The following is a 71,447-nucleotide window of genomic DNA, read 5'->3' on the forward strand; positions in this document are numbered from 1 at the left end:
AATGTGGGATTCGAACCCTCAAGGTGAAAGTTCAGGTAGCCAACCAACTAAGCTACTAGATTCCTACGACACATCCCATAGGTAATAATTAAATGTTATGATTTAATTGCCCAAAGCAAAATCTTAACCGTGGTTAGAATAACAACTATTTCCTTTATTTAATCTTTAAAAAAATTATCAATCCCACAATTCTAGCTAAAACAATATCTCATTTTATAAATAAATTTAAATTTTCTCTCTTTTCCTATTTTATTACGAACCCCCTTTTTAACAGTTTCTTTTTTGTTACTGAGAATTCTTACGTTTCTTAAATTCTCTGTAAGTAAGTTATAGCAACAACAAAGAAAATTAACATAGTGGAGTTTTTTTTTTTTTTTTTTTAAATTTAAAATTTGCAAATTTTTTTTCTAAATTTTATTACATCATACGTCGATTTAATTTAGTCTAACTATCCCCAGTAAGCATTAGGTATTTACTTCTCTTATGTTTGATGGGGATTTAAAGAAGAACTAAGAAAAAGATAAAGAACTCGTACTTGTGGAAAAAAGAAACAATCTCCAAAAAAAAAAAAAAAGAGCTCGCAACAAAATAGAAAAAAGTTTTTTTTTTTTAAATATAGTGTTTATTTTGGGTAATTAATCTCAACCTTAACTTTTAATCCTGACACATGACTTTCATTAAAGTAGAAACTTGGAGATGTTCGTCGAATTAGACGATAGTAAGTGCTATCATGTTTTAAATAGATTTGGCTCCTCTTCATTTCTCTTCTCTCCATTTTCTCCAAGTTCTAGCTTGGATTGATGACACATGGCATATGTTATAATTAACGGCTAAGATTTAATTGACTAAAGAATAGCCCTAGCCATGGTTTAGATAATTAATATTTCATATATTTGCTTCCAAAAATTTTAGTAATCCCACAATCATAGCAACATATTATCTTATCCATAAATATATTAATAACTTTTCTCACTTCCTATCTTTTTTAACATAACAATATTTATCTTCCAATTTATTTTTTTGAATTGATAACTTATACCGTAGTATCTATCTTCCAGTCATAAATAAAATATATAAAACAAGGAAAACAATGGAAAAGTTAATAGACAATTCATCAACTTGCCCGTTAGACTGCATATTGTAATACTAATAGCCGAAAGAAAATAAGAGTTTTGCAGATAGAAAAGTGGTGTTCAAATGGAGGGCTTTTTTTTTCGTAAACTGGCATGACCAACGAAGATTTATTGTTGGTATTTCTAAAGAAAAGAGCTACATAAATAATTCAATATATAGAGATAAAAGATTAACTCAAAATCGGGTAAACTAATAAGGAGGAGATAGATACTGGGTAGGAAAAAATCTTTAGGAAGAGAGAGAAGACTTTAGTATATTTACGGACAATTTATTAATTATTTGAACTATGATTAAGGTCCTTCTTTAGTAGATTAAATCTTAACCATTAATTATAACCCATGCCGCATGTCTTTAATCTAAGTTAGAACTTGGGGAAAATAGAGAGAAAAGAAATGAAGAGGAGCCCGATCCGTTTTAAATGTCCTATGAAAAAATGTAAGTATAAAAAAGTTATGACACAATTTTACAAAATGTAGATATTCATAATATGTGTAATTAAAAAAAAAGGAACTAGAAATAAAGAAGGAAAAGTGAGAAAACATTAAATAAATTTATGATGAGATAATATTTTAGCTAGAATTATGAGATTGTCAAAAAAATTTAGACTAAATAAAAAATATATTTGTTATTTTAATTATGATTAAAATTTTATTTTGGACAATTGAATTCTAACCTTTAATTATTATTTATGACATATGTCTCTTTATCTAAATAGAAATTTGAGAAAAATGGACAGTGTAAACGGAGAAGAGCCCCGTCCATCAGTCTCTTCGACTTCGAATCGGCGAGCAAGTGTAGGTTCACATGGAATGCATGATAGCTTCCATTGATTGCTTTTGTTGACAATTTAGTTGTATCTTTATTAAGTTTGACTAAAATTGGTCCATCTTAAAATCACCTTTTAGCAGGTGTTGGGGTTGAGATCATAAGATGAAATCAGCATTTAGACATATATTTTATTTCATAGAGGCATGATTTGAGGTTTCAAATTATAATTTTAAAAATTTTAAATATAAAACTTGACTTAAAATTTTATATTTATAAAAAAAAGATTCATAAGTTAGTAAATATTTTTAATAATTACTCCCGCCAATCATTTACCAACCTTTATTTATGTCTATCATGTGGGAGGATTATATTAAAGAGTAGTTACATTACTATTCATGTTAAATTTTGGTTTTTATTGAACTAAAGTTTGATCAATTGATGTTGTATTTTTCAGAAAGGCCTTTTAGTAGCGTATTAATTTTGTTATGAATTATGTCTTACTCATTTGGTAAAAATTGTATAAGAATTAGAAATGTTTTGATAATTTTCATAACTTGTGGGGTTTTTATGTCTATAAGAAAAAATACAACTTAAGATATTCAAATTACATATCTAAATATGATTTAAAATCATGGTCTGAAACCATGATTTCAAACCATGTCCAAACGGCTCCTTGGAATGTGACACTAACATTCATTAAGAAATATATATACATTTGTTTTATATATTTATACAATGTTGAATTTAATTGACAAGTGATAAATGTTACGTTCTAGTTTTTTTTTTTAAAGGAAAAAGGTGCAAACATACCTCTCAATTTTGTAATTTAGATCAGATACACCCCTCGTTAAAAAGTAGTGCAATATACTTCCGCCGTTACCCAAATAGTGCAAATATACACTTTTTGTTGTTTTTTTTTAAATCATTTAACTTATTTTTAATTAAAAAATATCACGTGACTTTTTAAAAAACAAGTCTACATATTTTTTTTTAGTAGACTTACTCTTTTAAAGCTACGTGGTATTCTTTTTTCCCGGTGGGTTAGGTCTAATTCGTTTACAAAAATGGACAGACTAATTATTTTAAGGCCAATCAGATTTTTTTTTTTTAAATGAACAAGACAACCCACTAAACAAAAATTGTCTCGGGGCTTTAAAAAAACTGGATAGACTTATTTTTTTTTGAGTCATGTGACATTTTCTTAATTAAAAGTTAAGCCAAATGATTTAAAAAATAAATTATAGCAACGAAAATAGCATATTTACACAATTTGTGTAAGGACCAAATGCATTAACAACTTTTACTTTTAAGCACTACACACATCTTTCGGCCTAATCTGCACGCCATTATATATATGCTGCAGCTTTCAGAAACTATTTTATCTACTGTTTGAGAATGTTGTTGTACGCTGATCAATCACTTTTACAACACAATGGACTTAGCGTGCAGCTGTAACGAGAGCATTAAATAGATGGTAGCAGTGAAGATAGGCGAATATAGGATTAAGTATTCTATATGGATTCAAATGGACTCGTTACTTCGACTTAACTCATGTAAATATGTGATATATATATATATATATATATATATTAGTTAGATCACACTCATTCTAAAGATACTAATTCTAAATTCACCTCTCATAGTGAAGTTACATATATAAAAGCTTGGAGAAACACGTGGCAAGGTTGAAAAGGGAATATTTAATTTGACAAGGTAGTTAGTGGGATAGGGATGTTTTAGCCTCATTTTCCAGGTACGTACTAAGTAATGGTAAGTGATTTTCTGTTAAGCAATCACCATCTCCTTTAACATCTTGTGACTGCAACTCAAGTTGCGAGAAGACTACTACTTTGCCGTGTCTCAAACCAAAGAATAGGTTCACACATACTGAATATTTGTGTTCAAGTTCAACCATTTCCCTTCACATCATTTAATGCCTTTTAATTTTTGAGGTCAAGGTATGACTAATCGAGGTCTTTGATGCATATTGGTTCATCTCCTATTATCTAGGACTGGAACTTCGAGTCACTAATCTGGAAGTTGGCTTCATTAATTACGCACCCTCATTTACCTAACATGAAATGGCTTGACTTTAAATTCTGCGAGAAGAAAAGTTCAAATTTATCTCTTATAAAATTTTCACTAGATGATTTAAAACTGTCCTCACATTTGAGGTCCATTAGGAGTCAAATACATAAACGTAGTTCGGTTTGTTTTTAATAAGCTCTTTTTCCCTGGAGTCCTAACTGAGTTATTGAAAGTTACTGATCTATAAGGAATTATTTTTCAAGCTTTCCTTTGCATTATAGGTACTTTTTTTCTTTCAAAGAAACAGATGCCAAATTGCCAATAGTAAGTATCACCTAATAATTAGAGATGCCATTATTAGACTCTTTTTTGCTCTACACGCACCCGCACAGACATCTTAGTTTATGCACTTGTGAAAACTTTCACTATAGCTAATTAATCTAGTGTAAACTTTTCTTTTTTACTTTTCATACCATTCTCGCATATTGTGAGAGTAAATGTTAAGGAATTTTATATGATGTGAATATTTATAATACTGAAATGATTTAAATGTTTAAACTTCGTGAGGAAGTTTTAGTTAAAAGAGGCTCTCTATCTCGTTTAAAAAAGTTGAATAAATGTTTTTATATCTAACCTTATAAATAACGTTAGGAAGTTTAACTGAATTTTACTCTTTAAAGTAGGAAAGAATAAAACTTCAAGCAAGAGAATTGATTAAGCCACTAAGTGCTGCTAAAATAGTGGTCAAATATGATGTTTCCCATTTGCAAATGAACAACTCTTTACGTGAATTATGAATTATAAGATATGATGGCTGCAGAAGAAAAAAGAGCACCGAGTGATTTTTGGTGGTTTGTTTCTTTTTAATAATGGCCATTTTAGTGGGGAACCTACTCATTCTGAAACAGACACACCACTATCATGAAATCGATTCAGAAGTGCATGAACTTCCATTTTTTGATGTATGGTTTCCAATGCTTTTCTTTTTGACTTGCTGAAATATTTAGCTCATCAATAGTTAAGATTCTTGTTACTATAGAGTAGGAAAGACAAATAGAGAAAAAATAAGACCTTGTATAATTTTATCGTGTTTTAGTAAATTGAAAAGTAAATTCTTTGAGTAGGAGACCAGAGTGAAATACTACTATACTAGTACTATATATTTAACGTTGGAATGTCACGAGGACAGATTATCGACTGCTAAAATGTTACAATTGTTTTGCCTAATTCTCTATTTCCTGTCAATCTTTGTGGGGTATGCTATGGCTGGATCTCTCATCATTATCATTTATAGTCATGCCTATGCATATGGGTTGGAATCCCTTACATAGCTATCTACCAAGTATTAGTGTTGTTAATGAATTCCCCTTTTTTTTGGTTTAAATATAGGAGTACTATTTCTGGAGATATATTCTGAGCAGAGAATATTTCTTAGGGGGCAGCTTTTACATGGAAAAAAAAAAAGGCACAATGTGGATTTTTCCGGGTAAGGGGATTCCCGAAATATTGTGTCAGTGTGTAATTTAGGGCATCATGACTCATAATTATGGAAATCTATCTAAGCATATACTACATTTCCATTCAGCGCCCGTTTGGATGGGCTTTTTTTAAGTAGCTTGATGAGCTTTTTTCAAGCAGCTTACGAGCCCGTTTGGATTGGCTTATAGGTTATCTATAAGCTGTTTTCAGTTTTTTTAAGTATTTAGCTAGCCAGTTTAAAGTCATTTTATGTTTAAAATAAGTTCAAAAAATTAATTGGGTTTGTTTGGCTTAATTTATCTAAAGCAGCTTATAAGCTGAAAACAGCGTATAAGCAACTTATTTTTTTTTGTTTATAAGCTGTTTCCAGCTTATAAGCTGCTTTTTTTAAGCTCATCCAAACAGGCTCTATAAGCTGCTTAAAAAAGGCCCATCCAAACAGCCTAACTTATTTTTTTAGGTTTATTTTAAGTACAAAATAATTTATAAGCTAGTCAACCAAATACTCAAAAAAGTCGAAAACAGCTTATAAGCTGTTTTCAGCAACTTATAAGTTGTTTTCAGCAACTTATAAGCTAAGCCAAACGGGCTCTATAGTCGAATGAGAACAAAAGACTAAAAGAGAAGAAGTAAAACAAACATTTCTCATGTTTCGAACTCAAAATTATGCTCTTGTCAGAAAGAGTACACTATAATTAGCTATGACTTAAATATAGAAGACACTAATAAATTAAGAATATATTGTAGCCATAACGAGTCATGGGGTCCAGACTAGGGAGACTTTGGTTTGGATTTAAGCACGAGATAGACAATATTATAGTAAATTACCTCTCAATTCTCATGCTAATGGACTCTTAATTTTTTTAATGAAAATTTTAATTCATATTAAGCACATAAAATGGTTTCCTTTTAATCCAAATGTGAAAAAATAAGAAATAAAGTTATCCATGGAATTAAAATACTCCAACAACCACAACAGCTAAAACTATTATGAGCATTTTTGTCACGCCCCGAATCTGGGCCTGGACGTAACACGACATCCGGTGCCTGACTGCATGTGACCGAGCGAACCAACTGGCTGGCTGAATCAATATGTGATACCAAAACATAACTAATTTATAATATAAAACTAACACATGTTGATTAACTAAATGTCTGACTGAAATATCAAAATGCGAAAATACTTAGACAATCTGAACATATCTGACAGTAGCCAACATGGCTAAACCAAAACAACTGAACGACTGAGTATAACTGTCTACAAGGATAACATAACAAATATCTGACTGTCTGAACTGTGTTTATGAAGCCTCTAATGAATACCAAAAAAAAGTAATTGTCTAGAAAGCTGTGAGAACTGCATGACTGATATCGCCCCAAAGGAAACTGGGGCTCGCCACAGTAGCTGATACGAACACTCCTAAGTAGTTGGATCGTCAACCTGTATGTCGTCACCTGCATCGCGAGATGCAGGCCCCCAAGCAATAAAAAGGGACATCAGTACATTTGAATTGTACTGGTATGTAAAGCAACTGAAGCAATAAAATACTGAAACTGAACTAAACAGGAAAGCAAGAAGCTGAAGTACTTCCTGTTCTGGATGAAGGATCACCTGTAAAACTGTAAATATAACTGTGGCCTAGGGCCCAAATAATGTGCACAAAAACTGTGGCCTCAGGCCCAAGCAATACGTATGCATAAACTGTGGCCTAGGGCCCAAAAATACAAATGCAAGTGTTCAACATTAACAATTTACAAGACTGAGATTGGCTATAGCTGATAGCATGATAATTGTTTCTGATTATGGGACTCATGCAAATAACTGGTTATACACTGACTGAGACTCATGTGATAACAATGCATAAGTCTATAAAGATTACGTGTTGAATTCATGATGTTCAAAGTGACAACCATGAACGAATTCTGTAACTGCAACCCTAGAAGATAACAGTTCTATATCATATCATGAAACTAGGGCTAAACTATATTCTGAGGCAAATTACTGACAAGTATAAAGAATGAGGCGTAGGGAGAATCATGAATATTCCCTAACGTAGATAGTTAGCCTCACATACCTTAATTCCGGCCTTTGAGCGTAATACAATGTTCGTCAACCGTTTCAACTTTGATCTATATCAATACAAGTCAAAGAGATTTTTTATTAGCAATAATATTCATGCTTTGGTTATCTAACCATTTTATCAAACACTTAGTGGGCATAAAGCTCCACAATCTCCATTAATGGTATTTCTTCACCCAATTCCCATTCTATTACTTCTAGGTGATTCTACAATCTCAATTAGATGCAATTAACATCATTCTCCATCACCCATATCATTATAACAATCTCAAGTCAACAATTCAAAACCCTACTATAGTTCGTGTAATTCTCTTTACTAAACCCATTTACTATTCTCCCATGAACTCATCAATTCACTATTATGAATGATTAGAGTGTAGAAGCATTACCTTTTTGACATTCAATCCTCTTGAATACGAGGTCTAGGGTTTTCACGCTCAACAATAATGTTCCACTCACAACTCTATTGATTAGAAGGGTTTACTCAAGTCAGAAAGAGATTAGGGACTTGAATTCAATCTAGAATCATGATAAAACTTACCTTGGAGAGTTCTTGAGGCTTGGAACTTGTTCCCTCTGACTTTAGGGTGATTTTTCGTGACTAGGGGTGTTAGGGAAATAAACCCCAAGCTTAAATATAACTTAAAACGCGAAATCCCGACTTTTAACCCGAAACCCGACCTGTTATGCAATGGGTCCGCGACGCACGTGCATCGCGCGACATTCTGCAGGTCGATACTCAGAGTTGTGCGGTCGGCCCGCGATGAGGGGCCATCGCATGCGCCCTCACGCCCCCCGAAAAGCGTCGTGTGTTGGTTCTATGCAGTGTTCGGTAAAATGGTCATAACTTCTTGTACAGAGCTCTGTTTGGGATACACAATATACCATTGGAAAGCTATTTCAAAGAGATACAACTTTCATGTTTTAAGTTTTCTCAAATTCCCAACGTATTTTTACGAAATTTGACCGTAAGTCAAACGTATCGAAAACTTAGCCGATTCTATAGAATTTTAAGTGTCTTACTATTAGCCATATTGACACGATCATATCTCCTTGGTCCGATCTCTCATTGGCCTGGTCCATATATCGTTAGAAAGGTATTTCTACATACCACAACTTTCATTAAGGGTACTTTCCCAAATTCCCAACTAATCAAGGATTTATGGCTGCCCGAAGTAGGCCTATCAACCATTTTCGCAAAACGTTCAAACCTTTAGTTTTTCCACTAAAGATCTATTGACATGAGTCTAACCTTAGTTCTAAGATACGGGGTGTAACAATTTTGAACATTATTGCCAACGAATATGGATGAAGTATAAAGCCCCTAGTCTTAGTATAACGTATGGTAATGTTAGGGTGAAGATAATATATGATTTGGCATTTCACAATAAGTTTTTTTTATCATTCAAACTTTCAGATAAATGATATATATAATTAGTATTGCGAACTCGTAATACATACATACATATATAAATTATATGTATTTTTTATTTCTGAATGTCCTTATGAATGCCAATTGATTTAGAAATTAAAATCTAACACTAGATACCATTATCAAAAGGTGTATAAATACTTCAGAGAGAGTGGCATGGGCGGTCTGTTTTTCGTTGTGCTACATAATTAGTGAGGCCACTCTTTTTTTCATTTTGTGGTCCTCAGTTTGTTCAAATTAATGACCACATGAGTTTATAGGATAGAAAAAGGTCTTTTGCCACACTATTTTGGCCATAATGGCCCAAATGAGATAAATTCATATGATTATTTAGGTAAAATTTAATCATTTATGCTTACTTAATGTCATTTATATATTTTCTTCTCAAGGTTTATCTTAATTTAAAATTGTATAATAGAGGTTATGGTGATTTTTACATAAGTGTGGCCAAATTTGAGTCAGCTTAATCTTTGGTGTGGAGACCATCCTACGTTCCTATCAATTTCTACTGATTTTCTAAATTATCCAACTCTTTTAAAATATTATTCGTGACGCTCAGGAAATTCCAATAATTGACTGTTTAACTTTGTTATTATGCTTTGAAAGAGAAAACAACTTTAGTTGTTTGTATTTTGTTTGTTTGCAAACTAAACTAGCTTCTAAACGGCGGATTAGGTTTATTTCTTACGTTTCGGTGTCCCCAAAATGTTGCCCGTCAAGAAACTTCGATTTAAGTAGTGTTTTATTTCTAACAGCTTGTTCTAGTCACTTGCATAAGGTGTATTACGTTAGTAATTAAAAAAACCATAGTGCCAAGTTTTAGATCTTGAGGGATGTATATATTTAGCATATCTTGCCAAATAATCCTTTTATCACGTCACCTATAATAGAAATCCAACTCATTTTAACACATGAGAATTTGAAAGGTAAGCACTTGCTTGTATCGATATTTATATTAAATAAAAGAATTTAACATTAACAATTAAAAGTTAAACTGTAAATACTAAATATACGTGCGTGTATGAAAAACACATTTTGAATTCAATGATTTCGTATATTTATTTGAATAATCTAAGCAATATCCCATAAAAACTACCATGTCTTTCTTGGATTGATCAATCTAGCGATTTCCAGAAGATATGAGCAGAATTAGGATTTTTTAAAGGTAAAAGAAAGTATTTACCCATATTAATACGACATCATCTAGTTAATATGATAGTACCTTCTAACACGAAATAGTAAGGAAAATACCAATGTGTGTTGGACAAAAACTCACGTTTTTTATTGAATTGACGTCAATATGACAAAGGCCTTAGCTCATCCATTATCTTTAATAAATTTTCCAATGTTTTACCGGTAGCTAGGTTCATATGTTCCGGATTTTTGGATATTTTATCTTTTTTTAATATGTAACACGTAAAATTTAACTGAAATAAATTTTTAAATAGGAATATGGGATAACAAAAATCAGTAGCAGCTTCATAATCGAGATCTAATTGATATGAATTGTTACAACCTGTACAGAAAAGAGCAATCACAAGCAATGCTCATAGAAAATACGGAATTTCCTAAATATATTAAGAGATGTTGCATGTGTACGGCTGGCTGGCAGCATATGATTAACAACAAAATTGATTTAATTTATTTGTTTAATGTTCATTGCTGATATTGTCAGGTTGTGGGCAAATGAGGATGATCCGTAAAGTTGATTTGGTGTTATGTACAAGTAGTCAAAAAGATGATTTGAGGAATCCCAAAATATTTGGGGTCCATAAATGTGATTTTCTTGAAGTTCAAGTAAAATAACAGTACTTAATATTTGCGTGTTCTTCTGGCAATATGAAGGTTCCCCGTGACTTAATTGGATCATGATTTATGGGGATATGCTCTATCTCCTCTCCACATGCACATTTTGTAAAAAACACTTTCCTAACTTTCTCTTATTAGTGATATTACCAATTCGGTATCCCAATATTCATATTTAGATTTCATTAATTCAAATTCACTTCGAAATTTTTTATTTTAAAAAATAAAACATTCTCACTAAACACGATTTTTTATTTACAGAGCTCGAACCTGATGATATTCTAACAATTTCATTTACTAATGCACGAATATAAAGAGCTAGTCAGAGAATATGCTCCAGTTAACTTTTTGTTATATGTATTTCCTTCATTTTTTTTCTTCATCTATTTATGTGTTGGAGTATAAATCCCAATTCATACGGATTACCACTTTGAAGTTATTTTATTTCGTTTGTTTGTCTGCCTATTTACCTTTTGTAACTATGAGACGAGATCTAAATTCAGTAAAAAACAAAAGACATATTCTAGAAGCTTAACGCAAATCACCAATATATATATATTTTTTCTCATAAGCTATGACGCAGATCCAACCCAATCAAAACACAATACACATAACAAAGATTAAGTAGTCACAAAATCAGGATTTTTTATTAAAAATATAGGAGTTCTCCATACATTTCTTTTTAAAAAATAAAAATTAGAGAAAAGAACCATGCATCACTGGCAGGCCAAAAATAGTGGGGGCTAAAGGCGGACCTCTCATTTCACAAAACTTGAACAAATTCTACTTCTTTCTTCTTAGGCCTAATCCCAATAAATGTGGTCACTGCCAGACAGTGTGAAGCTAATTGCCTAATTCTATCCAAGGAAAACGCCTCCTTTTTACCCCACATGGAGCTTTCAAAAATAGAAAATGATACAAATCAAGTAAGATGACTACCTTCTTCAACATTGTACCAAAAAACATAAGATTTGGCATTTCTACTGAACTAGTATGTTTTTAATGGTGTGATAATAAGGTAGCATTTGGTTTAAAAAATTGAAGATGATCTTTTTGCAACAAAAAGAATCAGTTTTTTTTCACAAACAAACAAAACAAATTAAGCCTAAAAGCTAAAAGTTTTTCATTTTTTTTTGTTGACGTAAATTGAAATAGGATTCCCAATTATTAAAGATTATGATGGAAGGATAAGTATAACTTTACCTAATAGACTTGGTTCAAGCTCCGGAATTGTTGAGAGTCCCGCACCTAGGATTTAAGGAATGGTTGATTTCTTTATATAGTTTGGACAATTCTCACCTCTTAAGCTATACATTTTAGGGTTAAGTTAGGCGTAATATCCATTTTCTTAATAGGAATTTAGTTGATCTGATAGGAAGCTTTACTTATAAAGCGAGACTTAATGGTATGAATTCAGATTAATTATACATTCTAAAAAATGTATATTACATACGCAGCCCCTTAAACTTTCAGCAAAATTCATTTAGACATTTGAACTACACTTTGTTCCAATTGGGTATTTTTGGTCTACATCAACCTCGGTTAGAAAACGCTTGGGGTTTTACGAATTATTAAGATGAATACGTATATTTTTGGTCTACACCAACCCCGGTTAGAAAACGCATGGGGTTTTACGACTTATTAAGGTGAATACGTATAATTAAAGGAGATAACATATTTTATGTGATTAACTTAACCACCTAATAGACTCTCGAGTGCATGTGCCAAAAAAAAATTGAATTGAACATGTCTAATTGGAACATTTTATTATGTGTGCAAGTGCTGAATTAGAACAAGTCTTAGTTTGAGCGTCTAAATGAACTTTTCTAGCAAGCCTATGTATTAAGTACCCGTTTGGCCATGAGAAATATTCATTTTTTTCTGTAACTTTTTTTCACTTTATTTGAGACTCGGTGTTTGGGCATGAAAATTCCAAATACAACTTTATTTTTTTGAAAAACACCTAAAACACTATATTCATTTTTTTTCACTTTCAGTATATTCAAATGACCAAATATTCTTTACAAAAACTACAACTAACACAACTCGATTTTCAGCTCCAACTTTAAAATTTCAAATAACACATTGCGGGGGGTTTCAAACCGCCGCAAACCTTAAAAATAACCCCGCAATTTAAGGTTTTTTTTGTAGTGACGCCTTAGCAGGTGTTCTAGAAATTATAGTAAAAAGCGTAGGATTCCCAAAATTCCACAAGAGGAGAGTGGTGGCAATTAGAGCATAGTTAATTGGGCAGTAAATTCTCACGTGGATGACGCGTGGCTTTAGACATAAAGTACCTTAGAGCAGCTCCCCCCCTACCATCCATCCATCCATCCATTATAACGGAGCTCTCTACCCAACCCCCTTTTGGAGCTTTGCCGATTCGGACATATGATAAACATACATCCATTGTTGTACATACATCTCAATCTTCTAACCACCGTTGTCTCTACCTATTTTTTCTTTCCTCTTCACCATAGTTCTTGATTCTTGAATTTATAAACTATGTTTTCCCACTAACCTCCTATTCCAAGAATCACCATGGGTGCTTGTACCTCAAAACCTCCAAAACCCAACCCTTATTCCCCACAAGATATCCTTCCACCACCTGAAACTACAAACATCAATGACCCCCAAAAAGACAACAACAACAATGAAGCAAAGAAATCACCTTTTTTCCCTTTTTACTCTCCAAGTCCTGCTCGTTTTTTCCTATCCAAGAAATCACCTGCCCGTCAGTCTTCTGCTTCTTCTAAGAGTGCTAGCTCTACTCCAGCAAGGTTGTTTAAACGCCCTTTCCCACCTCCTTCTCCTGCAAAACACATTAAAGCTTTGCTTTTGAGAAGACATGGTAGTGTTAAGCCTAATGCTGCAACTATTCCTGAAGGAGAGGAAACTGAAGGTGCTAATTTGGATAAGAGTTTTGGGTTTTCTAAACAGTTTACGAGTAAGTACGAAATTGGTGAGGAAGTTGGTAGAGGGCATTTTGGGTATACTTGTTCTGCTATTCTCAAGAAAGGTGAATTAAAGGGTCAACAAGTTGCTGTTAAGGTCATTCCAAAAGCCAAGGTAGAGCCTTTCTTTCTTGTTCCTTCTAATTATAATGCAACTTAAGTGTTATATGCATATTGAATTACTTACATGTATGATCCTTGAAGTGCATGGTTGGAAAAGTTGTCATTTTTAGGAGTCTATTTGCTTTGATTAAAATTCTGTTGAGTTATAGTTTTGTTCTATCTTTCTCTGCCATTAGATCATCCTCTTACTCTGTTTACTTTCCCCACCGCCAAGAAGTATTTTAGTATTTAATTTATTCTCCCCTTTATTTGAGAATTTGGGGCTTTTTCACTTATAATTTTGGTGATTCAAATGAAAGTTCCATATTCTCAAGTTACTTTTACTTTTTTTATTATCCAGCCTCCCCTTTTTTTGGCCATAAGCTCTCCTTTTCCAGGAAATTGCTATTAAGTGCTGTATTGTTCTTGTTTTGTAGTAGTAGCTTTTTATTAGAAATTCCAACTGGAATTTATTGGGGTCCATGAAATATTTGAAAAAAAGGTATTGTGGCTTTCACTATTTAATATAGGGTTGGTGGCTTTTGAGCATTATAGAATTGCAATGTCTTGTCCATTTGCTTTTGATGAAAACATTAATCAATTAGCAAACTTACTTAGTATTGTGTCCTGGTCTGACTCTTTGTTCACAAAATCACCTATGCAAGTTAAGTTATTCATATCTTTCTCAGAACTTCAAGGGCTGACTTTCCATATGTGGACTGATGTAAGTCACTGCTTTAAAAACTGGGAAAAGTTTTAACTTATCAAAAGAAAAAGGAAAGAGGAACATTGCATATGATTATCTTTTTGCTCCAAGAGCTCGTCTTTAAAAGGTGCCAGTATCATCACTTGGAAAAGGAAATAATATACAAACTGATCATATATAATTTTTGAAGGGAAAAATAAATATGTCTTAGACCAAATGAGAGACTCAATCACACTATTATGCTTCATTCTGTTTATATCAATAATTATCAGGAAGGTGGATATTTGTGTTGGAGGAGCTTCTGCTTTATGCCAGTAAATTGAAAGACTATAAATTCATGAAATAACTATTTGGTTGCTTAAAAGATTTTGTAGTAGACTACTTAAGAACAAAGAAAAAGAAAAGGTTTCAGTAGTAGAAATTTTGCGACTTGACCTCATAAGAGATATCATGTCATATTTTGTAGCTTTCTGATGGAGTTAGATTATTGTTAATGGTGACTTATGACCCATTATATTTGTCTAAAGTAAAATGGATTCACTTTTGGAGGTTTAAGTTTGTCAGATGCAATTATAACTTTTTTTTTTTTTTTGGTTGTTGGTGAGATGCAATTATTCACTTCATATCTTACCCTCTTAAGTTTTAACAGCAGACTCATACTCCAATTGTGATGTCTTTCAGATGACAACAGCTATTTCCATTGAGGATGTCAGAAGGGAAGTTAAAATTTTGCGCGCCTTAACAGGTCATAACAATCTCATAAAATTCTATGATGCATTTGAAGATCGGGATAATGTCTACGTGGTGATGGAGTAAGAATCTTACCCACATATTAGTGAGATCTAATCTATTTCTTGTAAGGTTTTTCCTGTCTGTCTTAGTGATGCTTCTGGCCAGGGAATAATTTATGTAAGCACAACATGAAAGAAAGTTTGGGCATTAAGCCACAACTTAGTTACTCAAAGAAAGTGCATAACTCTAAACCTTTATAGCATCAGGCTTTAGAAAAATTTCTTTTGAATCCCTAGCATGGTCTTTTAAGAATATGAAAGCTAAGGGAATTCTTGAAATATTGCTGTTCAGGTTATGCCAAGGAGGAGAGCTCCTTGATAGAATACTTGCACGGTATGTCTTTGTTTAATTTAGGGAATTTTACTTCTAATTCATGGATTTGTTTCTTTAAAATCTTTTTTAGGGGATAGTATTTTATTTCCTTGTCATTTCTTTTGGTAGGGGTGGGAAGTACTCAGAAGAGGATGCAAAGGACGTCATGGTACAAATATTAAATGTTGTTGCATTCTGTCATCTCCAAGGTGTTGTGCACCGTGATCTTAAACCTGAGGTAAACATATTCCTCAAACTGGACTTGCAAATTAGAGCATTAGTTACTTTTTTATGTCCTCTAAAAAGAAGGGCAATGATGACTTTACTAGGACAACTAGTGAAGATAATTGGTTCTTCAGCAATTAGGCCCCCCCCCCCCCCCCCCCCCCCGCGTGTAATGCAGGACTAAGAATCCCAGGCCTAAGATTTTCAAAAAGTATATCTTTCAGGGGAAAAAGATCGCTTATAATTAATATAAACAACTCGGCCTCAAAAACTCGTTTAGATAAATACATTATCCAACCGATAAGGGCTCAATTGGGCAATACCTTCAGCAACACTGCCTGTTAAATCGTATCATAAGGCAACTGGATCTTGACCTGTCCCCTGCACTATCTTTAAAATATTCAAAAAAAATTATAGTGGATCCCTATGTAGAGAATTTAATTTATATATAAGAGATAGCATTGTCGTGCATAACTTTATACTGGGAAATTCCTTTCACTAAAGCAGTGCTACTAAGTAATTTCACTATATTCTTTCTACGAATATACTAATAGATTTGTGCATGAACCTTCTTGATTTTTCTTGTTTTGTTTCTCTCTGAATGCGCTACAAAGTGTTTGGTGATTAGTGAAGGTTATTTTATGTGTGTTCGAAACTAAAAAGAAAGCTAATTCAATCTAGAATATCTCAATATGTTAGCATACCAATGCATAATATGGATAAAAAGAAAAGAAAACAGAGATATTAGAAAATATAATATGTGCCAGCCCTTGGAATCTCGAGGACTGAAATTTCTTTGCTAATCAACGCTTGCCCTTTATTACACGTTTCAATTAAATGAAGATTTTTCCCTTTGACGACGTTACATCTACAGATACTTTCTGCCCTCACCATTTTCCTTTCAAGACACTGGCTTCTTCTGCTGAGAGTTAGCTCCAAGTGTTATTAGATTTTTCTCAAATGTTTGATGCATTAGCCTTATCTTATATTGCCAAGAATTTCTAGTTAGATGCATTTTGCGTTGTTACTGTGTATCATGGTGGTTTCATGGCTTGTGTGGTACCTTGGAAAAAAACCCTCTCTGTGCTGGTCATTTGTATAATTCTGTCCAGCCTTCCTCTCCTCCTATCTTTCCTTTCATACTTGCCTAAATAGTTTCTGACTTTTTTTAAAAGTATCATATCTCCTTTTTTTGTTGCTAAATTATCTCATATTTTCCATGTCCTCGTTCAGAATTTTCTGTTTTCGTCGAAGGATGAGTCTTCCCAGTTAAAAGCCATAGATTTTGGCTTATCAGATTTTGTAAGACCAGGTTAGTTTCCACCATGCAGATTTGTATGAAGTCTAATGTTTGTCTTCTCCATTAAACATTTAAATATAAATATGATGTATGCAGATGAGAAGCTTAATGACATTGTTGGAAGTGCATATTACGTGGCACCGGAAGTTTTGCACAGATCATATGGTATAGAGGCTGATGTCTGGAGTATAGGTGTGATAGCATATATTCTTCTGTGTGGTAGTCGTCCTTTTTGGGCTCGCACAGAGTCTGGAATCTTCAGGGCTGTTTTAAAGGCTGATCCAACTTATGACGAAGCACCTTGGCCTACGCTAACTTTGGAGGCTAAAGATTTTGTCAAGCGACTATTGAATAAAGATCCTAGGAAAAGAATGAGTGCCGCTCAAGCTTTATGTGAGTCTGTACTCCAGTGAAATTTTTTGGCATTCTTTTTCTTCATATTGCCTCTTCTCATGACCCTCTTGTGCAGGTCATCCTTGGATGCGGAATCACAGTGGTGCAAAACTACCACTTGATATCCTTATATTTCGACTCATGAAAGCATATATGCGATCATCCTCTTTGCGTAAGGCTGCTTTAAGGGTGTGTATATTATTTAAGCTGGAACTATTGATTGAACCTGATATATCTGTCTCTGCCTTGATAGCCGAACTATTTATGGTTTCCTTTATCTTTTGGTTTTAGCTTCGAAATAGTTTATAAGGTTTTTAAATTATCTTTGCCTTTTGTCTTTGGTGAAGGTTTCTGTGATTACTTCTTTTGATAAGTAATAAGGTTTCGTACAAAACGTAGTGGTACCCTGTCATGTCTAACTAGGAATCAGTATCCTGTACACATACTCTTAACATACGGCTAAGTATTTCTCTTGTTGCCTTCAAAATTCTGTTGTTTCCTTTATGCCAGACAGTCCACCAGGTAATCTGGTTATAGTATTCCAAAATTTGAGGGATTTCTTTTGGGGACAATCTCGTTCCAGCAAGTAAGGAACTCTTGAGTTGAGAGCGGCATAATCCAACTCATGCCAAGAATAGCAAAAAATAAACCCCACAACTGAGAAGTGACCTTGCAGTGAAGAAAAAGGTGATTTTCATCTTCAGGATGGTCTTCGCAGAGAGGACATCTACTTGAGTTGAAAGTCTCTTCTCTGAAGGTTGTTTTGAGTGAGGCAGACCTCCTTAGCCACTAACCAAGAGATGCAGGAGACTTTCAGGGGAGTGTTATTAAACCAGATTTGATTCCAAGGCGAAGGAGCAAAGTTGTCGTTAAAAGACAGCAATTTTGTAGCAAGATTTCACCCAAAAAGACCCTAATTGCTTTTCAGTGATGCAAATTACAAGTTCATTTTTTTTAGCTCTTGCTGATCACACAGGATCGCATGACTCTTCATCTGTGAAATCTTAGTTAAGATTGCTATTGTTATTGACAAGTTTGCTCTGTAGCTAATGACCTTTTGAAAGGGTATCTATGAAATTTTACTTGTAGCACATTGGAGAACAATCCATGTTGTTGATTAAATTGATGAAATTTGAAATTTCTTGTTGCGTCTGTTTAGAGTTAGTTTGGGGTGTTGTCTTGCTATGGCAATGCTGCTTGATGCTGTACTTTTTAAAAGTTCTGCTGATTTATATAAGTTTGATATGATGATTCGCCTTCTTTTACTGGCTCTGATGCTTATGTCTTGGTAGCATTTGACTTGGTGAATTGCACCTAATACTTTTCCTTTCACAGGCGTTGTCGAAAACTTTGACAGCAGATGAACTGTTCTATCTAAAGGAGCAATTTGCATTGCTGGAGCCAGACAAATTTGGCAGCATAAAGCTAGAAAATATAAAAACTGTTAGTATCTAGACTCTTTCATCTTCAGCTATTCTGCTCTGTTTGCTCAAGCCTGAAGGTCTTATCTCCTTACTCTTTTTGTTCCGTATAGGCGCTAATGAAATATGGAACAGATGCTATGAAGGAGTCACGGATTCCAGATTTTCTTGCCTCGGTACTGACACAACCACCATTTGTGTGTTTCCCTGCTTCTTTAGTGCTTCTGTGTTATGAATAGTGGTTTTTGATGTTTTCTTTAACAGCTAAATGCACTTCAATATAGAAAGATGGATTTTGAAGAATTCTGTGCAGCTACCTTAAGTGTTCATCAGTTGGAAGCTCTTGAGCGCTGGGAGCAACATGCTAGGTGTGCGTATGAAATTTTTGACAAGGATGGCAATAGGGCTATTGTTATAGAAGAACTTGCATCCGTAAGTTTCCTTTTGTTTTGTATCTCTTGTCACTTGGACTTTTTGAGAATACAGAATACGTACTGTATGTTTCATTATTTTACTGCCTAACATTGTGATCAAATCTCGCTTTCAGGAACTTGGACTGGGTCCTTCAATACCAGTTCATGCAGTCCTTCACGACTGGATAAGGCATACAGATGGAAAGCTAAGTTTTCTTGGTTTTGTGAAACTGTTGCATGGTCCTTCCACCCGAGGACTTGCAAAGGTGCAGTAACAATTGAAAAGCTTTCAAGACTGCCCAATATACCAAGAGTCTAGACATTGTGGTTGAGATAATCTTCAAGCATTTCAACATTACAGATATCAGCCACCTTGCACTGAAATGTCAAAAATCCTCAGCCTGCTCTGAATTCGATTTGTGGAGTATGTTTGATTCACGGGTTTCACTTTAAGAGCACGTATTGATAGCTTTTACTTCCACACCATATAGTGTAAAGATTTCTGGCGGTGTGCGGGTAAACACATGGCTGATTGGATTTGGAGTTGTTTGTTACTGAGGGGAATGGTCCTAGTTGCAACTCCTGTCAACAGGGATTAACAAGATGTAGTTACTAGTTTGCCACTTAAATTGGGATTGTAGTCTCAGTATAGAATCATAGGGCCTTAGTTTATTGGATGATTTAGTTAATTGATTTCTATTTATTGTCCAGTTTGAGTCCAGGCTAAAGTTGCCTGCCAGTTGAATTGTATCTTCTTTCCTAGCAGATAAAGGTGCTTCTGTTTCCGGTGCCTAATTATCTCAACTCCATAACTTGAGGCTGTTAGATCATCTCATCACCTGAACTGAAAATTGCAGCAGGCCTCAACAGTTTTAGGAAGTTTTTTTTTTTTTTTTTTTTTTAAACTAATGTACTTCAAAGCACGAGTTCATGCTAAGATTGCGAGTACTAAAAGGTTTAAAGAGGTTGAAGAAAAAGTTTAAATTGGAAACCAAATAACTAAAATAATGCTGCCTAACGTAATACATCCCACAATCAATGCGAAGTTAATGGATATGGATATGGATATGAGCCGCACGAGTATATGACATGATATTTTCACCACCTCTGCTTTTTGTGGTAGCCTATTTAAAAGTGTTTTTAGATTAAGTACTTTGGCGAGAAGCAAATCAATTAATTTTAAAAATATTTTTGATCAACAATTAGTGTTTGGTCAAACTTTTAAAAAATGCTTCTGTGTGTATTTTTTGAAAAGTGTTTTTCCAAAAAAGTACTCTAGTTTTTAATTTCTGCTATTTTCCATAAACACTTATTTTCCCAAAAAGCTTTGCCAAATACTTTTTTTTTTTTTTAAAATAGGTATTTTTGACCCTCGAAAAATTTGGCGAAACAGGCTATGAGTATATCAATCATCACACTTTTTCTGGTGTCCCGCTCAAAGCCCAATACCTGCTTTGAAGCAGACTAATTTGGATTCACATAGAAACATAGGATAATCTAGGAGTATGAGTATATCAATCATCACACTTTTCCTGGTGTCCCGCTCAAAGCCCAATACCTGCTTTGAAGCAGACTAATTTGGATTCACATAGAAACATAGGATAACCTAGGAGTACTGGATCACTATATCCCTTAGCATTTTTTTTTTTTGGTTTCTATGTGGTGGTTGGTATTCATTTTGGGGTCCGATTAATTTGAATTCGCGCCGAAAAGTCTCAATTTTGGAGGTAAAATGGTCTCTATCAGAGGTGACTTCATACTCGAGGCTCGAACTCAAACTAACTCTACTTTAACAAAACTCATTTTGGTGTTAAATTAGAATATTGTGATGGAACTCTGAAAATTATTGTCACTAGTTAAAAAACAAAAATGACTATATAAGGCAGCTTATGCACCCTTACTCATAGATTTAGAGTTCGAGCCCTAAAAATAAAAAATCTTGTTAGGAGCGCTTTCCCATACATTCGCCTAACACGATGGGAATTCGAATTAGCCGGGGCTCAATGCAGATACTGAATATTGAATACCAGATGAGAAAACAAAACAAAAAAAAGAACAAGCCCTGTTGTATATATCATTAGTTCAAATTGCATTCTGGGAATTAAAATTTACAAACTGTAGTACCTAAGTGGGAAAAAAATACGATTCCACGTTTCAATACGACGACTCTAATGCCACCTACGATTTCTGTATAAGCTTAAGTTATTTTCTTGTAAGGAGTACATGTTATGACAGTAGCCTTTTCCGAGATGCTACTTGTTAAACCTTACCGGAGAGGCCTCCATAGCAAAACCCTACACTCACCATCCGACAGCCTTTTTGTCAACAGGGCACTTTCCATTCTCAAAGGCCACGACCCAATTCCTTTGAACTCCTTATCTTCCCAATTTACCCCTCAATATGCTTCTTCCTTACTTTTCCAATGCCAGTTTGATAAACCCCTTGCTCTAAGATTCATTAACTGGGCACGTAACCGCCATTTCTTCAACAACCTTCAATGCAAATGCATTTCCATTCATATCCTCACTCGTTTCAAGCTCTACAAAACTGCTCAGTCCCTTGCTCAAGACATCGCTTTGAAATTCGAGGGTGAAACCGTCTTTTCCACTCTCAGGGATACTTACCATTCTTGCAAGTCCAGTTCTGCTGTCTTTGATTTGATGGTAAAATCTTATTCTCATTTGAAAATGATTGATAGAGCTATGAATGTGTTTGAATTAGCTAAGTCTAATGGGTTTATGCTTACTGTTTTATCGTATAATTCCATTCTTGATGCGTTGATCAGGGTTTCCTGTAATGGGGGGTCTTTTGAATTAGCTCTAAAGTTTTATGATGATATGGTTAAATCTGGGGTTTCACCCAATGTGTATACTTATAATATTATGATCCGAGGGCTTTGTCGGAAAGGGGATTTGCAAAAGGGTTTGGTTGTTTTCGATGAGATGGAAAAAAGTGGCTGCTTGAGAAATGTTGTAACTTATAACACCGTAATAGGTGGTTATTGTAAGATAGGTAAGGTTGATGAGGCAGTCGAATTGTTGAAACTGATGCAAGTTAGGAATTTGGAACCGAGTGTGGTCACGTATAATGCTATTATTAATGGGTTGTGTCGAGGAGGAAGGATGAAAGAGACGAGTGAGATTTTGGAAGAGATGAGGGGAAGGGGATTAATGCCTGACGAGGTGACATATAACACACTGGTAAATGGCTACTGTAGGGAGGGTAATTTTCATCAAGCACTTGTTTTGCATTCGGAAATGTTAAGGAATGGGTTGTCTCCAGATGTTGTGACCTATACTTCTTTGATTAATAGCATGTGCAAAACCGGGAATTTGCAACGTGCAATGGAATTCTTCGATCAATTGCGTGCTAGAGGGTTATATCCCAATGATAGAACTTACACAACATTGATTGTTGGCTTTTCTCAGCAGGGTTTTATGAATGAGGCTTATAAAGTTTTGAATGAAATGATTTCAAATGGCTTTTCCCCTTCAATTGTGACTTATAATGCTTTAATTAATGGGCATTGTGCAGTGGGCAGGATGGAAGATGCTCTAAGTGTGACTCAAGAGATGGAACGGAGAAGGCTTGTCCCAGATGTTGTAACTTATAGTACAATAATATCTGGATTTTGTAGAAATGGTGAGTTGGAAAGAGCATTCGGTGTTAAGAAGCAGATGGTTGACAAAGGAGTTTTACCTGATGTTATTACTTATTCATCCCTAATCCAAGGTCTTTGTCAGCAGCAAAGGCTGACTGAAGCTTGTGAACTTTTCCAAGAGATGTTGAGAGTAGGTCCACAACCTGATAAGTTTACATATACTACACTTATTGGTGCATACTGTGCAACTGGGGATATCAAAGGTGCTCTTCACCTGCATAACGAAATGATCTGTAAGGGTTTCTTTCCTGATGTTGTCACTTACAGTGTCCTAATCAATGGGCTTAACAAACAAGCTCGCACTAGGGAAGCAAAGCGGCTTCTGTTCAAGTTGTTGTATGAGCAATCAGTGCCGAATAGTGTCACTTATGACATGCTGATAGAAAGTTGCAGAGATCTTGAATTTAAGAGTGCGGTAGATCTTATTAAAGGATTCTGCATGAAAGGTTTGTTGAATGAAGCTGACCGAGTTTTTGAGTTGATGCTGCAAAAACACAAGAAGCCAAGTGAAGCAGCTTATAACCTACTTATACACGGTCATTCCAGGGGTGGGAATATGCATAGAGCCTTGAATCTTTACAGAGAAATGGTGAATCTTGGCTTTGTTCCTCATACAGTAAGCATTATTGGGCTGATGAAAGAACTTTTTAATGAAGGGATGAGTGAAGAATTAAACCAAGTAATTCAAAGCACGTTGGAAACCTGTAAACTTGCTGATGGTGAGCTAGCTAAAGTTATTGTTGAGGTGAACTACAAGGAAGGAAACATGGATGCAGTATTCAATGCGCTTACTGATATGGCCAAGGATGGCCTTCTTCCAAATAGTGGGAAAACCGCTTTTTGTCGCATGCCACAATAAAGTAACTATCATCTACAAATAATCACACAACTTTTGCCATGCATGAGGTAGAGTGCATCAAGCAGCAGGAAACGTGGTCGCAAGTTGCAACAAATTGATTCCCTCTCCTTTGGGTTTATCATGCCATTGTGAACGTGGGAGAATGAGTTGCTGGAGAGCCATTACTTTACTCAGATAAACAACATTCTTTCGAGACGGTTTAATTCCCACTTTGCTTGTAAATTGAACAACTTCTCACATGCTAGAAGGTCAGATATTAAACTCTTTTATTTTTGGACTTAGCACATACCTCAATTTTTGTTTATTTTTCCTGCACATTAACTTCGGCATAAACAGACTTTTTATACTTTCTTGAAGAATTTTAAATATATTTAGTTTTAGGTTCTCATGCTTGGGAATTTCAATGTACAAATGCAAAGTTTTTGGGTTTTTTCTCTTCCCAGCATCTGTGTCACAAATTCCATCTAATGCATTGCCTATTCTGCATGCTGATTAACTGGCCTTGTCAACTGATGCACCTATGTTCCTATTGTCTATCTCTATTACATCTGCTATATTTTATTGGTAGGTCAGTTCCATATTCCAGCAACGCATTGACAAAAGGCTGAACAGACGTTTTGAATTCCTTCCAGCTACAAGTAGGGTGCTTATTTGAACAGGTGAAACAAGACGCAGAGAAGGAATTCCAGGTATGATATCTTTCGATAATACGTTTGGTTCTCATAGTACAACTACATTAGACAATGACATGATTGTAGATGAAAGAGCAATATAATTATTCCTAAACAAACCATGCTGTTATTGTTTAACTCTTGTTGCCAGTAATTTAATTCATCTTTATGGGATGGTTAAGAACAAAGATACTTTAATCGAATTGTCACATGTTAAAGGCCCAGAACACTAGCCCAGATGGTCATACTTGAAGTCTTGGTCATAATGTAAAATGGTATTAACATCCTTTGAATTTCTCAGGGTCATTGGTCGTGAAGTTCCGCTATAGAAGCTGGTGCATGTTGCTTCTAGTGTGGGATGTACCTAATGTTGGTGCTCAGTGTCAAGCTTGTGAAGCTGCGCATTTTAATACCAGTTAAATCAGTCCTTTGTTGCATTTTCACAAAGGATCCGTGGCAAGCCTGTCAGACCTGATTGCTTCATAGAGTGCGAAATAGAAATCGTATCTGAAGTTCTCCATTGAATCTGAGAGCTTATTGTCTGAAGTAAGAACCAACACTTATATACAAAGGACTGGACGTTGATTATTTGGTCAAACATTGGCGGCTTCTTCTGTTCTTCATTGCAACATCAGCAAATTCATTCTCAAAGGAAGCTCTGAAGCTACTTGGATGGGCATAGTCCTTCAAGATCATGTCACCTGTTCTTTGGAAAGTCTAGTTGCGGTTTATTATTTGCTTTAACGCAGTTCTGTCCATTAGGACATTATATTTGGTTCACATCTGTTTTATTGCTAGTCTTCTACTTCCAGGGAAACACAACAGATGAAATGGGCTGTCCAGCTCTGTCCTATAGAACCGATAGTTTCCCTGGTTGTAACAAGTCCGTTGTTAAACCTCCTCTCCTCCTCCCCACCCTCCCAAAAACCCTGCCCCAGGGAAAAAGAAAAGCTGAATAAACATCTCTTATGTTATGGATGAAATGGTGCAAAGGGTTTTACGATCCATTAAAATATTTTTTAGTTATATAGTGCCTTCCTTAGGAGATGGTAATGTATAACATATGAGATCTTTGCAGGATGATTCTATCCTATTCAAATTGTAATTGGTTATAGGAGATAATGAAAAAATTGCAATGAGAGAGACAATGGTTGTGGCTTCACATTAAATACCTTTACTGCATTAATAGCTCTAATTTGTCTTTACAATTGACTATAATCTTGGTTAATCTTTGATTTTTGATAGTAAGCAAGTCTAGCAAGATTTTATCGGATGTCCGAAACTAGCAAGTTTAGCAAGATGTCTGAATGAGATGTCCTGTAATAGCGTAATGTTCCGATTTTTCCCTCCCACAGAACAAATCCTCCCTACTTGAGAAATCCCCCATTTCTTTATATTGCATTGGACTTTGATCTTGTTCAAGTATTTGGCGAATTAGTTCTTGGAAAAAATAAAAAAAATGATGGCAAAAAATTGATATGTTTGAATAAGCTAGTTTAATCAAAATCAACCGTAGGTTGCTCTTTTTTTATCTCGAAAAACATTTTGGTTTGATTTTGGAAAAACTAAAATCTCTTTCTTAATCCAGATGCCATTTGTCTGGGTTTTCGAACCAAAGGAGTTTGTCTTTAATATATGTAACACTCGTATGTGTTCCATAAAAAAAAAAAAGTATTCACTCGTTATACCGCAAATGTACAATAGGGCAGAGGCCCGGCCGCACGGGTTTCCTTTTCCTCAATCTTAATATGACCATTAAGTAACGGAGTAGACAGCAAATAAATTATCTACGAGTTAAGTGGACTTCGACGTATACTGAATGGGGAAAGGATATTACAGCATAAGATCTTCTACTACAAATGAGCAGTCGCAAATGAGTAAGCTGTGATTTCACACAAAAAGTACTCATAGTTTCACGTCCTCATGTGAATCTGAAACATGCCAGGAGAAAGTACACTATAACTGAATTTTACTTCCCTTCCCTCACCCGTCCAATCTCTCCCCGATTCCTCCCTTTCGAAGCAAAAACAAAAAGAAATGGAAACAAAACCAACAAGAATTATAGTACAACAGATAGCAGAACAAATCAAAAACATGACTTCAGAATTTTAATATTGCATCAACATCAAGCTTTGAGGAATATAAAATTGCACTAACATCAAGCTTTGGATTGCAAATCAAACATCATGCTGATACAAAATAGAAAGCTTCCTTTCGTTTTCTGTCTTCCAGATTGTTTACCATGATTTGAACTTCCAAAGCCAGAGAAATCAAGGAAAAAGAATCAAAGTCAAAATGGCAATTGGGAAAAGAAATGGCTCCCATTGATTATATTGGATCATACAAACAAGAATGGCACATTGGCCGTAGTTCTACTCTCCAATGTTTAAGTAAATATCAGGTATTCAATAACATTGAACCATGGAATCATCTACAACTAGTGGGAACCAAAATCAATGTAAAAGCTCAATTGCACTAAATTTCATATCCTGTTCCTTAGGCATAGAAATTTTGATCTAGCTCATACTTAATTTCAGTGTCTTCACGGGCATATACCAAATGCTATGGAGTTGCCTAAGAGCAGCTTCTCATGCATTTAAACGTTCAAGGATAACTGATGTGTGGGCTCCTTTGGGGGCAATTGTCTCATTATCACTTAAGAAAGGAAAAACAGAAGAAAACTACTCCAGATTTCGTAACTGAAGAATCATTGTGTGATTTCATCTCTCAGTCCTGTGTGTGGTTGATGACTCGGGATCCTGTTTTTTAACTTAGGTTAGGCAAATACAGAAATATAGATAACCGGAAGGTCATAATAGGCAGAATAAGGTGAAAATGAGTAGCTGAACAAACGATAGGCCAAGTATGTGCTAATGAATCACTAACAAGTAAATCTTTCTATTCTTACTCCAGCATAAATTCTTTCAGATAGTAGAGTTAGGAAGCAGCAAAATTATTCCACAATGGAAGCAATCTATTGTCAATGTCGAGGTACATTTGAGGTTACCAACTAGACTACAGGCAATATTCAGTACATTGCTACCCCTTGTCAAAGAGCAATATCAGCTAAGCATGAACCAAAAACTAAAATTAAAGTAAAATTATCCTTACATCAAAGCAAGCATCGGAAGATTTCCCTCGTTCTGGTAAATTCTCTCTATCTTGAAGAGAGCCGTTGATATAGATCATCAGCCAAGGCCTGCCTCGCGCTTCCACCATAATAATAGAAAGACTTCTCATTTTCCAACACTCTTGGAGGGGAACCATTTTCTTCTGGTTCTCTCCAAAGCTCTGGCTCGGGCTCCCTCGCAATCTGACACAAGTTATGCAACACACAACAAGCAACGATCGTTTGTGGTGCATGACTTAGTCCCACATTCAAATTCTGAAGAATTTTCCACCTTCCTTTCAACAAACCTATGGCTTCCTCAACCATCTTCCTCCCCTTCAACAAAGCCTCGTCGTAGGCATTCTCAGCAGGCGATCCAGTCCTATTCCCAGAAAATGGAGTGAACAAAAACGACAACAATGGAAAACACCAGTCCCCAACAATATACGGCCTCACATGTTGTCCTCTAACATTAATCCCTTTATCCCAAACAATATCACCAGAAATCAACCTATTATACAACAAACTATCTCTAAAATGCGTAGCATCATCAAATCCGCCGGGGGCTTTCACACAAACATCCCAAAATAACTTCTTATGATCAGCAACAACCTGAAGCAACACAGACGGAAACCCGTACCGAGTATAATACATAGACGAATTAACAGTATCGGATGAAAGATGGTGCAACTTCACAGCCGTTCCATCAATAGCTCCACATATATTAGGCAACGAAGTCAACTCCTGAAACCCTTGAGTGGTCTCAACAAGCCGCCTTCGACTGACAGGGATCTTAATAAATTCAGGGTAAAGCTTCGTAGCCAGCAAACGGGTGACCATGTTAGTAATCTTGGAGATGAGGTAAGGTTCAAGGCCGTAACGGGTAGCTAGGGTTTTAGCAGAGAACCCATGGAAGAGTCTAGAAAGAACCATAGCAACAGCGTAATCAGAAGGTAAGGAGAGTTGAGACTGAGTAATGTAGGGTTTGAGCTTATCAACAACAGTGGTGAAAACGGGATATGAAAGTCCGTAGAGGGAACGCCATTGAGCGTCACGAAGAGGTGCCTCCATAGCCCAGATGTGTTCAGTGGAAAGTGCACGGAAAGCTGAAACGGAGAATTCGGGGTTGGTGGGGGGTGGGGAAGAAGGGTTGTTATTATTATTATTGTTGTTGTTTGTTTTGGGGGTTTTCTTGGGGGGGTGGGTGGAGAGGTAGGAGAGAACTGAAGCGATGGTGAAGAAGAGGAGAGGGGCGGGGGAAGTAGAGGTGAGGAGGGTAGTAGGGGAGGTGGGTGAATCGGAGAGGAGAGAAGTGGTGGGGTCAAGGTGGTTGTGCAGATGAAGGAGATTTGTAAGCATTAGTAGAAAGGATTGATCCATTGTTTGGAGGAGTTCGCCGGAGATGACCGGCGGTGATGTTAATCAAGACAGTTCATATTGGGGGGCGTGGTGGGTGGACGAATTATTATTAACAGTAGAAGAGCAAATAAGTCCATGTAGTTTCCCAAATGTAAAAAACAAGCCCATCCATCTCAGTGTTAAATCGAATCATCACTTTATTACAGTCTTTACACTTACTAATTACTATGCAGAAAAAGTATTTCATCATAAAAAACTAAATTAGGAGTATGATGTTCGATATGTAGTATAAAATTTTACATTACAAATACAGTCTCTGCACAATTAAATTTTTGATAGAGAACACTATATAAGCATCATTCATATTAGGGCTGTTCAAAACCAAACCGCTACCAATAACCCAACCGCAAAATTGGCTTATTGGCTTATTGGTATTGGGTTATCGAATTAATGGCTGGTGAACGGATTAAAATATTATAGTTAACGGCTTATTGGTGCGGGGACGGATTATTCAATTTTCTTATTGGGTAAACCGTTAACCCGTTAAGAATTATCATATTTATATTTTTACCCCTAGGTAACATGTATATATAATATGTATTGTAAACCAATAACGAGTCTTCTCAATCTTTTCTTCAGATAGGCGCTGCTTAGATTTCTCTTAACCTCTGAATTTAGTTTGGAACGGAGAAAAATATTTGCAGAAGTGTATGTGCTCATAATCATAAGTTTGTTATGTTTCGGAAATTCAGACTTACTTTTGCTTAGTTAAAGAGTAGCTTGATGAATAGGAAAGTGCTCTTCAGTAGGAAATTCTCGTTAATTCCTCAGTTTATTAATTACAACATTTGTAGATCCTGAATTCTTAGAACACCGGAATACAAAATCACCGTGGAAGTTGGACTTCATGTGATCTTAAATTTCATTTTATCTTATTTTTAGCCGATACACCGCTCGATAACCACCCGATAATTGTTAATCCGATACCGAACCAACCGATATCTTATCGGTTGGCTAGCGGATTAGTACATTTAAAAACCGATAACCGATAAGCCGAACCGTTAAGCATAATTATCCACCCGATCCGCCCGATAAGCAGCCCTAATTCATATGGTAATGAATTCCTCTGTTTTACTCTTCATTTCAAGTTCATTTTTGATCTCTGGTTGTTGAATTTATTGTTGTAAAGTCGTAACAATATCAATCAAAAATTGAACAAAGCATAAAATCAACTTGTCCAATTAAATTGCTGCGTCGTGGATTGCCACTGCCTTAAAAGCCATTGCGGCCAGACTCCGGTGTAAATCGTTAAGGCCGATCACTTCTCAAGGTTCCACAACACTCTCAAACACTAACACTTGTGGCCGTAAGTTTGGAGTTGCACAAATATAATTGCCTAGAAACTCACGAAAGACAATATTTGAAAGAGAAAAGAAATTGTAGTATCTCACGTATTTCAATAAAAAAAAATGATATGTGCTTATCTAGGTGAAGGAAATCGGGAGCTACAATGGGCGTCAATGAGGACTTAATGAGCCATTAACTCGGCTATTAAAGAGAATTCTAATCAGCAGATTAATTCAGCCGTTAAAGGAAACTCGAAGAGTCGGCTACAAATATAAAATAATAACTCATTATATAAAATAAAGCTTTACTTAATGTAAGAGAATGAATCACAACATTTTTATAGTAAACATTGTAAGTAGAAATTCTACTATATGAATAAATAATTCCAATAGTTATGACTATTATGTATCAAACAAGGAGATAGTTGGATAAAACTCAGATAGAGAAAGTGTGTGTAATATATGTCTGTTTACAAATACATGTCATATGTTTCTGTCATGGGCAGAGCAAGGGTATCGGGAGGGGTTCATCTCAATTCTTTCGTCGAAAATTTACATTATTATATATGCAAGGTTAAAATTATTTGTAGATATATATAATAGAGGTTGAATCCCCTCGATTTCTTTGTATGTTTACTTATTTATCTTTTAAACCGCCTTGGTGAATTTTTTTTGACTCTACCTCTCTGTTAAGTTAACTATAAGGTTATTATCTACTTTGTTTCTATAAATTTGTATAAGAGATTTATTGGGAAATCAAATCTTTCTCAGGGCCGTCTTGTGTACAAATATATCTTATGATCAGGCGATCACTTTTCAATAGTATCTCATATTTCAATGAAAAATTAAGAATATTGTATAAATAACGGAATTTGTGTTTTCCGATATTAAATTATCCATTAATAACATTATCATAACTTGTGGAGAAAAAGATACGTACCCAATGATGTAAAATGTGAATACGTTTGTTAAAACACATATCTAAGAATTAAGTAAAATTCTTCTCTAAATTTATTCAAGACAAATAATTAGAAAAATTTATAAAATAACTATATGTAATTTTGTTTTTCTCGTTCCAATTTTGATTAAAACCATATTATATCTCGTGCTTTTATATTTCTTTGCACTTGCATTTCTTATTTAACGATGTGTAAATTGTAATCAAGAAACGGAATAATCTTCCATAATCCACACTACGTATATTAGATAACAAAAGGAGTCAGAAGAGTACAATAAATCAAGAAAATCTCGTAGGAATTTAGTAGTTCAGTTGGTTGGCTATCTAAATTTTTACCTTGTTGGTGAGGATTCGAATTCCTGTAATCCCCTTCCCCTACCCCTATGTAATAAAATAAAATAAAAAAGTTTTTAAAAAAAAATCAAGAAAATCTCTCAACAAAATTCTCAAAGCGGGTCGGGCATCTTTTATTTTATATTTTTGGGGACAAGATCCTCAAACATCTTTTGTTCAAAATTAGGGTTTAGAAGAAAAGGTCGTTGATTTTGAATAGGAAAACAAATTCGAGCGTGGGAATCACCGCATACTCTTTGCATTCAATCGATTCGTATATCTGTTGCAGCCATGACTGAGGTACGCCTCTGCTATTTTTACTTGCAGCTTCAGGATAACTTTTTTATTTATGCTTGCGAATTCCTACTAATTCCAACTAGACGATTGGAATTGGTTATTTGTTGTTTCTTTTGTCTACTCCTGATTTATCAACTGTCTTAACTTTTGCTCACTAGTGAGATGGACTAAATTTGGTAAACTGATATTTTTCAAAATTGTGAATTGGTGATCTTTGGAATATTACTTGGTTCAGATATGAATTATACAGTAGAAAGTATGTTAATGAAGCATTCAAGAAATGGTTTCATGGTTTAGGCACTATTGAGTTTGCATGCACCTTTAGTTGCTTATATGGCTTCCTTGTTTGTATGCTTATTTCGTTGTACATTTGGTAAGTGTTATGTGTCAATGTATCCGCCCACATATCTCATATCTTTACTGTATACGGTTTAGTATTCTTTCTTGGCTTAGTTGGCTCTAGATTTTCACTCTTCAGTTTTTGTCTCTTTTTTTTTTTTTTTCTTCTAAAGTTGTTTACCATTTCACTAGTTCTCTGAGTTGTGCTGGATACGTTTGTTTATTGATAGGGTAATGTACCATAAGTGTTTGGATTAATTTACAGGGTCAAGGTCTTTCTTGTTTTGTAGCATATTCATGTTTTTTTTTTTTTTTTTTTTTTTTTTGCAAAAATTTGTGAAATTGGCTATTAGTGTAGTTCCAGGCATTCCTATAACCAAATTTAGCTACTGATATTTGGAATTTGAATACCTACAATAATTTCATTCCATCCATTACAAAGTTTTTGTTTCTTCAATCACCTTTTAGTTAGGTTTGCTTTTGTTTCTGATTTAGTTCTGCTCTGCCTCTTCATTAATGTGTTTATTAGTGTTTCAGAATGTCCAGCCTCTTGTCAGAGTATCTTGCATATTTCTTGTTTCCTTAACCTGTTACTTTTCTGTATTTAGATTTCTTCTCCCTTTTCCCGCGACTTCAGATTAACAAAACACGAGATAATAATACTGCTGTTTTACTCTCTTGTGATCTATTTACAATTTTATAAATACGGCTGATTCTTACTTTTCTCATTGTGCAGTTTTGGGTTAGTCAAGGAAATAAATGGTGTGATTTCTGCAAAATCTTCATATCGAATAATCCTACGAGCATTAGGAACCATGAACTCGGTACGCGTCACAAGGAAGCTGTGGGCAATAGGCTCAACACAATGCGAGAAGATAAAGCTAAAAAAGAGAAACAGTTAAAACAAGCAGCCCACGCGCTGGAGCAAATTGAAGCAGTAAGTGCTATTATACTGGGATATACGTTAACATATAAGGTTACACATTTATGGCCAGGGATTTCAGTTTTCTGGTAACAAAGGATGTGATCTGAGGCTTCAAACAGAAATTTTTTATGTTTATATTTACTAAAGAAGATAAGACGGTCATGCAGCATTTGTAAATGATTTTACATTGTATGTGTGTGTATGCATTTGTCTAAATTTGAAGGTTTTCATCTTTACCTCGGAAGCAGACTTTCTCTTTGTGTGTGAAGATCAGTTAATGTTTGTTTCTGTAATTACATATCTGTTTTAAAAATTTGTTAAGGCAATCTTCTTCAAGTACCATTACTACAAGTCCTCCTTCATGAGGTACAGTGTGCTCAGCAGCTAGGGAAGATTAGTGTAATTTCATGTACAAGAGAAAAAGTCCCTGGAGAGATATTCTTTTAATTAGCAGGTTATGTAGCTGCTCAACATATGCTGTTGGTACCAACTTATATCCTAAAACATCTCAAAGTGTAGGGTAAGGCTGCGTACAAAAGACCCTTGTGGTCCGGCCCTTCCCCGGACCCGCTCATGGCGGGAGCTTAATGCACCGGGCTGCCCTTTTTTATATCTCGAAGTGGAACACTTGATAGAATAGATATCCTGATTAAAACGAAAAGATATCTCTTAATGTGGGTAAGCAAGTGTTACAATATCTGTCTTTCACAACCTGTAGGCTGTAAAGTACACAGCTCTGGTCATTTACACGAGCTCTTGTTAGAAAAGATGCATTTCCCTTCTTCCTTGGAATGCATATTTAGCTTTCATTTGTTTCTGGATTAATTAACATGTTCTTATTGCATAGGTTCCCGAAAACTTTCACGAGAAGAATTAATAATTCCTTTGTTTAGTGTCTTTACAGAAATTCATCCAATTTTGTCTTTTTGACTTGTTTTAAAGCAGTAATGGATGAGCTGAGAGGAGATTTTGAATGAACAAAATGTGATGGATTAATTATGTCTTTCATTTTATTTGCCAGAAAGCGCAACGCAGCTATCAGAAGGATATGGCTCGAGTTAAAGAGGCCAGGAGTACCAATATACAGGCACTGGCTACTCATGATAATGGTCAAGCGACTACCAAGGGATCTGCTGTATCAGAAGGTGTTCAAATTCTCTGATGTGCTATGACATTACACCTTTTACTATTTAGTTATAATTGTGTTGACTCTTAATATAGAAACAATATCTTTAAGTTGGTTTTAAGTAGAGGATACTTTTCCAAACAAAAAGAGCTCGTTATAATCATGAATAGTTCATAGTTTTAATTCATTTGACAATTTTGAGAAAAAACTTTTACTAAGTTAAATTGCATATGATTTAAACTATCATTTGACAATGTTCAGTTCTCCCTCTTAATTATCTGGATTGCAGATATTTTAGGTTAAATAAGTCTTTTAACTTTCATATACAAAGAAATAATCTCTGCTATTAGTTTTTCATTCTCGTTGTTTGGTTTTTGGTTTGCTAATGCTTTTGTACCTGCTGCTGGTTCTTTGCAATTCCTTTGTGACCACCTTGTTTAAAGCGATGCTGCATTTCACTCTGTCTACAAGATACCTTGATTACATTATACAAAAACAATAGGCAAAGTTAACTAATCCTCTTCTTTTCTGGGAACCACTCTATCAGGTCATTAAGAGATTAAGTGACAATATGAACAAAACTCCATGCCTTTCTCAATTTTTCTGAATGCTAGTGTTCTCTTTCCCAGATGATTTAGGTTTTGCTTTGGATTTAAATTTCTGAGAGGGTGAAATATTTCTTGTCTTAAAGAACTTGCTCATTTTGCTCTAGTGGTAAAGTTCTCTTCTATGTTGGGGGATTCAAAGGGTGCTGAAGTGAAGAGGAAATTAACATTGCTAGGATGGATTCTAACTATATTGAAAATTAACACAGTAGGTTTATGCTGCCTAAGAGTTCCTTTCTCTTCCGTCTTTTGGCTATTTACATCAGTTACTTCAAGGTTGAGTCAAAATGGTGGTCTTCTTAATGTTGACTTGATAATTGTTTGACCTAAATCTGTTTCTGTAATAATAGAGTGGGAGTATGACAGCTCATCCGGCTACTATTACAGTCAAAGTAATGGATGCCATTATGATCCTAACTCCGGCTTCTATTATACAGACGTTTTAGGTAAATTTTCTTTCTCAGAGCTCCAGTAAACTACCCCACACTTTTATTTTCTTCTGGCAGCTTGTTTAATTGAATGAATTGTGACAGGTAGGTGGGTAACACAGGAAGAGGCACTTGCTGCAACTCAAGTTTCTTCAACATCCGTTTCAAAGATACCTTTAGCGAAAGCACCTGTATCAACAATGGGTGCTGGATCCTCAGAAAATAAAAGCGCAGAAGCTACTCAAAGTGGTCCTCCACCAGGGCGTGTTATTTCAACCCCTCAAAATCCCACGAGATCTGTTAAAGGTAAACCTTCTTCACTGATGGTTAACAAAAGAAAAAGGGAGAATGAGAAGCCAAAAGCTGTCACTGAGGAGGAATCAGCAGCACGCAAGGCCAGGGAGGCTGCAAGGAAGAGAGTTGAAGAGAGAGAGAAATCACTGCTTGGTCTTTATAAGCATTGATTTGTGTATGCTTTATCAAATACTTTCTTGCTCAAAGGAGGTGAGTTTTCAGTATGATTGTGTCTAGCCTGAATCTAAAACTATCAGTCAGGAAGCTGTCAAGCTCCCATATTTAGTCTTTGGTGTTGTCTTCTCGGTGCCTTGGTGTGTCATTTTATGTCCTTATGCTTTAGTGAATGATGTTCTTTATGGGAAATTGTTTGTGCTAAATATGTACACTTGTTTGTTTACTTGAAATATTTGTCCAGTTTTATTCACTTTATATCTTGTTAGACCATCAAGGTCGTTCTTTTTTTTTTCTTGGATGATTGCATGGAGACTTTGCTAAAGGTTATTCATTGTTTATTAGTTGGAATCTTCTGATATGCAAATCATTAGGGACGTTCTCAACATCGCTATGCAATTCCCTAAGAATTACGTCTTGCTGGTGTAGTTAACTGTAAGTGGCATTAGAATGGAATTCAATGCTCTAATGTTAGGATCAGATCTCTTTTTCCCAATTTCATTTCTCCTCTATGAAAAGGAAGAAAGGGGTGGAGATAAAAGGCTGTTGTGGCTTTGTTACCGATCAGAAGAATTGGTCAGAGGTGTGATCTGAGTATTTTTCATCTTATATTTAATGCAGGAATATTTGATGAGGTGAGTCCACGTAAATGTGCTGAGGATTGTTCAGTGGCATTTACAACATTCAATCGTCCAAAATTCATCTTCATCATACACAATGTTAGGGCTGAGAAGGTGATTTTCCAACTGCTTCTCCAATTACTTGACTGATAGTTTATTATATCAAATCCCTTACACAAGGAGTCTGGGTGAGGTATGCAGCCCAATCTATTCAATCATTTCCAGCCAGTGAGTTGCCATTAGCATCGGGAAGTTATATGATTGTAGTATCATGTGCGGTTTCTGCCAAGTAAAACATTTGAACTTGCCCGCTGCTTTATACCAGTAAATGTGTGGCTTTATGGCCCAAAGTTGTAAGAGCGTACTGCAAATGAAGATATTTGGTTCGAGAACGAAACCGATTTCTTATTATTTCCATTCTGTTATAATATGCCTTGTTGACTTTCAAGATCAAGTTATCCCTTTGCCTTTGTTTACTCCCCCTCCTACCTAGTTCAGAGAAATGGAACGAAAAAGAGAATCTTTTTGTTTTGTTTTCTTTTCTTTTCTTTTCCAAGTTGTATTGGCATTGTGTTTTCGTTCTCTTTGAAGAATGCTTTGTTTCCTTCAACATTGTTCCTTTCTCTGAAGATGAGTGCGTGTAATTAATTGTTTATGCCTATGAAGACCCACAATATGGTTGTTGAGGAATGTGTTCTCTACCCCTTACACGTGTTTATGAGTATGACAACTCTATTTAAGTGACATTTGAGCATTGACTTAGGTGGGTCAGTTTATTCGACTTTGAATGTCAAATAAATCAGCCGTGATTGTGGAATTAGTAGTAATTGGTGTTCCAGTGGGTGTGGTCACGTGATGTATTTTGGACTTAAAAAGTGCTATAAATGCCTGAACAGTGCGAGCTCTTTGTGTTTCTTTCTTTCTGGACATCTGATTCTGGTAGCAATGGCGTCAATGGGTTCACACGAGTCTCTGTTTCATTAATTGGTTTATGTACCGGCTGACTTACACTAAGAAAAAAAAGGCTTGCAACATGCAAGACGAAACTTTTGTGTATAAGCTTTAATGATTTAAGTGTTGCTTTAATTCGCTACTTGTTTGGTTAAATCACTTCATTTGGTAACACCGGGTGCAGATTAATATTTTCTTTTACACCTGACCTAATATAATTCGAGCATAAGCTGATCTTAGGAAGAGATAGGTTCTATAAAAGCACGAGTAGAAACAAAAAAAAGAAAGCACGAGTAGGTAGACTACTTATAAAGCTGATATTGTAGTTTTTACCTAAGAAATGAGTAAGTCTGAGATTTGAGTTCTAACAGAAGGTGTAATTTTGACTTGTGGGCGTGATTGTGCAACAAAGAACTTTCAGTTTTTCGGGCCAAAAACTACACCCAGTTCATTTTTTAGTGCGGATTGCCATTCAAAAGCACTGGTCTTTAATTTTTACCCTTCGTCTATTATCATGAGGTTTGAGGTTTGAATTTCGGCTCAGTAAAAAAAAATAAAAAAAAAATTCGCAAGGCAGAGTTTCGCAGCAAATTAGGCATGTTCGGCTAAAAGTTAGGTCTTAAGGCAGAGCTTTGAAAAATTTCAATTGAGTAAAAATAATAATTTTTTTTTTGTCTTAATGTGAACCTCTTCCTTGCCGTATGCCTGAAGGCAAATCTCTGTCTTAAGATAGAGTTTGCCTTATGCCTGAAGGCAAAACTCTGTCTTAAGTAGAGTTTGCAGTCAAACACTTCCTGATGAGTTAGAGTTTGTAGTCAAATTCTGCTTAATCAGGTAGAGTTTGAGGCAAACTCTGCCTTAAGGTAACGTTTGAAACTTTGATTGAAGGTAGCAAAACTCTGCCTAAAGGTAAAGTTGCGAATTCAAATTCTATCTTGTTATTTTTTTTTTTGAAAAAAAGTTTTACTGAGTGGATGTTCGAACTTGAAACCAAGGGGTTTTTTGTGAAAGACAAAAATTAAAGACTACCAATTTGAGGGACAAAAATTAAAGACCACCCGCCGAATAAGGACAATCGTGCAAATTGCCCAGAGTTTCTAAGTTTACAGTTTAATACTCATGTTTGAATGTTTAGCATTCGATAAAGTTCTCTGGTCGTTAGTTCGTCGCTTTTCTTTCTGATGAAGTTTTATTCTTTTGCTTTCTTCCGTTAATTCTTCTGCAATATACTTTCCTCAAAGGTAACAATAACGGCTAAACGTATTTTTCAAGTTCAATTTCGAAGAAGATGAATCAAAGGGGACAAAAGGTTCAAATTATACTCTTCTAAAAAGGGGGAAAGAAATGGCAGAATTCACATATTTACCACCTCAAGGAATTCAACTGCCAAATTGGAGATGCATATATACATTTTCTTTTAGTATACTCTTCTAACGGAATTAGAATCTCACCGCTAGTTAGATTATGTTGCAAGCATCAAATTATAACTACAATTCCAGGACGAATAAGTGTATGAACATGCATGATATTTGATTATGATTTGTAATTTCTATAATCATAAAAAATCTTTAGCCATAAAGCATGAACATATATTAGAATAATTGTTGATGATACGTTCAAAACCAAGGGTCAGCTAAAAAGTTTATATTTTTACCTCATTTTCCTCCAAAAAACTGTACATCTGTGACGAGCATAAATTGTACTAGTAACAACCACCGACACCAGCACTGTAAGGTCATCATTACTATGTTAAAAAAAGTCTATTAGAATGAACAAAGTACATTTGGGCGTGGGGACACTTGGAATTTGTAAACACCAAACAGACCCAAATCATTGCATCCACCTCCAATCCATTGATTTAAGCTCATTCTTACCCGCCATTTACTCCCTAATCTAATCATAAGAATTTATGCTCGATTTAAGCCAAAATAAACCAAGACAACGAAGAATTAGGAAAAAGACAGAGAAAAGCTAAACGTATCTCATAGATATATTCAATGGATTTTCTTTCTTTTTCATTTGGGTATCCTCTAAAAAGTTGATTCCCACGATGGTGGTCGTTCCTACTTTACCCTACAAGATTAACTATTGGCTAAATAAAAGTTTGTACCAACGTAATGATGCTACTTCCCCCCAAAAAAGCACAAAGTTCTCTTCAATATCCTAGTTATTACTTTATTTTATTTTGAATATTTACTATAAAACATACCGTACATTTTAACAACCAACGAAGTAATTAAAAATGAAAACAATATAAAAAATTGGTGAAGTGTTGAGTGGATAATTAAAATTTTAATATACCATCGAGCTGTAATGGCATGGAAATTAATCTTATTATACCAGAAAAGGTCTCACCTGGCTACTAATTAAGTTGTTCCATGAAAGGAATATTTGCAATTTATAAACAACTAAATTGGCACTTCTGTACATACGCAACAAATATTATTAATTTTTTTTGGGTGGGGTCCTTCTTACTTGGTTGAACTGTGCCAAGTAATAGCAATAGCTGGACCATAATGAAAATTGTACCTCTAGGCTTCGACTTTCATTACTCACAGTTTGTGTAGTGGTCCAGCCATATTTGGTACGCAAATCTGCAATATTACTACAATCCCTCCATATTATCTGTTTTTATTAGTCTTAATCACAAAAATATTTGTCTAAATAACCTTTTATATTTGAAGGTCTCATTTATTAAACTCATTGAAACAACTTAACGAGGGTGGATTTGAAATAAAAATAATCCTTGCTTCTTGTTTTTCTAAAATGTCTAAAACAAATTCAATTTATCAAAACGATTAATGTATAGGACTGCATGGAGTATTAAAAGTTTTAGATTCTTGAATGACCTATATATAAAAGTTCTAGTAAATGTTTAGAAACGTGGATAACACGTCCAGTATGTACTTCGTCACATTAATTTTATGCAAACTTTTGTGGACTTTAGTAGTCAGATAGTACATGAAGCCGCACAAATATGGTTGTCGACCAGCCGAAAACTATTTGTCATGATGATCTACTTGGTCATGAGCTTCTAATGTAAAATATTACCATAATTAAAAATGTAGAGTACTAACTCTATTCATATTCATACTCCATAAGGAATGCGACGGAGTTTCTTTTCCCAACCTTTGCAACCAAACTTTTACTTTGTAACAAAAAAAAAAAATTTACTTTATCGAATTAATACAAATGGAAAATATCATCATGGAATAAAGTGAGGTGCGTGAGATTTTTTTTTTTTAAATTTTTTAAAAATTAATTTATACCATTAAACAGAATGTCTAGGGCCCATTTTATTAACAATAAAAACTACTCCGTACAAGCATGAAAGCTAAATCTTACCTTACAAATCCTAATGAGATTCTTCCACACTTAACCAGAGATTTCGAGACTCGCATGAAAATGAAAAATACCAAAAACATGCTTTAGAAAGGTCTCAGATTATTTTGGTTAATGACTTAATGCAAGATGAAAGACGAATAAATTCATATAACTTCGATTCGTTTCTTGTAGCAAGTCCAATTAGTGGCAATTAACCAAATAGGCCTAAAGTAACTATAGCTTTGTAATGTATTTTGTTTTTGAAAATTTACAATAGTGTTTTAATGATGGAAGTTATGCAAGGTGATATTCGATTATCAATTCGTACAAATCATGAAAGGAAAAAACAACTATCAACTATTTATTGGTTCGAATACTAATTTATGGCAAGATTCCATAGGTAATGAGTACTAGGAATCTTAAATTGTTCAAGACTTCTAATTTAAACACAAAAGTGACCACCTAATTCTTTTAACTAAAAGCAGTAAATTTAAAATAAAAATAAAATTAGTGCTTGAAATCCGAAGACTTCATGTGGATTAAAAATTATGGTCACTTTTCTTATACAAGTAAACTAATCAAAATGTGTTTTACACTTGTGAATAGTCCTGAATATGAGTACCAAAGATGTGCCATCCATAAAGTTTAGAGCAATGATATATGTATAAACTGAAAGAAGATTGGAAATTATTGCAAGAGTATACTCGGTAATAATAGCTAGCATATATCAACCATTTTAAATATAATAATACTCTAGTGAAACTCTCATACGCACTCTTACATGTTACATTCGACAATTGTACCCTATTGACCAAAGTTTCACTCACAAATTTATCAAGACTAATCCAAGCTCAATAACTTTGACAGTAAACCTTCGAATCAAAAAGTTGTGAATCTTCAGTACTATTATACAAACAAGTGTATGCAAGAGCATTTCGGGGTTTGAGCCGTTGGGTGTAGAATAGCCTTTGTTATAGTACATTTTCGGTGTGAATATAAATTTGATCGGACTAAAAAAAGAAGACTTGTGGAAGTGAACGATTTATGCACAACAAGAATTCGTGTAGAATACATAAAAGATGAAACTGTAAGCACTCTACGTTTCTCTCTATTGTATTTAAAATATTTTTCGAGAGAGAAATAAATAACAATTTTTTTTTTCCAGAGGAAAACGATCAATTGAATAACAAAAATTAGCCAAAAAAAATTACAGATGGAGACAATCTGAAGTATCAACGGCGACTCATAGACATAGAATTAGCGACACTTTTAGAAACAGAATCCTGCAACGCTGCATTGAAACCTAAACAACCCAATAAGCCCTGTTTGTATGGTAAAAATGTTTTCTTCTTCATCTCTTCTGATACTGCTCTGTTCATAGTATAATGCAATTCATGGGCCGAAACTGACCCTTTTTTCTTCGATCTCGGCCCAACACTGTCTGTTGATCTGAAACTGGAATTTTTAACATCTTCTTGATGGCTTTTCTTCAATAATTCATACTTGTTTAATTGTTCTGTACTACTTGGTCGACCTTCTGAAGAACTTCTAAATAGCAACAAGTCTTTGATTTTCCATTTTTTGGACCAGTTTGAGATCATTGAAGAAACTGAAGAAGACGAAGAGGAGGAGGAAGAAGAAGAAGATGATGATGATGATGATACAGAGGCTGATTTTTTCGCGGTTTCTTGATTGCTTTCATGATCAAATAATAAGTCAGATACTCTCAATTCTTTGTTTCCCTTTTTTGAAATCTTTTGTGGATCCTCTGTTCTACTCTGTTTTTCAAAAGCTGCAACAAATGGATCAGAATCTTTCTGCTTGAACAATTTTTTCGGGGATTTTGGAGAATCCATGTGTTTTCCTTCATACTGAAACTTTGATGATGGTTTCAAAGGTTTGATTTTTCCACCATCAAAGAGTTCATCAGCTGCTGAGAAAGAAATCCTCTCCAATTGTCCACTGAAATCAAAAGCAAAATCATTATCTTCATCTGGATTAGTGTTAATATCTTTCTCTTTTGGGATATCTTCCCAATTGAAATCATCGTAAAGAGCAGAAATACGAGTAGGACTAGCAGGTGCACTGTAAAATAACGTGGCAGCACGTGGAGGGCTTGAAGGTGCACTCATGTAAGGTGTATTACAACCACTGAGTGGTGGAGATGGCATCATCACCTCTATCTCCATTTATATACTGTATTTCTTTCTTGTAGAGAAAAGAAGAGAAAAATAGTGAAAGTTCAGTTTAGAAAACAGGAGAAGAGAATATTGATATATAGGAATAGAGGAAAGAGGAAGGAAATAGAGGAATTGACTCGAAGCAAATTAAATGACAATGGCTATGGGCCAATGACAGAGACATAGTCTCCTTTTATTATGTATGTTTTTTCCTTTCCTCTTTTTTCTATATTTTGATCAAGACTCTTTTACAACTGCTTAATGTGATGACACGTTTGCCCCCATTAGATTGTGATCAGTAGTGTCTGTTGTGAATTGTGATTGAACTTGTGTAGTAGGGGTTTGATTGTCCATTTTGTTAGAAAAGAAAGGGTGATAATAATCTGAGGTAAGATTCCGAATATTTTGTGATTTTACCGTTTGATTTCCATTTAAGTAATTGGTGTTTTTCCTTTTGTTTAAAATTCAAATTAAAGGATTGTAACTTTTAGTCACGATGATGAAAAAATTACGGCTAAGTTAAAGTCAGCCAAATGCAGCTAGTGGATATCTAGGCTGACATACACATAATCTCTCTTTCTGTTTTTCTAAACGAGGGAGAAAAATAAACAAAGGAACAAAGATAAAAGAACAAAATAAGATGAGAAATGTGCAAATTGGAGTAATCAAATGCAACTTTCACTCAGTCCTATTAAACCTGACAAAAGATGCACTAATTTTCTTTCCCTTGTTTGGTTTGATATTCCTATGAATTTCTAATTTTCTTTTCTTGCAAACCAAATAATGCCTTTATGTTTTCAAACATTTTTTTTCCTTCCCAATTCTCTTCAATGATTTCCAATCATAACTCTTACAGTTATCACCGCGTTTATTAATGATGCTCATAATATCATGCAGATTTTAACTATAACCTCATGTCCTCATCCCCCAAACCAAAAGTCAAATTTGCAAATTAAAGGACCAGGTTTGCATTTTTATTGGTGAATTTATTAGGATGAAAGCGTTGAGACATATTTAGAAGGAAATTATTTGTAAACACTCATTAAGCAGGACCCATTCTGTTCTTTGATCTAGCATTGGATGTGGATCTTCATTTCTCCTTGTTTCCATTTTTATAAGTTTTTAAATAAAATTGTGAAATTCTTTCGATTTAACATGAAGATTTCAGCCTCTTATTTTTATAATTAACAACTGTCCTAACCATGATTAACAAGGTAGGTATTACCATTGTTTTTTACCTCTAGTTTCTTTGCAATTCTTTTGTTTGGTATTATATTTCATGATTCATAAGTCAAAGCTAGTTGCATGAGTGTGTGAATCACGTTGTGTGTCCATAACGTATTATATCCTTAAGAAATTACGTTATTTGAAAAATACATAGGATGCAAATTGACTAAGAATGAAGAAGGAATATTTTTGATAGCATATATCATTAGTTGATAGTCCTTTTGCAAGCTACAAATGCGGAGTATTTTTGGTTAGTTGTGAAAATTAGGTACATGAATTAGTCTGCATTACATCTGCATGTCTCTATCAATTATAATATTATTGTCTAGCATATTTGCATTTTAGCTAAAGACCAATCAAGTCTTAATGTCTTATCAATAACTTTTTAACATTTCTGACATGTGTAACAGTTCTTGCTTGTCACAAGAAACAAAATTCAGAATACATGTAAAGCCGATGGAGTACTATTTTTGCAAAGAAGTACGATCCTTAGAAGAAAATTGATAATTACATCTCTTCTAATAAGTGTCGTGTTGAAACCAGCTCGAATTCAGTTATGGAGGCTCAAGAAGCTACAATGGAGGTTCATCAATGGAAGGAAGAGAGGATAGTCGGTTAGAGAGAAGAGAAAGAATTGGGAAAAATGTTTCCTCTGATCCAACCTTTAATCTGAATAACTAATTCATCCCTAATTCAGTTATTTGTACAGCTCATTAACTAACTAACTTCTAACTGATCTGGTACAACAAAAACAGCACTATGTACAACTGAATTTTTCTCTATCCTTTATCTACATTTCTACACTCCCCCTCAAGTTGAGAATGAAATATGTTTTTCATTCCTAACTTGCCAAGTAGGTAGTCATGCTGCTGATGACTTAATGCTTTGGTGAATAAATCTGCTGGCTGGTTCTGTGTTGAGATATGACTTGTTTTGATGAGGCCTTCTTGTAGTCTTTCCCTTATGAAGTGACAATCAATTTCGATGTGTTTGGTCTTCTCGTGATACATGGGATTGGATGCAATTTGTAATGCTGCCTTGTTGTCACAAAACAGATCAACAGGCAATGTCAAATGCACCTGTATTTCTTTCAACAGCCCAGTCAACCACACCAATTCAACTACAGTTTGTGCCATGCTTCTATACTCAGCTTCAGCTGAGCTTCTGGATATGGTGTTTTGTTTCTTAGCTTTCCAGGAAATTAGAGATGATCCCAACTTGATACAATATCCAGTGACAGACTTCCTTGACATTGGGCAGGCTGCCCAGTCTGAGTCACAAAAGGCCTGTACATATTCTCCACTATTACTTGACATTAGCAGACCAAGTCCTGGTTGCTTCTTTATATATTTGACTAAGTGCAAGGCTGCTTCATAGTGAGATTTCTTAGGTGCATGCATGAATTGACTTAGACATTGTATTGCATATGAGATGTCAGGTCTGGTAATTGTAAGATATAGAAGTTTCCCAACAAGCTTTTGGTAACTCCCCCTGTCTGCTAATGCATCATCTTGAAGTTTCTTTTTGTCTTCTAACACTTCATCTGTGATATTGGCTTTCACAATCTCATCAAATTCAAGACTGGTAAGTTTGAGGTTTTGTTCCATGGGTGTCTCCTTATGCTTGGAACCTGATAGGCCAACCTCAGAAATCATTTCAAGAGCATATTTTCTCTGTGACATTAGTATGCCCTCCTTTGATCTAGCAAACTCTATCCCCAAGAAATACCTCAGTTCACCTAAATCCTTAAGTTTGAATTTTTTGTGCAGTGCTTCTTTGGAATTCTGAATTTCTATTGGGTCATTTCCTGTGACCAGTTGATCATCTACATACACAAGTATAAGTACAAACTTGTTGTGGATTCTCCTAGTGAATAGGGAGTAGTCATGCTTACTTTGTTGAAAACCAGAAGAAAGAATGGCCTGAGTAAGTTTGAGGTTCCATTGTCTGGAAGCCTGCTTCAGTCCATATAGAGATTTTAGTAGCCTACACACCTTAGTCCCCTCTTGGCTACTAAAACCCTGAGGGAGAGACATATAGACTTCTTCCTCAAGATCACCATTGAGGAAGGCATTGTGAACATCCATTTGGTAAATAGGCCAGTGTTTAAGGGCAGCAGTAGCAATAACAGCTCTAACAGTAGTAAGCTTAGCAACTGGAGAAAAGGTATCATGAAAGTCAAGACCCTCCTGCTGAGTGTATCCTTTAGCCACAAGCCTGGCCTTGAACCTCTCAACAGAACCATCAGCATGGTATTTAATCTTGAAAACCCACTTACACCCAATAGGAGTGTGACCAGGAGGTAAATCTACAACCTCCTAAGTGTGATTCTGCTCAAGGGCCTCAATCTCAAGCTGCATAGCCTTGACCCATCTATCATCTTTAATGGCTTGAGAATATGTGGAAGGTTCAGTGTCAGAAGAAAAAGAGGCAAGAAAGCTTTGATATTTAGGAGGAAGGTGAGAATAAGAGACAGAGTGGGCAATAGAGTGAGGAGAAGAGGAAGGAAGTGGTGGATGAGCATAATCAGTTAACCAAATAGGAGGCCTAGTAGGTCTGCCTGACCTTCTAGGAGGAGTATGAGTGGGAGAGGGTGCAGAAGGAAGGGGAGAAGACACAGTAGGAAGAGGTGAGGATGAAGAGGAGGGAGAAAGAGAAGAAGGAGCAGGTGGTGAGGCAGGAAGAAAGGAGGGAGGAGGAGGGATAGGAGGAGCAGGTGGAAAATCAGCAAAAAACTAAGGGGATGGTGGAACAGAAGAATAGAGGAAATGAGACTTAGGAAAGGTGAAGGGAAAAATGTCTTCCCTGAAAGACACATCCCTACTAACAAACAGCTTAGCAGTAGCAACATCATAGACCTTATAGCCCTTTTGAGTAGAGGGATTGTTGACACCCAATTTTGTCCCGCCTTTACTTAATTTTATTCACTCAGGCGTCTAAATTTACTGACGAGCTAAATACTTTATTTTCACTGTTCTATTTTTTATTTCACTACTATTATTTTCGCTACTTTTATTTTTTCAACATTTACGAGCATTACTTTAACACAAATTTTAAATGATCGTCATCATTTCATTTTCGGGTTTGGACTTGTTAAATTAATTACAAGACAACACTTTGTCAAATCCTTTATTTTTCTACATATTAATTATTAATTGTCTTTACATAGCATATGTTGTACTAGTTATTAAATTAGAAGTCCAAAAAATAATTAAATAGAGGAGGAAGTATCAACAATTTTCAGCCAAATTAATGGCCCAAAACACAAATACAATATTATTTCCCTACCCAAATAAATAACTCACATTTTAACACCCAACCCACATTATATCAACCCACACCAAAATACCCGGTCCAACCCAAATAATCACCCGACCCGACTGGCCCAATTTTTCCTAAAACCTATCCCTTTCTCTCTTTCTCCCTCATCTCCGCCGCCCCTCACATCGCTCCTCTCTTTCCTCTTCCTCTCCCTCACGTTCTCTCTGCATCTTCACTCACTGTTGTCCCCCCACGCCTCTGCTCCCCACTTCCTCTTGTTCCCCACGCCGTTCGTCTCTCTCCCACGCTCTTCTCTTCACTTTAACACAAGTAAAACCCTATAAATGTGAAAAGTCGAATCGTTGAAAAGGGGACGGAGCATTTTCAGAAAAGGGGGACGTTTTTTGGAACCACGAAATACTTTACCAGATTCAACATTCTGCCTACCACTTTAAGTCTTAGCTTTGTTCCAATTTCATTCTGTTTTGACACTCTTTTTTTTTTTTAGCCGCCTTAACCCTCTTTGAAATGTCTACACTTTCGATTACTGTATCTGGTGCATTCATTTGAAATACCAAGGTTTTTTTTACTTTTTTTTTTCAATTCTGCTATCGCTACTTTAAAATCGAGAGTGGATTCGAGGCCTCTTCGACGTTCCGTTCACTGCACACAAAAAAGGTAAACCTCGATACATTTATCGCTTGTAGTCTTCAGTTTCTGCTTTGGTTAAAAATTTAACTTATTCTGCCATCTTTAGTGGTTATATATTTTCTTTGTTGTTGCATTGTTTGTTTGATGTTTGGGAGCTGTTAGGATAGGATGATAATTGCCAAAATGAATTTAGAAGATGTATACGGTAGTTTGGATGCTTAGACTGAATTTCTAGGACTTAGAATCTATTGAAAGTCGAATATACATAGGATATACAGTGAATGATCAAGGTAAGAAGAACGTATACATTCGATATACATTTGATAAACACACCGTGGTGTGTATATCTTAAGTATATTGTGTATATGATTAAAACAGGCCAACACTGTCTCTCTTTTACTCTATTTGTTCAAATAATATACCCTGTCACGAATGTAATTTGCTTGGTTAGATACGACGAAATGGTTATATGGTATGTCGATGTTGTTTACTGATTTGATTTGGTCTATAGTTTATGTTCTATGCTCAGTTCTATTAGCACCCTTTTGGTTCATAAACACAGAAAGTTCTATGTTAGTCATTTGCTGATAGTTGGTGAATTCAAATTCTGCTCAGTGAGTATATTGTTAAAATCTGCTGGCATACCTTGTTTACAGAAATTTATTTTCTTAAATAACTCTGTTGTACCTGCTTAATTGAGGCTGTTTGTGCTATATATAATGGAACTTGTTTGATTAGGGGGTGCACAACCCCGAACCTGTTCAGTTCTTATCATGATTTAGTATATGTTCGATTAAGCCGGTTCAGTCCTTTCCATTCAATATCTTTTCGGTTCATGCTCTACTATTATGCCCTACCTGTTTTGAAGTTAATAAATGAAGACATGTTATTGCTGTTTTTCTCTGAGGATCTGCTGATGTTTCTTTTTCTTTAAAGACATATTTTGTTGCTTCTTGGTTTGTGGTTAGCATTATGAGAGCTCATTGCTGCCTTGCTTAGGACAGGCAGATGCTGCACTCTTGAGTTAAAATGTTGCTGTATGTTTTGATATCACTACTATCATATGGGACTGGCTCTTTATTAATATAATCAGTAACCTAAAAAACGATCTTTATCTTGGAGTTTGTATGCCATTGCTGTTAAACCTTGATGTTAACCTGCATTTATATTTGCGAGCTCATCCGAACCTTAACTGTGCTTATTGAACTAAATTGTATTTATCTTGATTTAGCAAGTTGAAAAGACCATTTGCTCGTTTCTTCTAATGTTCCTGCTCAGCCACAATTATGCAATAGTGTGTCAAACAGGTCCTGTCCATTTGAATGTGAAAATGTTTTTCTAAAATGAGCAGTCTCTCTTAGCCTATCAACTTAGTTTATCTGGAAATGAGGTGTGATTTCACATGTTAAAGTTTTAAGATATTCGCTGCGATTGTGTGCCTTAGTATGACATAAATGCTCTAATGTTATTAAGGCGGTAAGATTGTATACCTATGTATTTTTAAGGTATATTCATGAAAATACATTGATAGGGAAGATGAGGGCGAAAGATTTCCGATATTAACCTTCTATACATCCTTATGAATGTGTACACCTAAGATATACCAAAATATACATAGTATATACATAATCTACTAATTTATTTTGCGTTATATTTTGCATGTTTAAACTTGTTTATTGATCGTATACTAATCCTTTTATTTCGTTTTTCTATGCATGATCATTTCGCATACGAGTCCGAGGGACTCGTTTTCTTCCGTATTTGGCGTTGGGCTAAAAGCCCAACATGATTCCGCTCTCTGTCCAGCCGCAACAGTTCGCAAAAAAAAAAAAAATGACTGGGCCAAAGCCCAACAGCTGCAAACAGATCACAGCAGTCCGAATGGGCCAAGCCCATTTACATTATATCTACCCTTCCATTTTTATTATTGTGTGCATTTAATATGCATTGTTTGACTAACATTTGTGCTTGTTAATTAAGATAAACTTTAGTAACATTAAGGGTTTTAGTTTAGTAATGGGTAGTTAATTCCACAAATTACATTCACTTCTATTTTTAAAACTATTTATAGTATCTATAACATTTATTTGAGTAATTGATTTTCAAAATAACATGACTACATCTTTTGGCTAAGGGAATCATAATTTATGCTTACTATTTTAGAAGTTTAAAACGTTACAAATCTTACACTAACGTTAGCTTATTCTAAGAAATAAAAAGCAAATTAGTTTCAACGGATAACTTTTTTCACTTTAGTTTCTGTTCAACACTTGAAGTACATATTTGTTTAAAATAACCTTCGCACAATATACGTTGAACTAATAGTCTTTCTATAAAACTTTATTAAATAACTCTTTTAAATTTGTTAGTCATTTTCTCCAAAACATATAAACATTACACATCCTGTTTCTTTTAGTTCATTTGTAATTAAACTCTTTTATGCAACTATTATTTTCTACAAGTTTCACCTTAAATAACTTTAGCAATACTTACAAGGTATTTTCTTAAATATTTAAATATTTACACCTACATTTAGCCTTTAATTAAATAACATAAGTCCGGTCGGTTAACCATTGTTAATGGGTCTTAAAGGGTGCCTAATACCTTCCCTTTAGACTAATTGAACCCTTACCTAGAATCTTAAATTTCGCAGACCTTAAACAGAGTTAACTTTAAACATAACTTTAATAAATTTAGGTGTCCTAATTCACCATAAATAATTAGGTGGCGACTCGTTAACATAAACAAAAAAACAGGAATCTCCAATATGTTGTACTTCTACTTTAACCCGGTTAAAATGGGGTATGGCAGGGATAACCCATGAAAACACCAGGAATGGACTTAGAGGAAAATTTGTCAGAAAAATTGGGCTTAGTAGCATAACAAAGACAACCTAGAACTCTGATGTGATCAACAGAGGGTGGTTTAGAGTGAAACAACTCATAGGGAGATTTACCATGGAGAATAGGACTAGGTAACCTATTAATAATGTAGGAAGCAGTGAGGAGACACTCCCCCCAGAATTTGAGAGGAATATGAGCTTGGAATCTTAAAGCTCTACTGATCTCAAGGAGGTGTCTATGTTTCCTCTCTACAACTCCATTTTGTTGTGGAGTGTGGACACAACTACTTTGATGAACAATCCCTTTTGATTTAAACAGGTTAAGACAAAGAGCATTCAGGAATTCAAAACCATTATCAGATCTAAGAACTTTAATAGAAGCACCAAACTGTGTGGCAACAAGTTGAATAAAATCTTGCAAGACAACATATACATCACTTTTCAATCTCAAAAGGAAAGTCCATGTTATTCGAGAATAGTCATCAACAAGGGTGAGAAAGTATCTATGGCCATTATAAGTACTTACCCTATATGGACCCCACACATCCATATGAACAAGATCAAAAGGCCTAACAGATTTTGTGGTACTAATAGGAAAAGGGAATCTGGTTTGTTTAGCTAATGGGCATACATGACAAATACAAGGCTTTGAACCAGTAAACAAAGTTTTTATAGTTGGAATTTTCTGCAAGGTGGTGAAAGGGGCATGGCCAAATCTTTGATGTCATAGAATGTTGGGCTGTGACTGTGTCTAAACTGTAGAAGAAAGGCACTGAGGAGTGGAAGCAGCAGCAGGTGTTGAAGGATTGAGGATGTAAAGGCCACCCTTATGCTTACCAATACCCTTCACCATGCCACTGTAGAGGTCCTGAAACAGGCAAAAATCAAGATAGAAAGTAACAGAACAGTTCAGGTCTCTAGTGTACTTTGAAACAGACAACAAATTAAATTTGAATTCAGGAACATAGAGCACATTTTTAAGGGATTGATTAGGGAATATAGGACAAGAACCAATGTGTGTAATCTTAGTACTATCACCATTTGGGAGTTGAAATGTTGTGTGGCCAGTAACAGGAATAGGAGATTATAAAAGTTTCAAGGAAGCAGCCATATGATTAGAAGCCCCAGTGTCTATTATCCAATGAATTTGTTCAAGATTGGATTTACCTGCCATGTTGGCCATAACTGTTGACTAAGTTGAGGGATTTGCTGGACCTTTTCCTTCGCATATCATTTTTAACATTCTCACAATCTGATCATATTGCTCATTTGTAAAGACAGGAGTAAGGGCAGGAGCATTGGTACCATCTGTGTTCTGGACTTCTACACTTGAGGTCATGTTGGCATTATGAACCATAGGATCAACACTTCCTGAGTTCATGTAGGCATTGTGAGCCATGGTAGTAGCATTGTCATATGCACTCTTCTTCCTATTGTTGAACTTGAAATGAGAGGGATATCCAACTAGTTTGTAACAACTATCCCTTGTGTGTCCCTTCATCTTACAATAGTCACAAATCAGATTTGCATTTGTAAACCTCTTTCCCCTTATGTGGGATGCATTTGCAGTTATTGGACCACTACTATCATTCTCCAATGGTGCTTGCCCTAGCACCCCTGATGCTTCATGGATTCTCTGACTCTCCTCTTGAATAAGCATGGAGTAAGTTTGGTCCAGACTTGGAACTGGGTCCATCATTAGAATGTGACTCCTCTGATGAACATATGTATCATTTAGGCCCATCAGGAACTTCATTAATTTCTGTTGGTGTAGGAACTCAACAAATGCCCTAGACTTAGGACAATCACACCCTGGGAATGGTATGACTGACTCAAACTCGGCCCACAAATCACATAATCTGGTGAAGTAAACTGCTACACTAGATGTTCCTTGTGATAGACTACTAACTTCTCTGTTCAAGTGATACACTTTGCTAGCATTGACTTTGTCAAACCTCTCTTTTAAGACATTCCAAATCCTTTGAGCACTTGAGGAATAGACAATTCCTTTCCTCAGTTCATGTGTTACTGAATTCATAATCCATTGTTGAACTATAGCATTGCACCTATCCCACTGATGTGTTCTAAAGGCATCATTTTCGTAATCTCCCCTCTTACAACTGCCATCAATAAAACCTATTTTGTTCTTCACAAGTAATGACAATTTCATAGATCTGCTCCATTCGGAGTAGTTCTCAGATCCTATAAGCAATTGAGGAACAAGTGTAACTTCAGGTGTATCAGATGGATGAACATACAGCGGATCGTTACAATCAAGCACTTGACTGTTAATAGATGCAGACCCAGTTGCATTCAAGTTAACTACATTAATAGGAGTTTCCGGTGCCATTTCAGTTTGTACAAGTGAATTAATCAACAATTCAACTTCAATCTAAACGAAATCAAGAAGGAAATCGCAATCGAATAATGAATAGAGAACTCGATTGCACACAGATTTTCGCACAATCAATAGAAAATGAAGAAAAGAGAGAATTAACACTGAATCGATCTTACTTAGCAGCTTCTTGTGGATCGTTGTGAGCGCTGCTCTGATACCATGTTGAAACCAGCTCGAATTCAGTTATGGAAGCTCAAGAAGCTACAATGGAGGTTCATCAATGGAAGGAAGAGAGGATAGTCGGTTAGAGAGAAGAGAGAGAATTGGGAAAAATGTTTCCTCTGATCCAACCTTTAATCTGAAGATTACAGCTGTATATATAAAATATCTAATCTAACTAATTCATCCCTAATTCAGTTATTTGTACAGCTCATTAACTAACTAACTTCTAATTGATCTGGTACAACAAAAACAACACTATGTACAACTGAATTTTTCTCTATCCTTTATCTACATTTCTACATGTCGCCTTTTTTTTTTTCATCCTTGCAGGAAAATTATTTTTTGTTACTCCTTCATTTTGAAGTACTAGTATTAAGAAAACAAAACCAATGAATGTCTGTGTGTTGCAACGGTATTAATTTAATCCATTAAATATTACCTGCTCAATTTACTCAAATATATATATGAACCAATTCAGCTTGATATATATGTATTGTGGGTCAATTTGGACATGACTCTAGTTAATTGGATTAAGTGTACGAGTCCACATGAGCTAACATAGGTAGTCCAAGTTGGCTCATACACATACTTTCAAAGCAAGGAAACAAGGTTCCATTATTTGGTTTGTCGAATATGACAATATTGATACAGGGAAAAAGCTTTTGCTAGTTTGGTTTGATAATAGAAAAAGTTGCAGGAAAATAATCACAACTTAGGTGAATTAGATTATGACTCATTGTTTTATTTAAATTTGACCAAATTCATCTTGGTTCAAACAAATTTTGGTTCAACCCATCACTTCTATTGATTCTATCATACGTTTTAACAGTGGCGGAGCCACATAGAGCCGAGGATGTTCATCCGAACCCCTTCGGCCGAAAAAATCACTGTTTTTACAAGGTTAAATTTATTTTTTATGTATATATAGTAGGTGTTGAACCCCCTTAGGCTTCTCCGTATGTTTACTTTTTTATATTTTGAACCCCCTCGGCGGAAATCCTGGCTCCGCTACTGCTTCTTAAGCCGTCAAAATGTAATGCAACTTATCCATTAAAATTCCTATTGGCACTAAAGAGTCAACAGACTGGAAATTTCTTAAAGGGGCAAAATAATAATCCTATAGGCTATGAATAATAAAGTCACGCGACTTTCTAACAAATAGAAAAATAAATATAAGTTAGGTATCACTTACTCTTAGAATTTTGACGATCCAAACTTCATCCTTTTCCACTTGATTTGTGTCTAAGAATTTTTTATTTTCTCCCTCCAATTTGTTTTACATATTAATTTCTTTCTCCAATTTTAAGCTATAGATATTTTCCTTCTCCTCTTTCACCCAACTATTTTTTCCCATGGAATATTTTCATAAATCAGTTGGATGGCTAACTTTCAGAAATTGGCAGCTGGATACGTCTAGATAATCGCGGTTTGGCCAAAGTTAATTAAATACAATTTAAATTCAGTGATTAAACTAAATAGTATATGCGAAGATGTTATCATAGACTTTCATTTACCGAAATCTAGCCATTGAATTTGGAATGAACACACAGCGTACACACACATGTACGTAACAGGGGGAGACTAGTTCATATAAGGATAAGGTATACGTGCTTTGCATGTCAATTGTCAAATATCATATGCCCATAAATTTAGCACGTTTTTTAAAATTATTCCTTTTGTCATTTCCTAAAACCTTCTTGTCTTGTTCACGAAACGAGCAGTAATACTATATAATTTTGTTTGGGAGGAATATATAGCTAATATATATTATTTGAATGTATATAGGAGTAATTGGAAGACCTACTAGATCTGATTATATATACATGTGGAGTTGTCAACAAGTTATGCCCAAATATTTTGTATATAGCACTTGTTTCAGTTGAAAAAAGACGATAGGGAAACAGAGGCTTTTTTTTTTTCAACAAAGTTGAGCCAACTAGCTATATTATATTATCAAAATTAGATAATCATATCACAATTATTGCCTCTCATTAATTTTTGGAACTTTAAGAGTAAATATAGAATTTTTGCCTCCTAAATGACGCTAGCTAGTTCAATATTGTCTGCAGAGAAAAGGACCAAAATCATCCATAATGTTTGGGTTTGGATCAAAATCATACATATTCTTTCACATGGTGCACTAATAGTACATTATGTTTGCATAAGTGGTGCACTTTTAGTCACAATCCCAAATAAATTTAACGGAAAAGAACAAAAATGCCCCTGAACTTTTAGAAAAGGTATAAAAATACCCTTTATTCATCTATTTTGCTAAAACTACCCCTCAATTCAACTTTTTCAGAATTTATTCCCCTTGACTAACGAACAACACTAATTTATTTAAAATAAAAATAAAAATTGCACATGACATTTTATTACTGAAAAATTGATTTATTCTTTTAAAAAGAAATCTGAAAAATCGTTATTTGTAGAATAAGGAAAAATAATTTTTCAACATCCATTTCTTTAAAAAAACAAATGTAGTAAGCCTTATATATATATATATATATATATATAAAACAGAATTGGATTTTCATTAAAACATGTGGAATTTTTTTAAGTTTGGAAAAAAAAAATTAACGGGTGGAAACCCCATTTTTTTTTTAGAAAATTCAATTTTTAAATCTGAAAAACTGATTGTTTTTTTAAGTAAAATGTGCAAAACTAATACTCCATAATTTTCTTCTAGATTTAAAAAAAGATAGTTTTCTGTTTTTTTTTAAACACAGTTTTTCCATAAAAAATTTAATTTTTTCAGATTTTTATAAAAATCTAATTTTTCACATTTTGAAAAGAAAAAAAATTAGTGTTGTCCGTTAGTCAAGGTTTTACTCGTTAAAAAAAAGTTTTCCAAATTTAAAAAAATTCCAAGGTTTCAGATTTCTTTTTAAAAGAATAAATCAATTTTTCAGTAATAAAATGTCATGTGCAATTTAATTTTTTTTTTTTAAAAAATTAGTGTTGTCCGTTAGTCAAGGGGAATAAATTCTGAAAAAGTTGAATTGAGGGGTAGTTTTAGCAAAATAGATGAATAAAGGGTATTTTTATACCTTTTCTAAAAGTTCAGGGGCATTTTTGTTCTTTTCCGTTAAATTTATTTGGGATTGTGACTAAAAGTGCACCACTTATGCAAACATAATGTACTATTAGTGCACCATGTGAAAGAATATGTATGATTTTGATCCAAACCCAAACATTATGGATGATTTTGGTCCTTTTCTCATTGTCTGCAAGTATCACTATCACCTACTAATAAGTTTATAATTTTCCTTTATCTAAATACAGTCACAATTTTTTTATTGTCCTAGTGTATTGTTATTCAAGACGATAATGCACTATGAGATGCAACTAGCAAACTGAAATTGTATAAATGCAAACTTTGTCAACACAACAACAAATCTTATTGTTATCTAAATTAAATCTGAGAAACATTATTAATAAGTTCTACTCTTGTTTAAATTGCAAACAAATCTTTGCTATTTATTTTGATCTCAATAATCAACAACCTACATGTTGTTTATTTATTATATTCAGGAGGAAGCGTGCCATTGATGAAGGATGAAAACATGGTCAAAGCACGACCAGGTTGATATCCAGGGACAAAATGCCCTGATCCCCTTACTGTCACAAATGTTAAGTTTTGGTATTCAACAGCGTAACCACCAACCTTCAAGAGAAAGCAACGAGAAAAAAAGAACAAAAGTTTTAGAAAATTCATTAACATATTATGGTACGATCTGGAAAAATAGTTTGGGAGAAAAATCAAACGTTGTTAATTACCTCGCCTTCGAAGTACCAGGGGTACCATGATTTCTTGATCGGTGTTTTTATTTTGTCTATGGCATACCTACTTGTTGTCACTGATACTATATAATCTGTATCTCCACTGCAGTAAAAGATTTACAATTTCAGAAACTATAGCATTACCCCTATTTAATGGTAGAGAGACACTATACTAGCAGAGTGGAAGTTCAAGAGTAAAATATAAAATGATAAATATGAATTTGATTTAACGGTCAGAACCCAAAAAAAAAAAAAGTGTAATGAAATTGAGTAATGTTCTCTAATCTAGTTAAATTCTTATATCAATATTGATTATGAACTTGCATAGAACTCACCTATATATCCAAACTCTAATCCCACTTTGCATAAGCTCTTGAAAGATTGGTAAAACCGTATCAGGTGAATCTTGCCAACTTGCATGTATGGATAAACTGAAAAAGGGAAATTACATTAACCATATAATCATTGAAATCTAAATTACTAAAGTGCTAGCTCAAAGCGTAAATTAAATTTTTAATTACTTGCAAGAACCCCATTCTTGGGGTATTCCTCTGACATGGAGTGCTTGTTGCACTTCAGCAGTATTTAAGTATGAATCTACATAGTAGCCTGTGCATGGGTCGTATCCAGAAATCTAGTTCCAACAAACGAAAAAAAAGATGTAAAATATGTCTGTATAAGACAAGATATAACATAGTAATTATAACTACATGTTGTTAGAAACAACCCCATAGTCAAGAGATCACACTTCAACTCGTAATCACTTGTGTACTCCAATTGCGTGCAGTCCTTATTTATCTGTTAATTATGTGAAAAATATACAATACTTTGTACTATGCCTTTAGGATAAAATACATGTATAATTAATGTTAAACAAATGCTTTAAGGTGCACACTGAAATGAGTGAGTGATTGAGAACTTACTGGGAGAGAAGTATTTTGTGGGGAGCCGCACAATGGAGCGTATATGTCATAATAATAAATGTCACCTCGAGAGAAATCTGCTTGTTTTTTGTATTCGTAACAAGTTTCTGAAAAACTCGATGCAGAAAAATTGCAATTTAAGACAATTCCTTCATGGACTTCATCTGAAACTATGGCATGGGACCAATAAAAGTCATATGAACCCCTATTTTGCGTTTCCATGTCAATATACGCATTCCCTGTCTGAAAAAATAAAACATACCCATACAATTCAAATCTAGAGAGGATCGTATTTGGCGGAGGTATAATAAATCAAATAGGAAAAGGTCTGAATTTGACCCTGGACTATCCAAAATTGCTCAATTTTGTCCCCTGCTACACTTTAGTCCTCTCGTGTTTTAGCAAATTGTCTCATATTTTTCTTCGTTGGAGCTCTAACATGAAATGAGTAAATTCCACGTGTCCCAATTAATTCTTTGAGGAAAAAGGTCCAACTTTACCCCTCAACGACTTTTGAATATGGCTAAATCACCCTCAGGTTGAAGCTTCATTAAGGGATCAAGGGAAAAAAGAGACTTTCCCTAATGGCAAGAGGTAATTATGTATTGATCAAAAGCTTAAGGGATGACAAAATTTCTCAATTTTAGATAGTACATGGACAAATTTGAACCTTTTTTGCTAAATTAATTACGTAATAGTTCTATTGAAGGCAACACTTACTGCAATTCCTTGCAAGTTAATGACATGATGGGGATCGGTTTTCTTATGGGAAAGGATAAGTTGTGCGAGTTGAGGTACATAATGTCCAGCATAACTCTCACCAGCGATGTAAAATTCCCTGTTTTTATATTCAGGAAATCTTTCCATCCAATTGATTAGGAAAGTATAGCTATCTTCAGAAGTACGTTTATCTCCAGTTACATAATCTGATGATCGATTAGAGTAAGAAAATCCAACCCCAGCAGGTGATTCTAAGAAGAGTATATTTGCCACTGCATTTAAAAGTCATGTAATTGTCAACGTTAATAATATCTAATTTCTCCAAACCACAGTGACACTTTTTTCATTAGTATGACATATGCACTTACCGTTATTCCAAGCAAATTCATTGAGCCACAAGGTTTTTCCATCATTGTTTACTCGAAAAGGTCCCAATTCGGCCATTCCTCCATTTCCAAATGATGAACATCCCGGACCTGTTATGTTTACACTTATGTCATTAGAGCTAGAAGAAAACAAGGTGAGATTAGTAACGTGCAAGTTACCTACTACACAACCAGTTAAAATATTCTGATAATGAAAAAATTCTTTATAATGTCAATGTATATAAGTTAATTTTGTGAGTATGTATACCTCCATTCAACCATAAGACAAGAGGCTTGTTAGTAGAGTCTTGAGTTGATTCAGTGAAGTAATAGAACAAAGCTCTGCCAGCATCGGCATCAACAGTAACATATCCTGAATATTGATCAAAATTCACCCCACTTGGTTGCCCGGTTAATTTTGATATTTTATCATCTTCCTTGGACCCTTTCTGACCTATTAAGGATCCAAATGCTGAATTAACCCTTTCCTCAGCTTCCACTTGACCTTCACTGACATTAGTTGTAAACAATTGTTTCGTCGGTCGTGTCTCTAGAAATTTCAAAAGAACATCTCCTTCCCCTCCGTGACATTGTTCGATGTTAACGAGGCATAGAAGTAAAGAAAGACTCAAAATTAAGCTAACCTTCATTTTATTTCTTGCCATGTAATAAATGAAAAGAAATTAAAACAACGAATAACTTGATCGTGTTGAGTTAAGGTATTCTCGTTGCTATTTATGAGTGCATAAAATGTTGAGAATGTCATTTGGCCGATTTTCTTGTACTTAAAAATAGTATATATTGATTCCCTGGTAGCTATTTCCATGTCTTATATCATTGATTTAGACGTCAACAATGCATGCAGGGGGGCTTATTGAACATTATTTGGACTAGTATTGATCCTGTGACAGCGATGTCATTGTTCTTTATACGTTGATCTAAACGTCAAACGATGCCGGTTTGAATTACGTAAGGAATTATTTTTGGGGAAATAAACTTGCAGGTACAAAAGAACTCTTCAACCAGAGGCGGAGCCAGCTTATGTTCAGGGGGTTCATCCCTCGGCGAAAAATTACAGTGTATTTTCAAAGTTAAAATTATTTTATTATGTATATATAGTAGATGTTGAACCCCCTGACTTCTTCGTTTATTTACCTTTTAGAATTTTTGAACCCCTAGATGAAAATTTTGGCTCCGCCACTGTCTTCAACATGCAACTAGCTAACATCCGGAAGGACATGTAGTTAACTGATAATTTTTCCAACCAATATAAAACAGATATATATTGTCAAGATTGATAATCAATAGAAAGTCCTTTTGTTACATGAATATGATCACATGAAGAACATAATAGGGTTGTAGATTCTATAAAACTATTCCATGTCAAACCAGCTTTTCTTTTTTCATAATAACCGTTCATCTTCATGAGGAGGGAGTGTGCCATTGATGAAGGATGAGAACACGGTCAATGCACAAGTTGGATTGTTGACGACGCTATATTGTCAAGACTGATAGTCAATAGCGAGTCCTTTTGTTGCATGAATGTCAGATGAAGAACATAATTGGGTTGTAGATTCATTTTGTTTTTCAATTGAATTTTTTAACCCCTATTCATATAATAGTGTGATATTTTATTTGACAATATTTAAAACAAAAAAAGGAAGGAGGTATGTGTGGTTTGCTATTTCCAGGTGCAACAATATCAAATAGGGGTTGCAAAAGAATTTAAGCAGGGAACCCAAAATGTTAACACAACGTGAGGAATAGCACAGAACTAGACTTCCTTAACAACCTTTTATCGTTATACTAGTTTAGTGTACGCGCCTTTATCAAATGTAGATAGTTGTATCCAATTAAACTAGATGTGTCAAATTTGACTCATGAATATGTAACCCGCCGAGGCAGAAGGGAAAGGGCAACGCTCACTGCCTAACTCCGGCGGGCCAAACTTCAAGCAATGGAAGCTTTTTGACTCCTCTGTAATGACCCTCACGAGTTGAAGCCATGAAAATGGTGGGAGTGTAAAAGAGAAAAAAGAGGAGTGAGCGTATATTACTGAGAAATAACTATAGTGTAGGGTAAGAGGGGAGAAAATTTTCCTCAAGTTTTAGCTTGAGGAATTCATTTTGAGTAATTTAACTTGAGTTATGATAAGATTCTACCTAGGAAACTCAAAAAACTTAAAGAACAAGAAAATGGAAAATAGGAATGAGGAAGATCAGTGGCGGAGCCAAAAATTTTGGTAAGGTTGTTCAAATGTTGACGAGCATATAATTTTTTCCAATGAATGAGTGCAATGAAATTTTTTTAACATCATCACTGCACACCCTCCTAAAAATTTACGCTCCATTTGATTTCACAAATTATTCTTTATAAATTTCATAGCTAGAAAACTCTTACGGTGATTACAATATCAAATGACAACAACATACCCGGTATACGTAATCCCACAAGTGGAGAACAACAAGGGGCATTCCGAGAATGTTACAAAGCGAGAGATAACCGCTAATTAATTTTCTTTGAAAAAAAGAAGAAGAAAGAGAACAAAGTTGGATAATTAAAATGTTCACAGAAGCAATTAAAAAATAAAAGAGAGCAGAATAACTGGTAGCTAACTTGCTATTAGATCTCATTGTCTTCTTCTTTTCTAGGAAATAGGAAGGAAAGAAGAAAGACTAAAGGAGCTTCAACAAATGAGTCTAACGTAACTTCAAACCAATATAGGAATAAACCAAATATCAAATCATAACTCAAAGACAAATAAGCTTAGTCGGAACATGGAAGAAAATAAGTGCAAATACAAATCAAACATTGTATATTTTCTTTTAAAGAAAGAAGATTACCAACGCTTGATGCAAGCCTTAAACCGTGACTTTTAGGTAAAATTGAATACCCTTTACCTCTAAGCTATCTATCTCAATTATTTTAAGGTGTTCAAAATTTAATTTATATCCAGCTAACTATAATATCTAATCCATATATTAGTACCATTTTCCAGCCAAGGGTGTGTAGGTGACCACCCTTGGCCATGAGTGGCTCCGCCACGGGGGAAGATTAGGAATGAAAGAAAATAGATGGATAACTACTAGATCCAATTGATAAGAAATCTATAGGCAAATTTAGGTATGTGAAACCTAAACCCTCCTAATGGGATTCCACCAATGAACCTTAGCAATTTGGAATTCAAGAATTACCCAATTTGGAAGACCACAAATGAGCAACTCTAAATGATTCCAATGGAAATAAACAATTCACTTTGCAACTAAGAATCACACTTAGAATTATATGCAACCAAACAAACTATATTATGATTAATAACCTAACAAACTATATTATGATTAATAACCTAACGAACTATTACTCTCAAGCTCTTCAAAATTCAAGTTAAAAGTTGAAAATAAGACAAGTCTCCTATTTATAGTCTAGGGCTTTACACCAAAGGCCCAAAAGTGGCACTTTGCGAAATTAACCCCAAACATGGGTCTTCATTCTTCCCACGGTCATAACTTGCAAATGTGACCTCCAATTTGAACCCTTTGGCCTAGAATTGCATTCTTGGCCAAGATTTGCATCCAACGCCCACAGTTTGCAAAAATGTCCCTCTTCAACATCTAGCCACTTTGAGAGGAGGTCATCTCTTGGTCTTCTAGGCCTTCCCAAGCTATTTCCCAAACATTGTAAGCTTTGGCCATCTTCTCTCCAAGTTCTTCCAAGGCTCCTTTCTTCATGAACATGGCTTGCATCTCTTGGAGCTCTCTCGCTTGACTCCTAGTGAATGACCTTGAGCTAGGCGGGGTCATATCAGGTTGGGTTATTAACCTTAATATATTCCGACTTTGACCAAATTCATTTTGACCCAAATAAGCTTTGAGTAGATTGAATCATGACCCGTCCATTAACATAATTCGTTTTCATTGCTCAAATTTGTTCCCCCTCGTCATTTGCAACCCCTAAATTAAATTTAAGTGTTAGCTGGAGACTGGAGTTACCTTAAGAAAGATCCGTGCATAATAGAAAGTAGAGCATTAATGAGACGATTTATAATATAACTAGTTAGGCACCAATGTGTTCGAAACCATAAGTAGAACCAAGCAAACGCTTCTCCATATTAATTGCGGCAATTCCTTTTGCAACAGGACTAGACAGAGACGTAATAACAAATTTAAACATTTAATAAATCAAACATATATATAATATAAAGCTAGGCATAAATAAAATGATGTGACACTTCTCTATGACTAGCATTTCTATTTATCATTTTTCTCCCTTTTTTTGCATTTTTTGGTTCATTTTTGTATATAATCTACTTAAGTAAAAGGACTAATAAAAGCATCATAAAATAATTATTGCAATCATACCCACGTTGCAAGTAACCAAGGCTGTCATAAATCATTGCAATAACCCAATTTACCATTTGTAAAAATCAACCCACGTAGGTGCAATTAAACTCACGTAGGTGCAATTTACCAAAAAGCAATTAAACCCACGTAGGAGCAATATAACATGACCTTAAGAGCAATTAATACTATTGATGCATTACTTGAATTTTGCATATTGCAAGTGCTATATATATATATATATATTCAACAACACACTTTTTAGAATAAAATGAAATTTAGATGTTAATTATCTATCGAAACAACAGAGGAAAACAATACAAATTTTCTACTCTCTTCCTTTTCTTGTAGAGTGAACTTTCTTTCAACTGAAGATGTCATTTCAATATTTTCGAATTGAAAATCGATTCTGGTCCGAAAATAGCAGCTTGAGGGTCAAAGAGACCTTAATTAACTACACAAATCATCCGGTTTACAAATTTTGCAAAAGGATTGAGAGTATAAGATGTTGTAGCAATTTGAAAATCATTCTTTGGTTTCTTATTCCTTCTTGAGCATCAGATATTGTAAATTCATATTTTTTGTTTCACGAGACTTCATCTTAGCAATATTGTTAAATTTACCACAATATTGTTCATACTTTAATTTGGCTTGAAGGAGAAGAAGGCTCTTGAATGGTGATCGACTTGTGGTAGTGGATATCAAGAAGAGCTCGGAAAAAAATTATGTATTAGTTCTGCATTTTTTCTTCTATTTTTAATGATTAAGTTTGTAACAATGATGTCAGTATTATATTATTTTCTTTTTTATTTATTTTTTCATATGTTCTCTCTGTGATTCCTCTTTAGTTTGATTTTATATGAATTTCTTATTGTTGTAAGTGTATAATTTCTTTTGGTTCAAGATCGTAACTTATGATTTTTTTGAAAGTCTGCTAACTACTAACCAAAATTTTCCTCTATTGAATCAATTGTACATCTGCGTATTTATATAGAGTGGCCAAGTGGGTGAATATTTTTTACTTTTTATTTTTCTATTTTACATACATTTTTATGTGAGGAGAAATTTTTGAAAAATATTTAAAGAACCCTCACTTAGACATGTATATATTATATACTCCTATATACTATTAGATAAAAGCATTAATATTTATATAAAAAGGATAAATGTTTTCTTCGAACTCTAATATTTTAAGAATCATGAAGAAAGATAATTGATTGACAAATACGTATCAACTTTGCCGTTATAAACCATTTATAAAAGCCTGGTCATTTGTATGCTTTTATGGACAACTTTTAACATGTAATATTTCTTGAACCATGAAAATTGTCACCAAATTATTGAAAGTGCTTTATATTTTTGATTTAGCTAATTTAAACAAATTATATTAGCTATATATTATTAATATCTCTTTTATCTATATTATATATAAAAAATTATTGATGTCTTTTATCACTGCGTGAAGCGGGGGCGGTCCTATGTGGTTTCAAGTATGAACCCACTTCGTTGAAAAATAACACTGTATATACATGTATATTTAATCTGTTTTAAAAAAATATATATGTATATACAGTGATATTTATATATTGAACCCACTTGATAAAAATCCTAGGTCCGCCACTAACGTGAAGCGCGGATAAATTCACTAATTTGACATATAAAGTGAAATCACTAGTCCTCTAACTAATTTAAACATTTTATAAATTTAATTTGACATATAGAAAGGCACCAGACATGCTCGAATCTTGTATCTTCTATATATAAAAGGAAGGAGAGGCAAAAGCACCTCATTAAGCCAAGTGGAAGCCTAATAATAAGACAAGTGTTAGCCTAAAAAATTACAGATTTAATTATTTTTTACAAAAAATTAATTCAAACCAGTTACTGTTATAAAATAAAAACTATAAAGTAAATACATGGAAGAAATATATAGAGAGATATATGATTTTTATTTCTCATCCAATTCTCTACATATGACCACTATTTATAGAGGAAAATATATGCTTAATGGCTAAGCCATCTAAGATAACATGGCTAAGTAACTTAATGGAATGGTTAAGCTATTTAAGATAACATGGCTAAGTAATCTTAATGGACAAACAAACTCATAACACTCCCCCTTGGATGCCCATTAATTAGATGATGTGCCTCGTTAAAACCTTATTAGGAAAAACCCTGTGGGAAAAAGCCTCAATGAAGGAAAAAGAGTACACATATCTAGTAATACGCTTTGAGAATTGTCTCATCAAAAACCTTACCAAGAAAACCCAATGGGACAAAACTTGGTTAAGGAAAAAAGAGTACAACGCGTATTTCACTACCCCTGACGAAGACCAAGATTCAGATGTCGGAGCTTTCGCATTCCAATCTTGAATATCATCTTCTCAAGAGTTGAAGTTGGCAAAGATTTGGTGAACAAATCTGCAGGATTGTCACTTGAACGGATTTGTTGCACATCAATATCACCATTCTTCTGGAGATCATGTGTGAAAAATGACTTTGGTGAAATGTGCTTCGTTCTATCTCCCTTTATGAAACCTCCTTTTAATTGAGCTATGCATGCAACATTATCTTCATATAATACTGTGGGTATTTTTGTATCACACTTCAAGCCACATCTTTCTCTGATGAAATGTATCACTGATCTCAACCACACACATTCTCTACTTGCTTCATGAATAGTGATTATCTCAGCATGATTTGAAGAAGTAGCAACAATGTCGCTTTGTCGATCACTATGATATAACAGTACCTCCGCATGTAAACAGATAGCCCGTTTGAGATCGAGCTTTATGTGGATCAGATAAATAACCTGCATCGGCATAACCAACTAGATTTGTACTACTATTGTTAGCATAAAACAAACGCATATCGCTAGTTCCTTTCAGATATCGCAATATATGCTTAATCCCGTTCCAATGCCTCTGTGTAGGAGAAGAGCTATATCTTGCTAGCAAATTAACAGAAAACGCTATGTCAGGTCTTGTAGCATTAGCAAGATACATAAGTGCACCTATTGCACTAAGATATGGTACTTCAGGACCAATTAGCTCTTCGTTTTCTTCCTGAGGTCGGAACGTATCTTTGCTCACTTCAAGTGAGCGAACAACCATAGGAGTACTTAAAGGATGCTCATTGTCCATGTAAAACCGTTTTAAAACTTTCTCAGTATAGGCAGATTGATGGATAAAGATCCCTTTTGCGAAATGTTCAATTTGCAGACCAAGACAGAGTTTTGTCTTTCCGAGATCTTTCATCTCAAATTCTTCCTTCAAATATTCAATCGCCTTTTGGAGCTCTTCTGGAGTTCCAATGAGATTTATGTCATCAACATAAACAGCAAGTATAATGAACCCTGATTTTATTTATTTAATAAAAACACATGGACAAATGGCATAATTTATATATCCTTCATTTATCAAGTACTCACTTAGGCGATTATACCACATGCGCCCTGATTGTTTTAAACCATTTAATGATCTTTGTAATCTGATTGAATACATTTCCCGAGACTTTAAACCAAATGCTTGAGGCATTTTATATCCTTCGGGAATTTTCATATAAATTTCATTATCAAGTGAGCCATAAAGATAAGCTGTAACCACATCCATCAGATGTATTTCAAGGGTTTCATAGACAGCTAAACCGATGAGGTATCGAAATGTTATAGCATTCATAACTGGTGAATACGTTTCTTCATAGTCGACGCCGGGTCTTTGAGAGAATCCTTGTGCAACAAGGCGTGCTTTGTATCGCACAATTTCATTTCTCTCATTTATTTTCCGTACAAAGACCCATTTGTGGCCAATTGGTTTTACACCATTAGGCGTTTGGACTACAGGTCCAAAAACCTCACGTTTGACAAGTGAATTCAATTCTGATTGAATTGCTTCTTGCCATTTTGGCCAATCATATCTTCGTCGACATTCTTCGACAGATTGAGGTTCCTGATCCTCACTGCCTTTCATAATATTTAGTGCAACATTATATGCAAAAACACTATTCACCACAATTTTCGAATGATTCAAGTTGCCCTCATCACCAGTAAAACTTAATGATAGTTCTTTACTCACTGGAGTCTCGGGTTTGCTGATTTCTTCAGGAATATCAGGATTAATCAGATCTTGAATCTCTTCATGAGATCCTTTCATAGTGTCATTCTGATCATTGTTTGTATTTCTTTTTCTAGGATTTTTATCCTTGGAGCCCAATGGCCTACCACGCTTCAGGCGTGGATGAGATTCAGAGGCTATGACACTAGTAGATTGTCCCTTTGGAACATCAATTCGAATAGGCACATTCTCTGCAGGGATATGCGACTTAGTTATTCTTTTCAAATCAGTAAATCCGTCTGGCATTTGATTTGCTATTTTCTGCAAGTGGATGATCTTCTGGATCTCCTGCTCACATATAGGGGCATGTGGATCAAAATGAGATAGTGATGGAACTCTCCACGCAATTTCTCTTTTGATTTCTTTTCTCTCTCCCCTTAATTATGGAAAATTTGTTTCATCAAATCGACAATCTGCAAATCGGGCAGTGAATAAATCTCCCGTCAATGGCTCAAGATAGCGAATAATGGAGGGTGATTCAAACCCAATATATATTCCTAACCTTCTTTGGGGCCCCATCTTAGTGCGCTGTGGTGGTGCTACAGGCACATATTCGGAGATGAGCAATATTTAGTTCATGACCAAATACTAATTGTGACGGGGAGTATTTATTATAATGAGTCGGTTTGAGACGAATAAGAGATGCTGCATGTAAGATAACATGACCCCAGACGGTTGTAGGCAACCGTGTTTTCATAAGTAATGGTCTTGCTATCAATTGCAAACGCTTAATAAATGACTCAGCAAGGCCATTTTGGGTATGAACATATGCTACAGGATGTTCAACTTTTATCCCAACTGATAAACAATAATCATCAAAAGCTTGGGATGTAAATTCTCCAGCATTATCAAGACGTATAGCCTTTATAGGATATTCTGGGAACTGTGCCCTTAAGCGTATTATTTGTGCCAATAATTTCGCAAACGCTAGGTTGCGAGACGATATGAGGCACACATGAGACCATCTCGAAGACGCATCTATTAGAACCATAAAATATCTAAATGACCCACAAGATGGGTGAATAGGTCCACATATATCCCCATGTATACGCTCTAGAAAAACAAGGGATTCAACGTCAACTTTCATTGGTGATGGTCTGGTTATCAATTTGCCCTGATGACAAGCGACACATGAAAATTCACTACTTTCAAGAATCTTCAGGTTCTTAAGTGGATGCCCTTTTGAATTTTCAATAATTCGTCTCATCATTATTGATCCAGGATGACCCATTCGGTCATGCCAAAGCACAAAAGTTCCTGAATCGTTAAACTTCTGGTTTACGATTGAGTGCGCTTCAATTGTACTAATTTCTGCATAGTACAGGCCAGAAGACAAAGTTGGTAATTTCTCCAAAACATATTTCTGGCCGGAGACATTCTTTGTAATAATAAGATATTCATCATTTGTTTCATTTAATGTCTCGACGTGATACCCATTACAGCGGATATCTTTGAAACTCAACAAGTTTCTTGGGGATCTAGAAGAGAATAATGCATCTTCTATAACAAGTTTCGTCCCCTTAGGTAGAAATATAGTAGCTCTTCCGGAGCCTTCAATTAATTTCGAATTGCCAGAAATTGTATTAATATTCCCCCTTTTTCTACGCAAGTGAGAGAAATATTTCTCATCTTTGAATATGGCATGCGTTGTTCCACTATCAATCACACAAATATCTTCATGATTGGTCATTGATCCAAATAATATTTGAGGATTTTCCATATATTCTTCGAGGCTTTTAAAGTATTTGCTCGAGATAACAGAGTCTCGTGCTGATAATGTGTTATAAAATAAAAACTATAAAGTAAATACACGGAAGAAATATATAGAGAGATATATGATTTTTATTTCTCATCCAATTCTCTACATATGATCACTAAAGCCATCTAAGATAACATGGTTAAGTAACTTAATGAATTGGCTAAGCTATTTAAGATAACATGGCTATGGCTAAGTAATCTTAATGTTGAAACAGAGTCATAACAGTTACAAGTTTACGGTTTTTATTTAATCTTCTTTACGGTTATCTCTTTGCATTCTTCATTGTCAGTCGATGGCCATTTTTGGTACTTTTCTACTGAAGTAGCAAAAATATCCATCGTCGACGACGACTATGAAGGTATGAGTTACAGTAGTCACTCAGTTCCTTTCAAATTTTCAGTGTCTGACGGAATGAGTGAGAAATTAGGAATTTTTGGTAATAAGCTATAGGGGTGTGCATTGTCATAGATTATTTGACTACTTAATTGCATGTTTGAGGTTTAAATAAAGGTATTAAGAATCTGAGTCACACATTTTCGGCACTCAGCATCACACAATCTCAGTAACTGAAGGAACCATCATAATCTGAGTATTTAGGTGTGCTAACTGATGGGATCCATATCTGTTCTCTATTCTCTTCAAGTCTAACCATTTTTTTTCTCTGCTACGCCGGGATTCTACCTCTTTCACGGGTTCCATATCTGTTCTTTTGTTTGTCAATTTAATTTATCTACTCTAGCGATGGAATTGTTCTTCTTCTTTTGCTTTACAGATTTTTCTTTCATTTTCTCTAATCATTCTAATATTCTTATCTGTTTGTAAGCATTTTAGTTTAACAGTGGAAATTATTTAATTACTTATTTTTAGGTTGGGTTTAGAATTTACAAGAAATGCACTACTCCTAGGTTTTTATTAGCAGTTACTTAGCCCATAGATGTAGGAAAAATCCTAGTGTGAACTTTGTGATTAGATTGTAAATAGCCTCTGCTGGGCTGATAACACTCATGGCAAGTAAGTCTTCAAGCAATTCATTGGTTTTAATAAAATTTTCAAAGAGAAACACGTGAGCACACTTGGATAATAGCTATATTAATCTTCTAATGTAGGCAGATATTTGTTATATGCTCAGTTGCCGAATGATATTTAGTGATCAACTTCTCGAGTTTAAGTTATAAAGTTTGGAAATTTATCACCTTAGGATGGTAATATACAATGGTACAGAGCATGAAAACTGTTCTGAGTAATAAACGTTTTTCCGTTTATTTAGATTTAGTTGGGTTGTTTTGCGCTTTTAATAAGTCCAGGTGAAAGCTGAATACATGGATTTCTTTGGTCTTCTACGTAAGTTTTCAGGGTAATTTTGTTGTTTTAGTTATTTCCCCAAAGGATTTATGTCTAAAACGCTTACTTGACCCTTTTTGAGGTTGGTAATCTATAACTTTTAATAGAAGTCCTATTGGGTTCTTTATTGTAATTAGCACATTACTTTACTTATACTTTAGTTTGATGACACAAAAATAGAAAGATAAAAGTCTCTGTGTCAAATTAAACAAAATGAGACAATGTAAATTGATGTCTGTATGATATTTAAAACAATTATAGATGTACTTTGAATTATTAGTTTAGTTTTTTTCCATTTAAAAAAGAAAATAAAATATAGATGTACTTTGAGGACCATTATTCATTTCTTTCTGCTACCTTGAAAACTTCGGAATCCAAGTATGGTTGTTCTTCACTCATCACTTTGGAAGCTGACTTACTGCTATATCAGATGTCTTTTGACTCTCTTCTTTCTTGGCTTCTTTGGCATAGTCATTACTACTATACTCTATGACCTTTGTTGATTATACTTTTCTCATCAATAAATGAATTTTCTTTGTTCAACAGGCAACAATTACAACCATATGCCATAAGAAAGACAATATCTTGAGAAGGTATGCCTTTCACCAATAAAATCAATAGCGATCTGTTACAGTTTCATTTTAGATTAAAAAATGTGCAAT

At 34.7% G+C, this 71,447-nt stretch overlaps 6 protein-coding genes and 1 long non-coding RNA gene across 12 annotated transcripts in view; 4 read left to right on the forward strand and 3 right to left on the reverse strand.

The window, feature by feature from the left end:
• Window positions 1-13,042: 13,042 nt before the first annotated feature.
• LOC132599061 (CDPK-related kinase 5-like) lies at window positions 13,043-20,140 on the forward strand. The gene is made up of 11 exons (XM_060312287.1): window positions 13,043-13,796; window positions 15,171-15,301; window positions 15,573-15,614; window positions 15,723-15,831; window positions 17,052-17,130; window positions 17,215-17,511; window positions 17,588-17,700; window positions 18,847-18,954; window positions 19,046-19,108; window positions 19,197-19,364; window positions 19,480-20,140. Exons 1-11 carry the CDS (start codon window positions 13,269-13,271, stop codon window positions 19,618-19,620), a joined length of 1,779 nt encoding a protein of 592 aa, XP_060168270.1. The 5' UTR covers window positions 13,043-13,268; the 3' UTR covers window positions 19,621-20,140.
• A 1,304-nt stretch (window positions 20,141-21,444) lies between these two features.
• On the forward strand, window positions 21,445-25,705 carry LOC132599062 (pentatricopeptide repeat-containing protein At5g39710). Of its 2 annotated transcripts, none has more exons than XM_060312288.1 (3): window positions 21,445-24,113; window positions 24,434-24,554; window positions 24,838-25,705. In XM_060312288.1, the coding sequence occupies exon 1, from the start codon at window positions 21,574-21,576 to the stop codon at window positions 23,863-23,865; it is 2,292 nt and encodes a 763-aa protein (XP_060168271.1). In that variant the 5' UTR covers window positions 21,445-21,573; the 3' UTR covers window positions 23,866-24,113; window positions 24,434-24,554; window positions 24,838-25,705. The 2 variants fall into 2 exon arrangements, with proteins under 2 accessions (XP_060168271.1, XP_060168272.1); XM_060312289.1 differs by having other exon boundaries at window positions 24,439-24,554.
• A 642-nt stretch (window positions 25,706-26,347) lies between these two features.
• On the reverse strand, window positions 26,348-29,151 carry LOC132599063 (protein ALP1-like). 2 transcript variants are annotated; one of them, XM_060312291.1, is made up of 2 exons: window positions 27,648-29,151; window positions 26,348-26,788 (listed from the first exon to the last, which is right to left on the reverse strand). In XM_060312291.1, exon 1 carries the CDS (start codon window positions 29,023-29,025, stop codon window positions 27,694-27,696), a length of 1,332 nt encoding a protein of 443 aa, XP_060168274.1. In that variant the 5' UTR covers window positions 29,026-29,151; the 3' UTR covers window positions 26,348-26,788; window positions 27,648-27,693. The 2 variants fall into 2 exon arrangements, with proteins under 2 accessions (XP_060168274.1, XP_060168273.1); XM_060312290.1 differs by lacking the exon at window positions 26,348-26,788 and adding an exon at window positions 26,839-27,295.
• A 2,615-nt stretch (window positions 29,152-31,766) lies between these two features.
• On the forward strand, window positions 31,767-37,059 carry LOC132599064 (zinc finger protein ZOP1). 3 transcript variants are annotated; one of them, XR_009566758.1, is made up of 7 exons: window positions 31,771-31,941; window positions 33,014-33,214; window positions 34,224-34,347; window positions 35,284-35,379; window positions 35,467-35,865; window positions 36,451-36,563; window positions 36,651-37,059. XR_009566758.1 is itself a non-coding variant. In XM_060312292.1 (6 exons), the coding sequence occupies exons 1-5, from the start codon at window positions 31,933-31,935 to the stop codon at window positions 35,823-35,825; spliced, it is 789 nt and encodes a 262-aa protein (XP_060168275.1). In that variant the 5' UTR covers window positions 31,771-31,932; the 3' UTR covers window positions 35,826-35,865; window positions 36,451-37,059. The 3 variants fall into 3 exon arrangements, 2 of the variants coding, with proteins under 2 accessions (XP_060168276.1, XP_060168275.1); XM_060312292.1 differs by having other exon boundaries at window positions 36,451-37,059; XM_060312293.1 differs by lacking the exon at window positions 35,284-35,379 and having other exon boundaries at window positions 31,767-31,941; window positions 36,451-37,059.
• A 4,690-nt stretch (window positions 37,060-41,749) lies between these two features.
• Window positions 41,750-43,069, reverse strand: LOC132599066 (uncharacterized). Its single transcript, XM_060312294.1, has one exon. It carries the CDS (start codon window positions 42,911-42,913, stop codon window positions 41,957-41,959), a length of 957 nt encoding a protein of 318 aa, XP_060168277.1. The 5' UTR covers window positions 42,914-43,069; the 3' UTR covers window positions 41,750-41,956.
• A 13,738-nt stretch (window positions 43,070-56,807) lies between these two features.
• LOC132644689 (serine carboxypeptidase 1-like) lies at window positions 56,808-59,972 on the reverse strand. Its single transcript, XM_060361294.1, has 6 exons — window positions 59,505-59,972; window positions 59,240-59,347; window positions 58,843-59,143; window positions 57,564-57,671; window positions 57,226-57,331; window positions 56,808-57,112 (listed from the first exon to the last, which is right to left on the reverse strand). Exons 1-6 carry the CDS (start codon window positions 59,899-59,901, stop codon window positions 56,963-56,965), a joined length of 1,170 nt encoding a protein of 389 aa, XP_060217277.1. The 5' UTR covers window positions 59,902-59,972; the 3' UTR covers window positions 56,808-56,962.
• Window positions 59,973-69,665: 9,693 nt separating this feature from the next.
• The window catches only part of LOC132599069 (uncharacterized), a 3,697-nt gene continuing 1,915 nt past the window's right edge, over window positions 69,666-71,447 (forward strand). For both annotated transcript variants that reach the window (XR_009566760.1, XR_009566761.1), the window contains exons 1-2: window positions 69,666-69,802; window positions 71,332-71,378. This is a non-coding gene — a long non-coding RNA (uncharacterized LOC132599069). The remainder of the gene's footprint in view (window positions 69,803-71,331; window positions 71,379-71,447) is intronic.

Source organism: Lycium barbarum, chromosome 6 (assembly GCF_019175385.1).
Source record: "Lycium barbarum isolate Lr01 chromosome 6, ASM1917538v2, whole genome shotgun sequence".
NCBI classification, from domain to species: domain Eukaryota; kingdom Viridiplantae; phylum Streptophyta; class Magnoliopsida; order Solanales; family Solanaceae; genus Lycium; species Lycium barbarum.

Bases quoted from the DNA above. Each gene is read 5' to 3' on its own strand.
- LOC132599061 (XM_060312287.1), top strand. From the start codon at position 13,269: ATGGGTGCTTGTACCTCAAAACCTCCAAAACCCAACCCTTATTCCCCA. The intron at 15,302-15,572 runs GTAAGAATCTTA...ATTGCTGTTCAG, and splicing joins AATGTCTACGTGGTGATGGA to GTTATGCCAAGGAGGAGAGC. The intron at 17,701-18,846 runs GTGTGTATATTA...TTCCTTTCACAG, and splicing joins TGCGTAAGGCTGCTTTAAGG to GCGTTGTCGAAAACTTTGAC.
- LOC132599066 (XM_060312294.1), bottom strand. From the start codon at position 42,913: ATGGAGATAGAGGTGATGATGCCATCTCCACCACTCAGTGGTTGTAAT.
- LOC132599064 (XM_060312292.1), top strand. The intron at 34,348-35,283 runs GTGTTCAAATTC...CTGTAATAATAG, and splicing joins GGGATCTGCTGTATCAGAAG to AGTGGGAGTATGACAGCTCA. The intron at 35,380-35,466 runs GTAAATTTTCTT...GAATTGTGACAG, and splicing joins CTATTATACAGACGTTTTAG to GTAGGTGGGTAACACAGGAA.
- LOC132599062 (XM_060312288.1), top strand. From the start codon at position 21,574: ATGACAGTAGCCTTTTCCGAGATGCTACTTGTTAAACCTTACCGGAGA.
- LOC132644689 (XM_060361294.1), bottom strand. From the start codon at position 59,901: ATGGCAAGAAATAAAATGAAGGTTAGCTTAATTTTGAGTCTTTCTTTA. The intron at 59,144-59,239 runs GTAAGTGCATAT...TTTTAAATGCAG, and splicing joins TGAATTTGCTTGGAATAACG to TGGCAAATATACTCTTCTTA. The intron at 57,672-58,842 runs GTAATTAATTTA...GTTAATGTAATT, and splicing joins GCCTTCAATAGAACTATTAC to TCCCTTTTTCAGTTTATCCA.
- LOC132599063 (XM_060312291.1), bottom strand. From the start codon at position 29,025: ATGGATCAATCCTTTCTACTAATGCTTACAAATCTCCTTCATCTGCAC.